General features: G+C 45.2%; 2 protein-coding genes across 3 annotated transcripts in view; one reads left to right on the forward strand and one right to left on the reverse strand.

Annotated features, from left to right (window-relative positions):
- The first annotated feature begins 298 nt into the window (after positions 1–298).
- LOC115171092 (SH3 and cysteine-rich domain-containing protein 2) lies at positions 299–44,242 on the forward strand. The gene is made up of 11 exons (XM_029727596.1): positions 299–1,048; positions 17,461–17,818; positions 31,418–31,512; positions 34,455–34,545; positions 35,597–35,715; positions 36,112–36,178; positions 36,375–36,463; positions 36,577–36,665; positions 40,809–40,860; positions 41,383–41,520; positions 41,754–44,242. Exons 1-11 carry the CDS (start codon positions 968–970, stop codon positions 41,850–41,852), a joined length of 1,278 nt encoding a protein of 425 aa, XP_029583456.1. The 5' UTR covers positions 299–967; the 3' UTR covers positions 41,853–44,242.
- Positions 44,243–71,401: 27,159 nt separating this feature from the next.
- LOC115171093 (P43 5S RNA-binding protein) overlaps positions 71,402–72,089 on the reverse strand; it is a 4,193-nt gene continuing 3,505 nt past the window's right edge. Inside the window, exon 9 of one of the 2 annotated variants that reach the window (XM_029727598.1) lies at positions 71,402–71,933. In XM_029727598.1, the coding sequence (XP_029583458.1) occupies positions 71,619–71,933 (315 nt within the window). In that variant the 3' untranslated portion in view covers positions 71,402–71,618. Of the gene's footprint in view, positions 71,937–72,089 lie in introns of both variants that reach the window. The other variant, XM_029727597.1, reaches the window with a different exon arrangement.

A 72,089-nucleotide genomic window follows, 5' to 3' on the forward strand; every position in this document is an offset into this window, starting at 1 on the left:
CGTCTTAGGCATGTGAGAAAACACTTTATGATAGCCCATCAATGGAAATGTTGACAATACAAGTGTTCTATGACCATGGCATTCATTTACAGAGATTTTCCATTTTCCCAATACGGTTATGGGAGCTTTATTTGAAGCCCAGTATTTTCTATCCTAACCTACTGTTACACCAAGATACCGCCCCTTTATGAAATTCGGACAACCACCAATCCTGAAATTTGAGTAAATTCATATTTACATAGTTGTAAAGAGTGCGCCAATCATGCGCCACGGACGCAGATGGAGGCGGGACTGGGTTTGAGGTTTAGTCGAATTTATGTTGGCAGCACACGTCCAATAAAAGGTTCGACGAAAGGAAAATGCTATTACCATACTACTACAGGAGTTCTGGCTTGTGCGAGAAACCTTCATGGAACGTCTCAACTACTTGTTTTTTGGAAATGTAATGGACTATTAGCCCTCAGATTCGAAAACATCAATATTTGTTCTTCTTCAGGAGAGTCGCACCTGCTTGATCCAACATGAGGTATTTGGATCAGAGTTTAGTTGACTACTATAGTACTATCAGGGAGAATAGCAGTTGGTAGGTTACTTGCCTCGCAGCGCAGGATAGGACCGTTATTTGCTGATGCGTAACTATGGTCCAATCTTTCGAATACCGCCACAGACTGCACCCTTTCTGCAGCCCTGAACTGAAATGCCTTTAGACCTGTGATGTATATTAATTGGATGTAACCCTGTGCATCTCGTGTCGCATGATCCTCAACAGCCTGCCTATTCCCCGCGCGCGTGAATCGTTAAAACGTGGTGAGGTGGTACGCTTTATTTAGCCAATCTCAACGTCTACACTGGGCAGTACTTTTGACAAACTCACATTTGAATGAATTCAGCAGTAACAGTCCAGTTATTCTGGAACCCGGACCACATACAGCCGACTGTCTCATTGCATCCCGTGAAGAGACTGATGATGACGGAGAACAGCGAGATGGAGACCGAGACGCAGCTCCAACGCTCGCCAAGCAACATGTCCATCACACCGGTGTCCAAGGCAAGTGGTATACTACACTCACATGTCTCACTGGCTGACAACTGTTTCGGTCCTCCGTGAAACAACTATCCTTGCAAGATAACCAGCGGGAGAAATGTTATCCTCTGTCTACAGTGGTTTACGGTTTTACGCAGTCTGTTCTTTTGACTAGATAGTGGAGATTTTGAAATACGTTGTTTGAATGGTTGTTCAAGGTGTTTTCACATGGTGAATATGTTTGATTTGTGTTAACACGTATAATATTTGGCCAGAAAGCCATGACACAACCACATACCAGTAGCCTGTATGACTTGGTTTAAGAAAGTTAAAAGTGCTTGTTGCTTTCACTATCACATTGATATCTTTCTTTTGTTTTATGATGCTGAGATGGAGTTACTGTTGACTTAATATCAGAAGAAAATCATAGTTAATTACTTCTTTATTACAGTATTGGAGTTAAAACATTTTTTTTTATAACATATAGAGTTTTTTTTCATAATTTGAATCGTAATAAACCCAACTGTCTTGAACACAGTAGATTGCAGCCAGGTCAATCAATCAATCAATCAATCAATCAATCAATCAATCAATCAAATGTATTTATAAAGCCCTTTTTACATCAGCCGATGTCACAAAGTGCTATACAGAAACCCAGCCTAAAACAACAAACAGTAAGCAATGCAGATGTAGAAGCATGTTGGCTAGGAAAAACTCCCTAGAAAGGCCGGAACCTAGGAAGAAACTTAGAGAGGAACCAGGCTCTGAGGGGTGGCCAGTCCAATTCTGGCTGTGCCAGGTGGAGATTTTTAACAGAACATGGCCAAGATGTTCAAATGTTCATAGATGGCCAGCCGTGTCAAATAATAATAATCACAGTGGTTGTAGAGGGGGCAACAGGTCAGCACCTCAGGAGTAAATGTCAGTTGGCTTTTCATAGCCGATCATTCAGAGTTAGAGACAGCAGGTGCGGTAGAGAGAGAGTCAAAAACCGCAGGTCCGGCACAAGGTAGAACGTCCGGTGAACAGGTCAAGGTTCCACAGCCGCAGGCAGAACAGTTGAAACTGGAGCAGCAGCACGATGAGGTGGACTGGGGACAAGGAGTCATCAGGCCAGGTAGTCCAGAGGCATGGTCATAGGGCTCAGGTCCTCCGAATGAAGAGAAAGAGAGAGAGAGAGAATTAGTGGAAGCATACTTAAATTCACACAGGACACCGGATAAGACTTGAGAAATACTCCAGATATAACAGACTGACCCTAGCCCCCCGACGCATAAACTTTTGCAGCATAATTCCTGGAGGCTGAGACAGGAGGGGTGCATTTCAAACCACATCATCAGTAAGTTGCGTCACTATGGAGAACTAAAATAACTCACGTCAGGTGACGTAAGGGGGACAAGATGATTGGAACGTTCTCTTACTGTGTGTGTGTGTGCGTGTGCATGTGTCTGCGCTTACGCGCACATGCTCAAAATGAAGAAGACTTTACAAAGGGACACGCAGGTTCCAGAATGTTTTAGAATAAATGTCCTGTCCAGGTTATCTTGCCATCAGGCCCATTAGGAAAGTTTGTTTAGTTTTGAATGTAAATTATTAGAACACTGCAGACACTCACAGCATTACTCCACTCACAACATTTGTTTTAATGGAAGAGATTGCAGAGTGCCAAGCAATTTCTCAATTGATGCAAACTAATTTACTGTCCAAAATTCAAGGCCCCTGGGGTCAAAAATGATAGAAACAAGCTATTACATGTTCTGGTCATTTGACTGCCTTGCTGTGCATGTTTTTATCATTGTCTATCATGTGTCATTGAATGTGTTGGCAGCACTTTTGTACATATTTGCTGAGATTGAGGCTAATGCTGGGTTTAGATGGCACGAGGTAGACGGCAAACTGGATGTCATTGTTTTCAATGAGAGAACGACGGTAAATGCCTTAAGGCAAGCGGTGAATGCAGTCAGCCGCCACTGTAGACGGGTCTTGCCGCCAGAGTTAAACTATTTCAACTTTTGCCTTCTGCCATAGCGTTGTTTTCTACAGGATGTTGATTTGCACTGTTTGTTTACTGAAGTCACCATAGCAATGCATACACCCGTGATGGCTTGCTTTTGCCATCACTCTCTTTCTTGCTTCTCTTTCTTGCTTTCTTATCCTGCTATGCCGACTGGTATGAAGGTTTTTGCATGCACCATTAGATAAGCGCACACAACATCCACTGATGTAGCCTACCTACGCTTGAGGTTTGTGATTAGATAGAATGCTACCTGACTGTGAGACACCATTTTGAAAGGTACTTAAAAAATGTCCTTGAAGTAGTAGATTATAGAATACACTGTAAAGAGTGTCAGGGTTTAAAGTGTTTTTTCTTGAAGCGCCTTTTTAAACAGACACACACACAGACAGACACACACACAGACTGACAAACAGACAGACATCAATCACTTGCCACAACCATTTGCTTATGGTAGTCCATCGTATTCGATGATGACTTCCCCTTCTGAGTTAACAGTGAATTCTTTGGGGACTGTAGAGTCCAATCCGAGATCCACACACTTTATTGCAGGTGGGGCATATGCAGTCTGTGTTGGCGGGGACAGGCATGGTTGTATGTCTCCTGAGCTGTTTTTGCTGTCTCTTTGTGCTCCTCTCCTCTTCTCGCCTCTGTACACCGCTCTGGCAGAGCTGCCACCAGGTGGAACGGTTGGCAGCAGCGTCCTCCAGGTCTGTGGGTTTGATGTTGCACTTCTTCATCTACGTTTTCAGCTGGTCCTTGTAGCGTTTCATCTGCCCCCTGCAGACTGCCGGCCAAGATGTAGCTGGCCATACAGGATCTTCCGTGGCAAGCGCTCCTGAGACATTCTAATGACATGCCCAAGCCAGCACAGTTGGTGTTGGGTGACCATGGCCTCCATACTCTTGCAGTTGGTCTTAGCAAGTATTTGTATGGGGCACACAGTCACACCAGGTGATTCCCAGGATGCGCTGCAGGCATCTTATGTGGAATCGCTCGAGCTGCTTGTTGTGGCAACTGTAAGTGACCCAGGCTTCACAGCTGTAAAGAAGTGTGGTGATGCAAACGGCTTGATAGACGCGACTTTGGTGTGGAGGTGGAGATCCCTGTTTTAGAAGACCCTGCGTCTGAGTTTCCCGAAGGCAGCTTATGCTTGCTTGATCGTATTTAGAATTTCAAGGCCGATGCTACAGTCCTCCGAGAGAATGCTGCTCAGTTGAAGGACGGAACTATTGCCAGTGATTTGTGTTCAATGGTGAAGACAGGCATGGTGGGTGGAGGACTAGATCTCCATTGGCTGACCACCTCTGTCTTGGTGGTGTTGATAGACAGTCCTATCCTGCTATAGACCCTCAGAGCCGCTACAAGGGCAGAGTGTGGGCCACAAGAGCACAGTCATCAGCATACTGCAGCTCAAGAACTCGCTCCGTATAGACCTTGGTGGTTGCTTGGAGCCTCCTGATGTTGAATAGGTTTCCTTCCAGCCTGAAATCCACCGCAGCACTGTTGCTGTCCTCAAGCTCCTTGTGGAGAAGTTGGGTGCCACATAGGAGAACATGTTAAAGAGTATCGGTGACAGCACACACCCCTGCCTCACACCGATACTTACTACAAAAGGCACTGACTCCTGCCCCCCTATGGCCACCCGAGCCATCATCCATCATGGAACTGGCAAAGGATGTTGCCAATATTTTGTAGAATGCCCATAGTAGTTCCCTGCTCACAGTGTTGAAGGCCTTGGAGAGGTCGTCAAAGGCCATGAAAAGGTCCTGATGTTGTTCATGGTACTTCTCCTGGAGTTGCCGTGCCGTGAATATTATGTCGACCGTCTCCTGTTCTTTCTGAAGCCGCATTATGACTCTGGCAGCAGTTCCTCTGTGATGTTGTTCACCAGCCTGTGTAGCATCACTTTGGCCAGGACCTTGCCGTCAACAGCCAGAAGGGATATCCCCCGGCTGTTGCAGCAGATGGACTTGTCATCTTTGTTCTTATAGATGGTGACAATGTTTGCATCCCGCCACTGTTGGGGGACAATCTCCCTGTTCCAAACCTCAGGGATGTACTGTTGGAACGTTCTGGTGCAGAAGTAACCTCCCTTCTTAAGTAGCTCTGCCGGGATGCTGTCAGCGCCAGGAGTCTTGTTGTTCTTGAGGGAGTGGATAGCTGATAACACCACTTGGAAGGTTGCGGTCTTGAATGGGTGGACGGACAGGCAGTTCTTCCAGGATGGATTGGTCTGTAGGAGAATGCTGATTGAGTAGTGCTTCAAAGTGGTCAGCCCACCTCATAGGATCTGGTTTTGGTCCTTCAAGAGAGTCAGACCATCAGCTGTTTTCATGGGGGTGATGGAGCGACTTCTTGGGCCATAGATAGCTTTAGTTGAGTTGTAGAAATTGTGCATGCCGTTTTTGTCAGCATAAATTTGGATTTTCTATGCCTTATTCGTCCACCATTCGTTCTGCAGAGCACGCAAGGTTGTTTGCACTTCCTTGCGCAATGCACGCCAATCCTTGTGAGGGGTAGCAGATGTGGGGCTGTTGAGAGTAGCCCTGTGCACTTTGTGCATATTGTTCAGTAAGGCTGTGATGGTGGCAGAGTTCTCATCGAACCAGTCCTAATGTTTCCTACCTCTGTAGCCAATGGAGTGGGCCACTGCCTGATAGAGCACTGAGATAATAGATGCCCACTTCTGGTCCATGGGGTCCTCTGCGCTCAGAAGAGGCTCAGTCTCCCTCAGCCTTTCAGCGAGAGAGCGACAGAACTCGTCCCTTACCGCAGGTTTCTCAAGCCGGATACAGTGCAGACGCCTCTTACTGGACTTCTGCAAGCGTTGGGGGGGACGTATTCTCACCTGGAATTTAGTCAGTATCATACAGTGTTCTGTCCAGCATTCTGCACCCCTCATGGTACGTGTCAGCAGGACGCCATTAGTGTCAGAATGTCTCACTATGACGTAGTCAATCAGGTGCCAGTGTTTGAAGCGTGGGTGTATCCATGATGTTTTATATTTGTTCTTCTGCTGGAACAAGGTGTTCGTGACAATGAGATTGTGCTCGGCACATAGAGTTAGCAGCATCATGCCGTTCTCATTGACCTGGCCAACACCATGCAAACTTCTCATTCTCATTGACCTGGCCAACACCATGCAAACTTCATCCAGGAACCTGGTCTCACTCAGGGCAGCAATGTCAATGTTGTAGCGCATTAGTTCTACAGCAATTAAAGCTGTTCTCTGATGGGGTCTTTCGTTATTATCGTCAGTGTCCAAGAGTTCTGATGTTCCATGTCGCCAGTTTCAGGGGAATTATTTTCTTCAGCATTTTTCGACCGCTGAGTGGATCTCCCAATAGGTGCGGTAGCCTATCCAGGATGGAGTGATTTTTAGGCAATTTTTAGGCCACCTTTTCTAGGCCTCTTCCCAGCTGGGGTGAGCAGTATGGCTCCTAAATAGGGCTGCTCAGTCACACATGGATCTGCCGAGAGCAGCTGCCACTCAAGTCCCAGCTGCTGGCGACCATAATAGCCCTGTGCCACAGGCGTGCAGGGGTCTGATTAAGCGCTCACGGTGCATTCACTCCTGCCCCCGTCACCAGACACCCCAGCGACGCCAGACTTTAGTCCGGTTTCCGGTTGATGGCTTCACCGAGGTCAGAAGTGGATACCTGGGCAAAGGAAGTTATTTAAAGTGCCGCTGAGGATGCGCAATCCCCAACAGCACTACTTCACTGTAGGAAGGTGAAATTCCAGTGGCAAGGGGGTAAACCCAGGACGACCAGTATCTTCCACAGCTGCAGGAGGCTGTCTGAACCCCAGTCTGTCGGTGCCTACCGCGCGCCGCCAGCACGCTGCTTTTCTCTCAGGGTGTGCTCCCCTAGCCTTTGTCATACCAGACTAACCCATAAGGCAGGATCAGTGGTTGGGGCCCACTGCTGCTCTGAGATCCCTTGCCGGTTAGCCTGGAGTTTCAAGACAACCAGTTAACGTGTGCCGCCCTCGAGGCAGCCAGACAGGAGTCTTCGTCATGGAGAGGCTTTGTACCGGCAAGGGGAGACTTGTGCATGAAGCTGCTCCCCAATTCACCAGAAGGGCTAGCCAGCGGCAGCAAGGTGTAAGCGAGAGTATGCAAGCACGTGGTAAGCACTAGACGCGTCACATGCACCCTGCGGTTGCCCACACACGCACACCACACACTCACTCACTCACTCACTCACTCACTCTCCCTCTTTCTCTCTCTCTCTCTCTTTCTCGCACAGACACACAGACGCACACACCACACACTCACTCACTCACTCACTCACTCACTCTCCCTCTTTCTCTCTCTCTCTCTCTCTCTCTCTCACACACACACATGCATACATGCACACCACACACTGTCTCACACAGACACTGAATCAGCTCACACATGCTTCACATTTCTATTGTATTCCAGATTACTATGGTTTACTACATCACCCTGAAGAAGGCACAGTGATGCCGAAACGCTGGTGGTTTATGTACAGTCTGCGACTCTATCTATTTTTATAGCATACAACTTACTACATCACTCTGACATTGCAATCGAAACATGTTCCTATCATGAGTGTGAAAACACATTTACTCGCGTAGCATGATTGCTCTGCTGTCTTTGTTTTGAGCTCAGTGAGCATGTTCCTCATCAGACATGCAGAGAGGGACCTCTGTCTGTCTGTCTGTCTGTCTGTCTGTCTGTCTGTCTGTCTGTCTGTCTGTCTGTCTGTCTGTGTGTCCGTCCGTCCGTCCGTCTGTCCGTCCGTCTGTCCGTCCGTCCGTTCAAAAACCACCCGACTCATCAGGGATTTGAACATCCCGCTTCATTCCTCAATGTCAGCTACTACTATAATCTCTCCCTTCGTTACTGGGAGCTTAGGTTGTAGTATAAAGGCATCAAGGGTCAGTGCCACAATTATTTATCTTGTTCACCTTAAACCCCATGGTTCTGATTGAGGTTGACTCGTGCAGTGTTAAAATAGTAGGTTAATTGCCTATGGAGCTCCCATGAAATGCTTGAACTTCAATAGCTTTGTGCCCAAAGACACTTTGTCAGTTGTAGTCTATTAAGAATCCATTAGTTGAGCACTGTGGTACATGTCAAAACTATTCTCTGCAAATAATCGGATCAGGGGGAGGTGTATGGACTCTATAGACAGGGTTTGATGGTCTCAGGATGTGGGGTCCTTGCTGTCAATCTTTTGTGCATGCACGCACACAGCACACGCTGCACACATCCCATCTCCCCGTCTATCCTTCTATCTTATCTTTCTATCCTTCTGTTTCTCTTTCACACCCACAATCAGAGCCACTCCAAAAAATAAGGCCTCCTGAGTTATTTGACATGACCAGATATCACACAAGCACAAGGCCATTCTGATGCGAGGGAGATAGAGAAGAATGACTCCCATCAGATAACAGATGCTCCCTGAAGCTGCCTGCAGCGTGTTCCCACTAGTCCCAACTTAGATGAAGGATGTCAGAAATTGAGAGAAAGGCAGAGAGCCAAAGAGGGAGAAGGAGAGGAGAACTCTAGAGTGTCGCCGCTGGGCTGGCTCACAGTGGCGTGCCTTGTCCAGACGGGCTGAGGTGTGTGTGCATGTGTGTTTGTGTGTGTGTGTGCGTCTGTGTGTGTGTGTCGAGGAGCAGATGAGATTCTGGGGGAGTGGACAGCAGCCAGGAAAATAGCACCCTTCTAGTAACTGCAGACTGTCATCCTATCAACATCTTGAAGAACAATCTGGCCTTAATGGACATGCACTCTTCTAGTCTTCACCTAGCACAGCCATTAGAGGACTGGCCACCCCTCAGAGCCTGGTTCCTCTCTACCTAGCACAGCCATTAGAGGACTGGCCACCCCTCAGAGCCTGGTTCCTCTCTACCTAGCACAGCCATTAGAGGACTGGCCACCCCTCAGAGCCTGGTTCCTCTCTACCTAGCACAGCCATTAGAGGACTGGCCACCCCTCAGAGCCTGGTTCCTCTCTACCTAGCACAGCCATTAGAGGACTGGCCACCCCTCAGAGCCTGGTTCCTCTCTACCTAGCACAGCCATTAGAGGACTGGCCACCCCTCAGAGCCTGGTTCCTCTCTACCTAGCACAGCCATTAGAGGACTGGCCACCCCTCAGAGCCTGGTTCCTCTCTACCTAGCACAGCCATTAGAGGACTGGCCACCCCTCAAAGCCTGGTTCCTCTCTAGGTTTCTTCCTAGGTTCCTGCCTTTCTAGGGAGTTTTTCCTAGCCACCGTGCTTCTACATCTGCATTGCTGTCTGTTTGTGGTTTTTAGGTTGGGTTTCTGTATAGCACTTTGTGACATCTTCTGATGTTAAAAGGGCTTTATAAATACATTTGATTGATTGATTGATTGACTTACCACCATTCTCTCTCCTTAGAAAACCACTGCGGTGGTTGGTGTAACACCTTCACTGCTTGGTTTATGCGATGCCTTGCCTGTCACTGACAGGGATGCACTGATTAGGACTGTGGCGCACTGCAGGGAGGGAGCAGTGCAAAGATAAGGAAACATCCATATTTCATGTGATTATGTGTTTACTGGAAAAACTCCAGATATGCCGCAGGTAGCATGTGCATTGGCAATTGGGTCTCTCTGTCTCTCCCCCTTCTCTCTCTCTCTGTCTTTCTCTCTTTCTCCCCCTTCTATCTTTCTCTGTCTCCCTCCCACTCTGTGATTGACAGGCTGTGTCACGGGGTCTAGCGTGTGGACGGTGACTGGGAGAGTATAACAGGCGGTTGATGAGCTGTCAGGGTGAAGGTGATGGTGGGTGCCTGGGTGAGGAGGGGAGGAGCAGATACTGCTGATGTGAGGGGGTGAAGAGAGGAGGGGGACGGGGGTGGAGGTGCCAGCCAGGTAGAGCAGCTATCCTTTTATATGGAGCTTGGTTTCACACAGCCTAGCACAGTACGTCTGGAATAAATACACAGAGAGAGAGAGAGAGAGAGAGAGAGAGAGAGAGAGAGAGAGAGAGAGAGAGAGAGCGAGACAAGAGAGGGATAAAACGTGTTTGTGAGTATGCTCTGTGTGTGCCCATTGTTTGATCATTTGGGTTTGTGTGTGTGTGTGTGTGTGTGTGTGTGTGTGTGTGTGTGTGTGTGTGTGTGTGTGTGTGTGTGTGTGTGTGTGTGTGTGTGTGTGTGTGTGTGTGTGTGTGTGTGTGTGTGTGTGTGCATGCAGAGAGACTGCTCGTGCATCTCTCAGACAGACGTGTGTACTTGTGTGTGTGTGTGTGTGTGTGTGTGCGTGCGTGCGTGCGTGCAGAGAGAGCTAGAGAGAGACTGCTTGTGCATCTCTCAGACAGACGTGTGTACTTTGTGTGTGTGTGTGTGTGTGTGTGTGTGCGTGCGTGCGTGCAGAGAGAGCTAGAGAGAGACTGCTCGTGCATCTCTCAGACAGACGTGTGTACTTGTGTGTGTGTGTGTTTGCGTGCGTGCGTGCGTGCGTGCGTGCAGAGAGAGCTAGAGAGAGACTGCTCGTGCATCTCTCAGACAGACGTGTGTACTTGTGTGCGTGCGTGCGTGCGTGCGTGCGTGCAGAGAGAGCTAGAGAGACTGCTCGTGCATCTCTCCTTCAAAGTGGGACTCTGCCGTTTCCATGCATAATGAGCAGCTTTAGTCTAGCAGTGAGATCTTCAGACATTCAACAGTTTCATATCTCTTCTGTTTTTCTTGCATATATGATAAAGAACAAAAGTATTTATATGACCCTTAATACCTGATTGGCTACTTGAATCCTCTCACAATACGATTCCCTTGCGTTTAATTGGACCTTAGAAACACTGTTGCATAGTGTGATCATTTGTGTCTTTCCTCACTATTCCTCTCTTCCTCTCTTCCTCTCTTCCTCTCTGGACACCTGTTTATGCTCTTGTTTCTATCAACATCATCAGCAGCACCATCACAGCATCTGCATCCCCAGCACTTCTTACATCCACACAGACTCTGCAGATATTTGTATCTTCATTAGAATAATGTTAGGTCTCTTGTCAGCATTTTAAATGAGTCCTCTGTTTACATTTTCTCTCCAATTCCCTCTGGCAGGATAGAGAAGAGTACGCAATATAACACCGACTGAACCTATCAGTAAATAATACTCCTATCTATCTATCTATCTATCTATCATCTATCTATCTATCTATCTATCTATCTATCTTATCTATATTATCTATCTATCTTATATCTTATCTATCCTATCTATCTATCTATATTATCTTATCTTATCTATCTTGTCTATCTTGTCTATCTTATCTATCTATCTATATTATCTATCTATCTTATCTATCTTATCTATCTTATCTATCTATCATCTACAGGTAACTGCCAAAATAATGGAAACACTTCAGTAAATAGAGGATACAAGGTGTATTAAAAGTAGGTGATTCCACATTGGTGTGGTTCCTGAGTTAATTAAGCAATTAACATCCCATCATGCTTAGCGTCACTGAATAGTTTATTGTGGTCACTGAATGGTTTAATGAGCATGAAAACGATGTAAACCATATGCCATGGCCATGTCAGTCACCAGATCTCAACCCAATTGAACACTTATGGGAGATTCTGGAGCGGTGCCTGAGACATCGTTTTCCACCACCATCAACAAAATACCAAATGATGGAATTTCTCTTTGAAGAATGGTGTCGCATTCCTCCAGTAGAGTTCCAGACATTTGTAGAATCTATGTCAAGGTGCATTGAAGCTGTTCTGGCTCGTGGTGGCCCAACGCCATATTAACACACTTTATGTTGGTGTTTCCTTTATTTCGGCAGTTACTTATATCTATCTATCTATCTATCTATCTATCTATCTATCTATCTATCTATCTATCTATCTATCTATCTATTGACCAACCTACCTACCTACCTACCTACAGTACATACCTTACTGTTCCTACCTACCTACCTACAGTACATACCTTACTGTTCCTACCTACCTATTTCCAGTACATACCTTACTGTTCCTACCTACCTACCTACCTACCTACCTACCTACCTACCTACCTATCTACAGTACATACCTTACTGTTCCTACCTACCTACCTATCTACAGTACATACCTTACTGTTCCTACCTACCCACCTACCTACCTACCTACAGTACATACCTTACTGTTCCTACCTATCTACAGTACATACCTTACTGTTCCTACCTACCTACCTACCTACAGTACATACCTTACTGTTCCTACCTACCTACCTACCTACCCACAGTACATACCTTACTGTTCCTACCTACCAATCTACAGTACATACCTTACTGTTGTTACCTACCTATCTACAGTATATACCTTACTGTTCCTACCTACCTATCTACAGTACATACCTTACTGTTCCTACCTATCTACAGTACATACCTTACTGTTCCTACCTACCTACCTACCTATCTACAGTACATACCTAACTGTTCCTACCTACCTACCTACCTACCTACAGTACATACCTTACTGTTCCTACCTACCTACCTATCTACAGTACATACCTTACTGTTCCTACCTACCTACAGTACATACCTTACTGTTCCTACCTACCTACCTACATACAGTACATACCTTACTGTTCCTACCTACCTATCTACAGTACATACCTTACTGTTCCTACCTACCTACAGTATATACCTTACTGTTCCTACCTACCTATCTACAGTACATACCTTACTGTTCCTACCTACCTACCTATCTACTTACCTACCTACAGTACATACCTTATTGTTCCTACCTACCTTTCCTACCTACCTACCTACAGTACATACCTTACTGTTCCTACCTACCTACAGTACATACCTTACTGTTCCTACCTACCTACCTACCTACAGTACATACCTTACTGTTCCTACCTACCTACGTTATATACTTTACTGTTTCTACCTACCTACCTACAGTACATACCTTACTGTTCCTACCTACCTATCTACAGTACATACCTTACTGTTGCTACCTACCTACCTACAGTACATACCTTACTGTTCCTACCTACCTATCTACAGTACATACCTTACTGTTCCTACCTACCTACCTACCTACCTACCTACCTACAGTACATACCTTACTGTTCCTACCTACAGTACATACCTTACTGTTCCTACCTACCTACCTACAGTACATACCTTACTGTTCCTACCTACCTATCTAAAGTACATACCTTACTGTTCCTACCTACCTACCTACCTACAGTACATACCTTACTGTTCCTACCCTCCTACCTACCCACCTACCTATCTACCTACCTACATACCTACATACCTACAGTACATACCTTACTGTTCCTACCTACCTACCTACAGTACATACCTTACTGTTCCTACCTACCTACCTACCTACCTACCTACAGTACATACCTTACTGTTTCTACCTACCTACCTACCTACCTACAGTACATACCTTACTGTTCCTACCTACCTACCTACCTACCTACAGTACATACCTTACTGTTTCTACCTACCTACCTACCTACCTACCTACCTACCTACCTACCTACAGTACATACCTTACTGTTCCTACCTACCTACAGTACATACCTTACTGTTCCTACCTACCTACCTACCTACCTACAGTACATACCTTACTGTTTTTCCCTACCTACCTACCTACCTACCTACCTACCTACCTACCTACAGTACATACCTTACTGTTTCTACCTACCTACCTACCTACCTACCTACCTACCTACCTACCTACCTACCTAACTAACTAAGTCACTGCAGCTTTGGATCAAACTTCTCTCAGAGACCTTTGCTTCACTGGAATAATGTTCTAACAGACAGACAGCACAACATTCCCCAATGCCCCCTCCCCCTGAAAATGTGTGTTTTGTGTGTGTGTGTGTGTGTGTGTGTGTGTGTGTGTGTGTGTGTGTGTGTGTGTGTGTGTGTGTGTGTGTGTGTGTGTGTGCAGTGTGCATGCGTGTCTCTTCCGACATTATTAATTTAGTCTTAGGGAAGTTTCCCAGCAGGTTATTTATACTGTATCATCTGCCAATCGTTTCTCTTGCATCTCCAGACAGAGCAAAACCCAAGGGATGTTGCTGTGTGTGTGTGTGTGTGTGTGTGTGTGTGTGTGTGTGTGTGTGTGTGTGTGTGTGTGTGTGTGTGTGTGTGTGAGAGTGTGAGTGTGTGTGAGTGTGTGAGAGAGAGAGAGAGAGAGTGAGTCTGTGAGTCTGTGAGTGAGTGAGTCTGTGAGTGAGAGAGTGAGTTCTGTTTGTTCCCTTGTTTTTCATTTTGAGAGCTGTCCATAAACAACCCTTTGTTTCTCCCAGGGCTGCAACAGTGTTTGGTGCTCAGCACAGCTTTGACCTGGGAGTTGAACAGTTAGACAAACAGACATTGGAGAGGGATTCTTCTTGGGTTGGATGCCCATGATATATGGCAGAGAGAGAGGGGGGAAACAGTTAGAAAAAGGGAGAGGGAGGGATGGGAGAGAGAGAGAAAGAGAGAGAAATGAAAAGACAGCAAGATAGAGAAAGCTTTTCCTCTGAGGCAGTCCTCTTAGCCTGGCTGACGCACGACCCACGTGACTGCACAGGACGTGGAGAGGCTGGTGCAAAACGATCCCTCGACTTTCTGGGATTATTGTCATGAAATTGCATTGAATAAAGCAGTTCAGGGACATATGTCCAGTTCACACATATGTATGCCAGGGTTGGATTTGTACAGTAGCTAGGTCACATAAGGTATTGTATGCAAAGGACTTAATACACATGTAAATGACAACAAACAGTCATTATGAACTGGAGCCTTGTGGATTACTATGCATGAAGCGAACTGGCAGTACTGTATGTTAATGTTGGCGTTACTTCAGATAATAAGCTGCGGCCGTCTCAACTAAAATAGAGTTTAACGAGGGTTTCTCTCTGGCTGAGTCTCAAATGGCACCGTATTCTATCTATAGTGAACCGCTTTTGACCACGGCCCATATGGCTAGAAAGGGAATAGAGTGCTATTCGGGAAGAACAGCACCGAGGCTTGATTAGATACGCTCTAATTAAGACGTGTGTTCTAGCACGGCGCGGGCAGCAGGCTACGACCGACCATAGAAATTGAATCTAGATTCTGTTACTATGACGCCAACGCTTCATTCCTCTGACTAAACATGCTCTGGACAAACGCATGACGCACTGCACCGCACCTTATGGTAGCTGCGTCGGGAGCGCTGCGCTGACAGGTGTGTCAAGCCTAACCGCCTCTCCACTACAATTCCCAATCGTCATCGACTCAGATGAGCAGCTGTAATCAAATGATTTGACACGGGGAGAAACACACACTCGACACAAACCTGTGCACGCACACACACTTCTATGCTCATTAACACATACACAGGGACACTGGGTAGCTATCTGTCTTTCTGACTCACACGCTCTCTTGGACAAACTGTTTTCATCTCCTATTCCCTGAGAAACAGAGGCGTAAGCCTCCGCTCGCAGCCGACCGACGGGCAGAGAGAGAGAGAGAGTGTGTGTGTGTGTGTGTACGTGCATTCGCACGCAGAGTGCAGGGAGCTGTGTCTGGTGGATCAATGGTGCGTCTGCCTACACTGGTCCGTTCTTTTAGATTCAGACAAAGGAGAGGACAACGCCCTTCTCTCTCAGCTAGCTCTTCTTCCTCCTGTCACCTCTATGGTGTCTCTGTGACAGACACATCACCACAGCACCATCCATAACACCTAACTCCACACGATGTATGATCATCAATATCTCTGGCCTGAGGAGCAGGTTGGCATTTATTGTCATAAATCTTGCCTCGGAGGCAGCTCTGCGGTGGTCACTAGCTAGCACAGTCAAAGTCATAAAATCGGGTTTTAAACGTAACCACACTGCTAATCTTAATGCCTTACCCTAACCTTGAATTAAAAGTAAAAAACACATTTTTATTTTCCATACATTTTTCCATTAATAGCCAATGCTAACTTTGCAGCTGGCCCATCTAGCAGAAATTGTTCAGTTCTGCCTCCAGTGCAAGATTCATAACAATAAACGTCAACCTGCGCCTGGGGAGATCATCAGTCAGTTGAGGGACATGTATTTATTTAGGTAATCAATGCAAGTTGGAGAGACAGAGAGACAGGATACAGGAGGGACGGCTTTGACACGTGTTCATTAATCAGTCATGCAGGAACAGCTCGGTCAGTAGAGCTGATAAGGAATGAATGATAGTCACGTCATGTACAATACGTGGGGTAAGGATGCTGTGTGAATAATCCTGTGTGTGTATATGTCAAATCAAATCAAATGTTATTTGTCACATGCGCCTTACAGTGAAATACTACTTACTTACAAGCCCTTAACCAACAATGCAGTTTTAAGAAAAATACCTAAAATAAATAAATAAAAGTAACAAATAATTAAAGAGCAGCAGTGAAATAACAAAAGCGAGGCTATAAACAGGGGGTACTGGCACAGAGTCAATGTGCGGGGGCACTGGTTAGTCGAGGTAATATGTACATGTAGGTAGAGTTATTAAAGTGACTATGCATAGATAATAACAGAGAGTAGCAGCAGTGTAAAAGATTTGATTAGATGTTCAGGAGTCTTATGGCTTGGGGGTAGAATTTGTTTAGAAACCTCTTGGACCTAGACTTGGCGCTCCGGTACCGCTTGCCGTGCGGTAGCAGAGAGAACAGTCTATGACTAGGGTGGCAGGAGTCTGACAATTTTAGGACCTTCCTCTGACACCGCCTGATATAGAGGTCCTGGATGGCAGAAAGCTTGGCCCCAGTATGTGTGAAAGTATGTGTGTGTATATGTGCATTGCATTGTATAGGTGTGTGTGATATGTGTGTATTTTTACCGTTTAAGCCCAGCACTCACACTGACACTGGGCCAGAGGTAGGCTGGTGTGATGACATCATCAATAGGCCCTGTAAAGGTACGTATCAGATAAGGAGCCAGGAGATTGGCTGCTGATAGCTGGTGATAAGGCTGCTGGGTAAACTGGAACAGTCCTTTTCATCAGCCTCTCTCCCGCCGAACCAGGGAAATGTTATTTACACACATCCAAACCTCAACGTAAAGCCTTCCCACTGGGCACACACTGGTTGAGTCAACGTTGTTTCCATGTCATTTCAACAAAATTACTTTGACGTGACTTTGAATTGGCGTCTGTGCCTAAAGGGTTACGGGCTAGCAACCTTACATGAAACCCAACTAAATGGCATTTCACAAATGATTATTTTCCATGTGAGAGCTAATGTCCTTTTGTGCTGTTGGTTTTTCATGAAATGGTGAGTCAGCATCACTTGTTTATGGAACTACATGTTCTATGGGAACGACTTGGCAATGGAAAATTGCTTGTTCATCCTCTCAGGGGAAACAACTGGTACGTGCACATGTTATTGTACCTGTTAAATCCCTAACGTGTTTATCTGTTGTGAATGTTCTCCTCATGCTCCCCTCTCTCCTCTTTCCCTCCTTGCAGCTCCAGCGGCTGAAACGCTCCCTCTCCTTTAAGACCCTGATGCGCAGTAAGAGTGTGGAGAACTTCTTCCAGAAGTCCTACAGTGACACCCGTCTCCCCCCGGACTTCATCACCGACCCGCCACCCCCCTCCCCGCCCCCTGGCTCTCCCCTCGCCAGTGAACGCTCACCCTCCCTCTCTCCGTCACTCAGCCCCAACCCCTCCCTCTGCTCCCACTCCCCGTCTCTAAGCCCCTCCCCCTCGCTGTCTTCCAAGGCCCCGCCCCCGGCCCGCCCCGTGACGCAGGTGACCCACTGCTTCCAGGAGCACGTGTTCCGCAAGCCCACCCACTGCCAGCTCTGCAAGCACCTGATCGTGGGTAAGGTGCCTACTTTACTCCCAGGCCTCTAAACACTACCAGCCTCCTTAGGCCTCAGTGTCTATATAGGATTAGTTGCTTCATTCAGCCATTTATCCTGGTTACTTGATCTTGTATTTCTAGCTGGTACGTGTCATTACTTTATGAGGTCACTGCCACTGTCCATTATACTACAATCCACTTGACTATTAAGTGAACAGATTTCAAAGGCAGCACCTGACTAGGTAGCTATTGACTGGAATAATTAGTTACTCACATCATTTAATTCCTATTCAATAGCAATAACAATGTAATATTGATAACAGTGAAGCAAACATTAGGTGGATTACAGTGAGGGAAAAAAGTATTTGATCCTCTGCTGATTTTGTACGTTTGCCCACTGACAAAGAAATGATCAGTCTATAATTTTAATGGTAGGTTTATTTGAACAGTGAGAGACAGAATAACAACAAAAAAATATTACATTTTTGACATGCGTTTTTCTGGATTTTTTTGTTGTTATTCTGTCTCTCACTGTTCAAATAAACCTACTATTAAAATTATAGACTGATCATTTCTTTGTCAGTGGGCAAACGTACAAAATCAGCAGGGGATCAAATACTTTTTTCCTTCACCGTATAATTGGAATTTATGCAGGAGAATAGCAGAGGTACCACATAAATGGTATTACACTCTGCTCGTGTGTGTATTCTTGGTTTTTGGACATAAAGCATACAGTATGATTGGATTGAGAAGCTGAGGGCAAGTCTAGTTTGTGTGTTCACGTGCCCTTGATTTGATATGCTGCTGCGTGTGTAGAGGTCCCTTAACATTCTCATACTCTTTTCCTCTTTGCTAAATCTACTTCCTGTCACCATGATTGATTGCAGAAGCTATTTTATTCCTCTTTGTTTTTGCTTGTGTTTGCTTACGTCATCATTTTTTCTTCAACGCACCAGCTGATCCAGCTGTCCTGTAGCCTGCCTCATCGCTCCCAGTCTCTTCTCTCTCTCTCCCAGTCTCTCCTCTCTCTCTCTCCCAGTCTCTCCTCTCTCTCTCCCAGTCTCTCCTCTCTCTCTCCCAGTCTCTCCTCTCTCTCTCCCAGTCTCTCCTCTCTCTCTCCCAGTCTCTCCTCTCTCTCTCCCAGTCTCTCCTCTCTCTCTCCCAGTCTCTCTGTCTCTCCTCTCTCTCTCCCAGTCTCTCCTCTCTCTCTCCCAGTCTCTCCTCTCTCTCTCCCAGTCTCTCCTCTCTCTCTCCCAGTCTCTCTGTCTCTCCTCTCTCTCTCCCAGTCTCTCCTCTCTCTCTCCCAGTCTCTCTGTCTCTCCTCTCTCTCTCCCAGTCTCTCCTCTCTCTCTCCCAGTCTCTCCTCTCTCTCTCCCAGTCTCTCCTCTCTCTCTCCCAGTCTCTCTGTCTCTTCTCTCTCTCTCCCAGTCTCTCCTCTCTCTCTCCCAGTCTCTCCTCTCTCTCTCCCAGTCTCTCCTCTCTCTCTCCCAGTCTCTCTGTCTCTCCTCTCTCTCTCCCAGTCTCTCCTCTCTCTCTCCCAGTCTCTCCTCTCTCTCTCCCAGTCTCTCCTCTCTCTCCCAGTCTCTCCTCTCTCTCTCCCAGTCTCTCCTCTCTCTCTCTCCCAGTCTCTCTGTCTCTCCTCTCTCTCTCCCAGTCTCTCCTCTCTCTCTCCCAGTCTCTCCTCTCTCTCTCCCAGTCTTTCTGTCTCTCCTCTCTCTCTCCCAGTCTCTCCTCTCTCTCTCCCAGTCTCTCCTCTCTCTCTCCCAGTCTCTCTGTCTCTCCTCTCTCTCTCCCAGTCTCTTCTCTCTCTCTCCCAGTCTCTCCTCTCTCTCTCCCAGTCTCTCCTCTCTCTGTCTCTCCTCCCTCTCTCCCATCTCTCCTCTCTCTGTCTCTCCTCTCTCTGTCTCTCCTACCCCAGTCTCTCCTCTCCCAGTCTCTCTCTCTCTCTCTCCTCTCCCAGTCTCTCCTCTCTCTGTCTCTCTCTCTCTTAGTCTCTTATCAGTCTCTCCTCTCTCTGTTTCTCCTCTCTCTGTCTCTCCTCTCTCTGTCTCTCCTCTCCCAGTCTCTCCTCTCTCTGTCTCTCCTCTCTCTCTCCCAGTCTCTCCTCACTCTGTCTTTCCTCTCTCTGTCTCGCCTCTCCCAGTCTCTCATCTCCCAGTCTCTCCTCTCCCTGTCTCTCCTCTCTCTGTCTCTCCTCTCCCAATCTCTCCTCTCCCAGTCTCTCCTCTCTCTCTCTCCTCTCTCTCTCCCAGTCTCTCCTCTCTCTCTCCCAGTCTCTCCTCTCTCTCCCAGTCTCTCTGTCTCTCCTCTCTATCTCCCAGTCTCTCCTCTCTCTCCCAGTCTCTCCTCTCTCTCCCAGTCTCTCCTCTCTCTCTCTCCCAGTCTCTCCTCTCTCTCCCAGTCTCGTTCGCTCTCCCAATCTCTCTGTCCCCTCTTTCTCCCAGTCTCTCCTCTCTCTTCCAGTCTCTTCCAGTCTCTCCTCGCTCCTCTCTGTCTCTCCTCTCTCTTCCAGTCTCTCCTCTCTCTCTCCCAGTCTCTCCTCTCTCTGTCTCTCCTCTCTCTCTCCCAGTCTCTCCTCTCTCTCTCTCCCAGTCTCGTTCGCTCTCCCAATCTCTCTGTCCCCTCTTTCTCCCAGTCTCTCCTCTCTCTTCCAGTCTCTTCCAGTCTCTCCTCGCTCCTCTCTGTCTCTCCTCTCTCTTCCAGTCTCTCCTCTCTCTCTCCCAGTCTCTCCTCTCTCTGTCTCTCCTCTCTCTGTCTCTCCTCTCCCAGTCTCTCCTCTCTCTGTCTCTCCTCTCTCTCTCCCAGTCTCTCCTCTCCTCTCTCTGTCTCTCTCTCTCAGTCTCTTATCAGTCTCTCCTCACTCTCTTTCCTCTCTCTGTCTCGCCTCTCCCAGTCTCGCCTCTCCCAGTCTCTCCTCTCCCAGTCTCTCCTCTCCCAGTCTCTCCTCTCCCAGTCTCTCATCTCTCTGTCTCTCCTCTCCCAATCTCTCCTCTCCCAGTCTGTCCTCTCCCAGTCTCTCCTCTCTCTGTCTCTCCTCTCTCTCTCCCAGTCTCTCCTCTCCCAGTCTCTCCTCTCTCTGTCTCTCCTCTCTCTCCCAATCTCTCCTCTCTCTCCCAGTCTCTCCTCTCCCAGTCTGTACTCTCTCTGTCTCTCCTCTCTCTGTCTCTCCTCTCTCTCCCAGTCTGTCCTCTCCCAGTCTCTCCTCTCTCTGTTTCTCCTCTCACTCTCAGTCTGTCCTCTCCTCTCCCAGTCTCTGCTCTCTCTGTCTCTCCTCTCACTCCCAGTCTGTCCTCTCCTCTCCCAGTCTCGCCTCTCCCAGTCTCTCCTCTCTCTGTCTCTCCTCTCTCTGTCTCTCCTCTCCCAGTCTCTCCTCTCTCTCTCTCCCAGTCTCTCCTCTCCCTGTCTCTCCTCTCCCAGTCTCTCCTCTCTCTGTCTCTTCTCTCTCTCTCTGTCTCTCCTCTCTCTCCCAATCTCTCCTCTCTCTCCCAGTCTCTCCTCTCCCAGTCTGTACTCTCTCTGTCTCTCCTCTCTCTGTCTCTCCTCTCTCTGTCTTTCCTCTCTCTGTCTCTCCTCTCTCTCCCAGTCTGTCCTCTCCCAGTCTCTCCTCTCTCTGTTTCTCCTCTCACTCCCAGTCTGTCCTCTCCTCTCCCAGTCTCTGCTCTCTCTGTCTCTCCTCTCACTCCCAGTCTGTCCTCTCCTCTCCCAGTCTCGCCTCTCCCAGTCTCTCCTCTCTCTGTCTTCTCTCTCGCTCTGTCTCTTATCAGTCTCTCCTCTCTCTGTCTCTCCTCTCTCTCTCCCAGTCTCTCCTCTCTTTCTCCCAGTCTCTCCTCTCTCTGTCTCTCCTCTCTCTCTGTCTCTTATCAGACTCTCCTTTCTCTACCAGTCTCTCCTCTCTCTCTCTGTCTCTCCTCTCTCTGTCTCTCCTCTCTCTCCCAGTCGCCCCTCTCTCAGTCTCTCCTCTCTCTCTGTCTCTTATCAGACTCTCCTTTCTCTCCCAGTCTCTCCTCTCTGTCTCTGTCTCTCCTCTCTCTGTCTCTCCTCTCTCTGTCTCTCCTCTCTCTCTCCCAGTCTCTCTTCTCTCTCCCAGTCTCTCTTCTCTCTCTGTCTCTCCTCTCTTTCTCCCAGTCTCTCATCTCTCTCTCCCAGTTTCTCCTCTCTCTCTCCCAGTCACCCCTCTCTCCCAGTCTCTCATCTCTCTTCTCTGTCTCTCTTCTCTCTCCCAGTTTCTCTTCTCCCTCCCAGTCTCTCCTTTCTCTCCCAGTCTCTCCTCCCCCTCCCAGTTTGTAACAGAACTGAGCTTGAGCAAATAGAAGATTCAGATCAGTTCATGTATTTTTTGGTTTGTGTTTCCACGTCTTTGTTATGGATAGGGCTCTAGACTAAATCCTTCTAAACATTAGTTTTGGCACCAGTGAATAAGTAAACCTTGAACTGGAAATAAATTGTTTGGACGACTCAAAACAATGCAGCTGAATGACATAGGGATTGTCTTCTCACTCTCCAACATATAAAAGAAAAACGCAAAACGAATTATATCAACAAAAAGGACAAAGAATATTTCTCCACTCTAACTAGGCTTGTTCCTAAGACAATGCTTGATGAGAATTGGTGTGACTAAAAACCAAATAGAACCCAAATGCCTCCAGCTGGTTGTCAGTCTCTCCATGTTTTGAGAGGAACCATTGATAATGCACTGCTTAGTTCAGCAGGCAGTGCCAGCACAATAGAAGTAGGGCAGTGCTTGATCAACCCTCTCTGGATGACTGAGATGAGATTTACATCAAACAGGAACCTGCTTTGATCACATGCCAACCGTGTTTATTACTACATTCTGTCTCTCTCTCCTTCTCTCTCTCAACCTCCCCCTCTCTCTCTCTTTTCTCTCTATCTCTAACCACTCTCTCTCTCTCAACCTCCCTCTCTCTCTCTTTTCTCTCTCTAACCACTCTCTCTCTCAACCTCCCCCTCTCTCTCTTTTCTCTCTCTCTCTAACCACTCTCTCTCTCTCAACCTCCCCCTCTCTCTCTCTTTTCTCTCTCTCTCTAACCACTCTCTCTCTCAACCTCCCCCCTCTCTCTCTTTTCTCTCTCTCTCTAACCACTAATCTCTCTCCCCCTCTCTCCTCTCTCTCTCAATTCAATTCAAGGGGCTTTATTGGCATGGGAAACATATGTTAACATTGCCAAAGCAAGTGAAGTAGATAATATACAAAAGTGAAATAAGCAATAAAAATGAACAGTAAACATTACACTCACAGAAGTTCCAAAATAATGAAGACATTACAAATGTCATCATGTCATACAGTGTTGTAACGATGTGCAAATGGTTAAAGTACAAAAGGGAAAATAAATAAACATAAATATGGGTTGTATTTACAAAGGTGTTTGTTCCTCACTGGTTGCCCTTTTCTTGTGGCAACAGGTCGCAAATCTTGCTGCTGTGATGACACATTGTGGTATTTCACCCAGTAGATATGGGAGTTGGGTATGTTTTCGAATTCTTTGTGGATCTGTGTAATCTGAGGGAAATATGTGTCTCTAATATGGTCATACATTTGGCAGGAGGTTAGGAAGTGCAGCTCAATTTCCACCTCATTTTGTGGGCAGTGTGCACATAGCCTGTCTTCTCTTGAGAGCCAGGTCTGCCTACGGCGGCCTTTCTCAATAGCAAGGCTATGCTCACTGAGTCTGTACATAGTCAAAGCTTTTCTTAAGTTTGGGTCAGTCACAGTGGTCAGGTATTCTGCCATTGTGTACTCTCTGTTTAGGGCCAAATAGCATTCTAGTTTGCTCTGTTTTTTTGGTAATTCTTTCCAATGTGTCAAATAATTATCCTTTTGTTTTCTCATGATTTGGTTGGGTCTAATTGTGTTGCTGTCCTGGGGCTCTGTGGGGTCTGTTTGTGTTTGTGAAAAGAGTCCCAGGACCAGCTTGCTTAGGGGACTCTTCTCCAGGTTCATCTCTCTGTAGGTGATGGCTTTTTTATGGAAGGTTTGGGAATCGCTTCCTTTTAGGTGGTTGTACAATTTAACGGCTCTTTCTGGATTGTGATAATTAGCGGTATCGGCCTAATTCTGCTCTGCATGCATTATTTGGTGTTTTACATTGTACACGGAGGATATTTTTGCAGAATTCTGCATGCAGAGTTTCAATTTGGTGTTTGTCCCATTTTGTGAATTCTTGGTTGGTGAGCAGACCCCAGACCTCACAATCATAAAGGGCAATGTGTTCTATAACTGATTCAAGTATTTTTAGCCAGATCGTAATTGGTATGTCGAATTTTATGTTCCCTTTGATGGCATAGAAGGCCCTTCTTGCCTTGTCTCTCAGATCGTTCACTGCTTTGCGGAAGTTACCTGTGGCGCTGATGTTTAGGCCAAGGTATGTATAGTTTTTTGTGTGCTTTAGGGCAACGGTGTCTAGATGGAATTTGTATTTGGGGTCCTGGCAACTGGACCTTTTTTGGAACACCATTATTTTTGTCTTACTGAGATTTACTGTCAGGGCCCAGGTCTGGCAGAATCTGTGCAGAAGATCTAGGTGCTGCTGTAGGTCCTCCTTGGTTGGTGACAGAAGCACCAGATCATCAGCAAACAGTAGACATTTGACTTCAGAGTCTAGTAGGGTGAGGCCGGGTGCTGCAGACTGTTCTAGTGCCCTCGCCAATTCGTTGATATATATGTTGAAGAGAGTGGGGCTTAAGCTGCATCCCTGTCTCACCCCAAGGCCCTGTGGGAAGAAATGTGTGTGTTTTCTGCCTATTTTAACCGAAAACATGTTTGTGTACATGGATTTTATAATGTTGTATGTTTTTCCCCCAACACCACTTTCCATCAATTTGTATAGCAGACCCTCATGCTAAATTGAGTCGGAGGCTTTTTTAAGTCAACAAAGCATGAGAAGACTTTGCCTTTGTTTTGGTTTGTTTGTCAATTAGGGTGTGCAGGGTGAATACGTGGTCTGTCGTACGATAATTTGGTAAAAAGCCAATTTGACATTTGCTCAGAACATTGTTTTCACAGAGGAAATGTACAAGTCGGCTGTTAATGATAATGCTGAGGATTTTCCCAAGGTTGCTGTTGATGCATATCCCACGGTAGTTATTGGGGTCAAATTTGTCTCCACTTTTGTGGATTGGGGTGATCAGTCCTTGGTTCCAAATAGTGGGGAAGATGCCAGAGCTAAGGATGATGTTAAAGAGTTTTAGTATAGCCAATTGAAATTTGTTGTCTGTATATTTTATCATTTCATTGAGGATACCATCAACACCACAGGCCTTTTTGGGTTGGAGGGTTTTTATTTTGTCCTGTAGTTCATTAAAGGTAATTGGAGAATCCAGTGGGTTCTGGTAGTCTTTAATAGTTGATTCTAAGATTTGTATTTGATCATGTGTATGTTTTTGCTGTTTGTTCTTTGTTATAGAGCCAAAAAGATTGGAGAAATGGTTTACCCATACATCTCCATTTTGGATAGATAATTCTTCGTGTTGTTGTTTGTTTAATGTTTTCCAATTTTCACAGAAGTGGTTAGATTCTATGGATTCTTCAATTACGTTGAGCTGATTTCTGACGTGCTGTTCCTTCTTTTCCCGTAGTGTATTTCTATATTGTTTTAGTGATTCAACATAGTGATGGCTTAGACTCAGGTTTTCTGGGTCTCTATGTTTTTGGTTGGACAGGTTTCTCAATTTCTTTCTTACGTTTTTGCATTCTTCATCAAACCATTTGTCATTGTTGTTCATTTTCTTCGGTCAAATATACTGTTTAGATTTTCTACTGCCAAGTTTACACCTTCACTATTACAGTGGAACATTTTGTCCAAGGAGTTGTCTAAAAGGGATTGAATTTGTTGTTGCCTAATTGTTTTTGGTAGGTTTCCACACTACATTCCTTCGATCTATAGCATTTCTTAATATTACTCAGTTCTATTGGATTTGATGCCTCATGATTGAGTATTGCTCTGTTCAAGTAGACTGATTTTGCTGTGATCTGATAGGGGTGTCAGTGGGCTGACTGTGAATGCTCTGAGAGACTCTGGGTTTAGGTCAGTGATAAAGTAGTCTACAGTACTACTGCCAAGAGATGAGCTATAGGTGTGCCTACCATAGGAGTCCCCTCGAAGCCTACCATTGACTATGTACACAATACCCAGCGTGTGACAGAGCTGCAGGAGTTGTGACCCGTTTTTGTTGGTTATGTTGTCATAGTTGTGCCTTGGGGGGCATATGGGGGAGGGAATGCTGTCACCTCCAGGCAGGTGTTTGTCCCCCTGTGTGCTGAGGGTGTCAGGTTCTTGTCCAGTTCTGGCATTTAGGTCGCCACAGACTAGTACATGTCCCTGGGCCTGGAAATGATTGATTTCCCCCTCCAGGAGGGAGAAGCTGTCTTCATTAAAGTATGGGGATTCTAGTGGGGTGATATAGGTAGCACACAGGAGGACATTTTTCTCTGTTAAGATAATTTCCTTTTGAATTTCTAGCCAAATGTAAAATGTTCCTGTTTTGATTAATTTAATGGAGTGAGTTAGGTCTGCTCTATACCAAATTAGCATACCCCCTCAGTCCCTTCCCTGTTTCACACCTGGTAGTTTGGTGGATGGGACTACCAGCTCTCTGTAACCTAGAGGGCAACCAGTGGGTCCGTGTCCTCTACACCAGATTTCTTGTAGGATGACAATGTCTGTATTTTCGATTTCTTTGATTAAGTCCAGGTTCCTGCTCTTTAGGCCAAAGGCAGATGACCTTAGGCCTTGGATATTCCAGGATGAGATAGTGAAGGCTTTGTGTTCCATAAAGTGTCCAATGTTGTTGATCATGCAGTTTGGCCACAGGCCAGTAAGTGTGAGCAGAGTCTGCTGAGCATCTGGTACATGCCATTGCTTTGGGCTAGTGTAAGAGTGGAGGTTGGGCCTGTTTGCCTGCTCACTGCCTGGGCGTATGTGTAACTTCCATGTTGAGGCCCTCTTTGTGGGGGTGGGGTGCATGGGGTGGGCAGGAGGGGCATAGGTCTGAGGGGGCCTAAATGGGGTGTGGGCATGGTTGACTTGGGGGGTGGGGGTTGATTGGTTGGGGTGGGGGGGTGGATGTGGATGTGGTCTCGGCGGGGGTCTTCTATGTGTAGGTCTGGGGGGGTCCCGCAGGTCTGGGAGAGTGTCTCGCTGGTCTGGGCGGGGTGTTTATTGATCTGTTGCTCCTGTGTGAGTTTTGGGGCTGTGTTTGAGAGCGATGTCCTTTAGGGTCCGGGCGAAGGTGGGCACTGCTGCTTTGTGTAGGTGGACCTGGTCATAGAGGCTGTTCAATTCTAGGGTGGAGTGGTGGGCAAGGTAAACATTTGGTTTTGAGGCACAGTCACGGGAAATACTTGTGTTTTCCCACTGTATGGTAGCAGGGTGGAAGTCTTTTCATGGTAGCAGGGTGGATATAACCACTTGTGCATTGGGGAAAGTAGAAGAAGCTTTTTCAATCACTCCCTTCAGTTCTGTGGCCACCCTTTCCTGCTGTGCTCTCAGGTCGTTTGTGCCTGTGTGTATTATTATGTGGCTGGGTGACCTTAGTTGGTCCTCAGACAGAAGCACTAGGGCACGCTGGGTGTTTGGACACCAGAGTTTAGACACACTGTGTTTTGGAAAAAGTTTATTTTCTTGTATATATTTCCCGTTTGAGACCATAAGGAGTGCAATCTGTGTCTTGTGTATGTCCTCAGTGGGTGTGGGGTATCAGGAGTGGCTGACAGGGGGGGGGTGCTCAGAGGGGGTAAGATCCCCTGGGCTTGGGGTTCTTCATTTGTCTGTTCTGCTGTGATGTCGACGCTATGGTCAGGGTCTGGGGTGGACTGTTCTGCTGTGATGTCGAGGCTATGGTCAGGGTCTGGTGTGGAATGTTCTGCTGTGATGTCGACGCTATGGTCAGGGTCTGGGGTGGACTGTTCTGCTGTGATGTCGACGCTATGGTCAGGGTCTGGGGTGGACTGTTCTGCTGTGATGTCGACGCTATGGTCAGGGTCTGGTGTGGACTGTTCTGCTGTGATGTAGACGTGGTCAGGGTCTGGGGTGGACTGTTCTGCTGTGATGTAGACACTATGGTCAGGGTCTGGTGTGGACTGTTCTGCTGTGATGTAGACACTATGGTCAGGGTCTGGGGTGGACTGTTCTGCTGTGATGTAGACGTGGTCAGGGTCTGGGGTGGACTGTTCTGCTGGGATGTCGACGTGGTCAGGGTCTGGTGTGGACTGTTCTGCTGTGATGTCGACGTGGTCAGGGTCTGGAGTGGACTGTTCTGCTGTGATGTAGACACTATGGTCAGGGTCTGGGGTGGACTGTTCTGCTGTGGTGTCTACGCTATGGTCAGGGTCTGGGGTGGACTGTTCTGCTGTGATGTCGACGTGGTCAGGGTCTGGGGTGGACTGTTCTGCTGTGATGTCGACGCTATGGTCAGGGTCTGGGGTGGACTGTTCTGCTGTGATGTAGACACTATGGTCAGGGTCTGGGGTGGACTGTTCTGCTGTGATGTAGACGTGGTCAGGGTCTGGTGTGGACTGTTCTGCTGTGATGTCGACGCTATGGTCAGGGTCTGGGGTGGACTGTTCTGCTGTGATGTAGACACTATGGTCAGGGTCTGGGGTGGACTGTTCTGCTGTGATGTAGACACTATGGTCAGGGTCTGGGGTGGACTGTTCTGCTGTGATGTAGACGCTATGGTCAGGGTCTGGGGTGGACTGTTCTGCTGTGGTGTCAACACTATGGTCAGGGTCTGGGGTGGACTGTTCTGCTGTGATGTAGACACTATGGTCAGGGTCTGGTGTGGACTGTTCTGCTGTGATGTAGACGCTATGGTCAGGGTCTGGGGTGGACTGTTCTGCTGTGATGTAGACGCTATGGTCAGGGTCTGGGGTGAACTGTTCTGCTATGATGTCAACACTATGGTCAGGGTCTGGGGTGGACTGTTCTGCTGTGATGTCAACACTATGCTCAGGGTCTGGGGTGGACTGTTCTGCTGTGATATAGACACTATGGTCAGGGTCTGGGGTGGACTGTTCTGCTGTGATGTCGACGCTATGGTCAGGGTCTGGTGTGGACTGTTCTGCTGTGATGTCAACACTATGGTCAGGGTCTGGGGTGGACTGTTCTGCTGTGATGTCGACGCTATGGTCAGGGTCTGGGGTGGACTGTTCTGCTGTGATGTAGATGTGGTCAGGGTCTGGGGTGGACTGTTCTGCTGTGATGTCAACACTATGGTCAGGGTCTGGTGTGGACTGTTCTGCTGTGATGTCGACGTGGTCAGGGTCTGGGGTGGACTTTTCTGCTGTGATGTAGACGTGGTCAGGGTCTGGGGTGGACTGTTCTGCTGTGATGTCGACGCTATGGTCAGGGTCTGGGGTGGACTGCTCTGCTGTGATGTCGACGCTATGGTCAGGGTCTGGGGTGGACTGTTCTGCTGTGATGTCAACACTATGGTCAGGGTCTGGGGTGGACTGTTCTGCTGTGATGTCGACGCTATGGTCAGGGTCTGGTGTGGACTGTTCTGCTGTGGTGTAGACGTGGTCAGGGTCTGGGGTGGACTGTTCTGCTGTGGTGTCGAGACTTTTGTCGGGAGCTGAGGTGGGCTGTTCTGCTGGCTTCTCTACGGGGGTGCCCACCTTTCTAGTAGGTTGTTCTCTCTCACACGCCATCCCCTCACCCTCTCCTCCAGCACTCTGATCCTCTCCTCCATCCCCCTCACCCTCCAGCACTCTGATCCTCTCCTCCATCCCCCTCACCCTCTCCTCCAGCACTCTGATCCTCTCCTCCATCCCCCTCACCCTCTCCTCCAGCACTCTGATCCTCTCCTCCATCCCCCTCACCCTCCAGCACTCTGATCCTCTCCTCCATCCCCCTCACCCTCTCCTCCAGCACTCTGATCCTCTCCTCCATCCCCCTCACCCTCTCCTCCAGCACTCTGATCCTCTCCTCCATCCCCCTCACCCTCTCCTCCAGAACTCTGATCCTCTCCTCCATCCCCTCACCCTCTCCTCCAGCACTCTGATGCTCTCCTCTAGTGCTCCGTTCTTCTCCTGCTCCTGCTTTCTCTCCTGTTGAAGTTGTCTCACCACAGTCCAGAGTGCAGATATGTCTCTCTCCACCTCCAGCTCTCCAGGTCTGGTTAAGAGGGTGTTGTTGTGCTGGACTGTTGTCTGGGTCTGTGCTGACTGGAGTGTAATCAACTGATATTTCAGCTCCACCTGCCTTACCTCCAGCTGGGTGAATGTATCCTTCATTTCAATAAGGGAGTAGTACTCTGTGCAGGGAGGTTGACTTTCCGCTTGGGGTTGCTCGTCTGAGGGGTTATATAATGAAGAGGTCTGGTCTGACCCGCTCTGGGTGGGGGTATCTTTCTCAAGGGAGAGCTTCTCCTGCTGAGCTAATTCTTTGATTAGGTGAAAGTCCAGCTGAAACTGTTTGGGGTTGGCCTGTACCAATACTGTTCCAGACTTATAGAGATTTATATTAGCTGACTCAGAGTCCTCGTTGTCTAGTATCCTGAGTAGAGGTCGACCGATTCTGATTTTTCAACGCCGATACCGATTATTGGCTGATCAAAAAAGCCGATGCCGATTAATCGTCTGATTTCCCCCCCCCCCCCCCCATGCCCCTGAATAAGGCAGTTAACCCACCGTTCCTAGGCCGTCATTGAAAATAAGTATGTGTTCTTAACTTACTTGCCAAGGTAAATAAATCAGCAAATCGGTGTCCAAAAATACCGATTGTTATGAAAACTTGAAATTGGCCCAAATTAATCGGCCATTCCGATTAATCGGTCGACCTCTAATCCTGAGTTTCCACCCCTTCGGTAACACCCCCCTCTTAACAGAGGGGTAGTGTGCTAATATAGCACTGTGCCATGCCAGGGGATGGTCTGTGTGGAAGATGAGGTTGCTGATGTTCCCATTTTTATAATAGTCAGCAAAAAGTGTCTCTTGATTTTCCATAAGGAGCTTCATTTTGTGCTATTTTTGTGTCTTATCATTCTTTACATACACAGGATACTGTATTTTAATTACCTCTGAACAGCGGGAGGCAGCTTCTAAGGTCTCTCCATTTGGTTGGAGAGTTGTATCAAGCTTGGGTAGCCTTAACTTAGCATTCAGTCCTTACAAAGTAATGTAATGTATTTTTATTCTTGGCTTTTGGAAATAAAATATACTGTAGCTTCAGACTAAACATTACTCACTCAGTTCCAGGTTGGATAGTGTTTTCAGGTTTCTGTTGTTTTCCAGAGCATTTGCTGTATAGGAATAATAATCTTTGGTAGTTGTAAGCCTTCCAGGTGATTCTGTAATTCAGGCCAAAATCAGGTTGTAGGTTTGAGTTTTGATTTGGAGTGAAGGTTATGTTGTAGAGGGTAGCATCCTGTATATGTTCCTGACAATTTTTTTTAGAGTTTATATAACTCAAAATCTATCTTTTTTTAAGAACATGCTGAAAAATGCAGGAGCTCATCTGCTCATTACCTCTCTCTCTCTCTCTCTGTCTGTCTGTCTGTCTGTCTGTCTGTCTGTCTGTCTGTCTGTCTGTCTGTCTGTCTGTCTGTCTGTCTGTCTGTCTGTCTGTCTGTCTGTCTGTCTGTCTGTCTGTCTGTCTGTAGGTAACTCTAAACAGGGTCTTCGGTGTAAAACCTGTAAGATGGGTGCTCACCTGTGGTGCACCTCAGAATTGTCCCAGCAGCCCTGCAATGGAAAGGTATGTCCCCTGCCCTGGTCTACAGATCTGGACACACACACACACACACACACACACACACACACACACACACACACATACATACACATACACACACACACTCCCCCCTTCCCACTGCCCCTTTCCCACACACACTCCCCCTGCAACCCAGCAGTACTGGCCCCAAGGCTGAATCAGTGCTTCTCTAGGTCCTGTCCATGTCAGTGGTCAGAGTGGTCCCTCTGGTAGAAGGCAGAAGCTCCCCTGTCTTAATTCTCCCTGTCTAAATATTCCCTATCTGTTTCAAACCACACATGATCTCTCTTGATCCCTTCAAGGATGCCAGATAGATGCCATTGGTATGCAGGGAAAGTCCGATCCCTGAACAACGTTGTTTGAAATTCACTGAGGAACTCAGGAGCTGTTGGATGTAGAAAGAAATACTGTACTGAGAAGTTGAGAGGGAGTGTGTGATAGAGGGAGGGAGGGAGGGAGGGATAGAGGGAGGGATGGAGGGAGAGAGAGGGATAGAGGGAAGGAGAGAGAGAGAGAGAGAGAGAGAGAGAGAGAGAGAGAGAGAGAGAGAGAGAGAGAGAGAGAGAGAGAGAGAGAGAGGGTAAAACATATGACATAATTAAATCAATGTATACTGGCAATACGTGCAGCATTAAAATTGGTAAGAAAAGAACAGAATTCTTTAACCAGGGGCGGGGCCTTCGTCAGGGTTGCAATCTGAGCCCTGCACTCTTCAATATTTACATTAACGAATTGGCCACTATTCTAGAAAAATCCTCAGCCCCTGGTGTTAGTCTCCACAATTCAGAAGTTAAATGCCTACTCTTCGCAGATGACCTATGCCTGCTGTCACCCACAGCACCTGGCCTACAGCAGAGCCTGGACCTGCTAGAGCAGTACTGCCAGACCTGGGCCCTGGCAGTAAACCCCAAAAAGACTAAAATAATGATTTTCCAGAGAAGATCCAGATCTCAGGGAATTAGACCAAAGTTCTCAATTGGTACAAAATATATAGAGTACTGTACACACTACAATTACTTAGGTCTAAAAATAAGCTCAACTGGACACCTTAATGAGGCAGTGAATGAACTGAGAGAGAAAGCACGCAGGGCATTCTACGCCATTAAAAAGCAAATTCAAATTGAAATACCTATTAAAATTTGGCTAAAACTAATTGAATATGTCATTGAACCAATTGCACTTTATGGCAGCGAGGTGTGGGGTCCACTTGCAAAACAAGATTTCATCAAATGGGACAAACACCCCATTGAAACCCTACATGCAGAGTTCTGTAAGATTCTCCTACGTGTCCAGAGGAAAACTACAAACAATGCATGCAGGGCAGAATTAGGCCAATATCCACCAATAATAAAAAATCAAAAAAGAGCAATTAAGTTTTGGAAACATCTAAAATACAGTGACCCCCTCTCATATCATTACCAAGCCCTGCAATGCCAAGAGCTGAGCAAAGAAAAGAGTTCCCTCATCCAGCTGGTCCTGGGGCTGAGTTCACAAACCTGTTCTACTAACACACTGAAGCCTCAGGACCAGAACATCCAATCAATCAGAATAAACCAAATTACAACACAGTCAAAACAAAACTACATTGCTTATTGGGAAACACAAGCACAAACACAAAGCAAAATGCAGTGCTATCTGGCCCTAAATCGACAGTACACTATGGCTAAATATTTGACCATGGTTACTGATCAAAACCTTAGAAAAACCTTGACAAAGTACAGGCTCAGTGAGCACAGCCTTGCCATTGAGAAGGGTAGACACAGGAAAACCTGGCTCCCTGTAGAGGAAAGGCTGTGCAACCACTGCACAACAGCAGAACCTGAGACGGAGCTGCATTTCCTGACAAAATGTCAAAAATATAAAACAATTAGAGAGTGTCATTTGAAACCCTTATTCAAGCTTTCAAAGACCTCTCTGATGAGGATAGGCTATCCATCCTGTTGGGGGAGGACGCAGAGAGCTGTGGGTTGGCAGCGCACTACATTGCTGCCTGCCATAAGTTGAGGGACAGTGTCTGACAGACCAATAAACCTGCACATGTCCTCAACTGTATGATTATTGTTATTGTTGAATGTATGGCTATATTGAGCGTTGGTTATTGTTGTTACTGTTGTCCCGTTGACAATTTTTGATTCTCATTTTTATTTATTTTTATATTGTAAATATCCAAAGTAAGCTTTGGCAATATGTACATTGTTACGTCATGCCAATAAAGCGAATTGAATTGAAAAAAATTGAATTGAATTGAATTGAATTGAATTGAGAGAGAGAGAGAGAGAGAGAGAGAGAGAGAGGGAGAGAGAGAGAGAGGGAGAGAGAGGGAGAGAGCGGGATAGAGGGAGGGGGAAGAGAGTGATAGTGAGATATGGGAGGATTCTCTACGATAAGCCAGAATATCTTTGGAAGGAACAAAGGAACACCATTCATCCCTGTAACTCTGCCCCTGCATTAAAACAATGCTGATAGCTCATCTCAATGTCAGCACACAGGGAAATCAATATCTCCATTGAAACAGTCCCCGTGCCTAATTCAGTGTGAAATTGTTTGTGTGTTCTGTGTGCAGTTGTGAAAGTGTAGGTAGGCTGTGTGCTTGTGTGAGTGTTTCAATATGTGTGTGTGTGTGTGCCCGCGCATGGTTGTGCGTGTTGAGACCCCGGCAGCAGGTTTAATTGATTTAAAATGAAGCCAGAGAAAACACAGGGATGTTAGCAATATTATTTCTCGCAGGATACTCGTGTATTGACTTTTGGAAACTGTTGGTCAGACTGTTGCTGCTAAGTCCGCCCTATCTCGTCCTCTCTCTCTACTTCAATTACTGTAATGTAATTCTATAAATTAGCTGAATATAAACCCATAACTACAGGCTATAAAAATGAATGAATGTAAACAGAAAATCCATATTATTCTCCCTCCTCTGTGTGTGTTAGTCTGGGGTCGGGGGCTTCAAGCGGAACTTCAGCTCTCCCATGTTGGTCAACGAACAACTGGCTGTCGTCAAAGAGGTGCAGCCCACCCAAGGTGAGCATGCCCAGTAAAGTGTGTGTGTGTGTGTGTGTGTGTGGATTTGTGTATCTGCAGCCATGTGTGGGGTGTCGTGCATGAAGACGTCTGTGTATTCTGCACGTGTCTATCTGCATGTGTGTGTCGTATCCTAGCCCTGCGAGGAAGTGGACGTGATTAATGTCTTTCACCCTATAGAATAGATCTTTATGAATAAGGGTCAGCTCTCATTCCACCTGCTGTCCTTTCCTTCTTCCCTGTTTCCTTCCTCCTTCCATCCATCAGTGTTCCGTTAACCTGCCCCCTCGCTCCCACCACCATAACCCCAGGTCTGTCACTTTGACGTCTGGGCTTGTATTCCAAAATGGGACCCGATCCCCTTGGCCCTGTCAAAAGTAGGGCACTATAAAGGGAATAGGGTGCTGTTTGGGACTTACCTTGGGTCTGAGCCAGGGCAGGCTTGGATTATCACCTGTCATTACACACATCAGGTAATACAGAACAGCCCATCTGGCTGCCGTTACAGTGACTGTGGAGCAGGGAAATGACTGGTTTAGTTAAATCTAGGTTTAAATTGATGGAGCTCTACCTGGAATAGAGAACTAGTCCCAACTGATTCTCACTCTGACTGAACCTCTGAGAAAACATCAACTCAATACAGCCTTTACCACTAATGCTTGACTTTCATCTCACAGAACACTGAAACGACAGTGTACTTCCTGAAAATACAATGTGCAAACTTGTAAAGAGCCTTGTACTTTACTGGTGCCCTCTGTCAGATCTTCAGCAGGTCACTGTCTGTCTGGGACTGTGTCATTACAGCTATATTTAGAGCTCTGGGCTGGGCTTCCCTTAAAGTCAGTTATGATGGCAGTTATACGTATGATCCCAATCTGTGATGCTGCTTCTACAAGGTTGTGTGTGTGTGTGTGTGTGTGTGTGTGTGTGTGTGTGTGTGTGTGCGTGCGTGCGTGCGTGCGTGCGTGCGTGCGTGTGCATGTCTGCTTGCACGTGTGCGTGTCTGTGCGTGTGTTCCTGTAAAGGTTTAAATATCTGTGTGTGTTTTCAGGGGCAGGCCGGGGGCGAGGGGTGGACCCTATTTACGCAGCCCTGCGCTATGGGACATCCCTGGCACAGATGAGCCGCTCCAGTTTCGGGAGCGTGTCCGAGTCGCCCACGCACAGCCAGGTATGACGTCACCACCTGTACCACGGGGACACGCAGCCTGTTAATTAGTGACTCTATAGAGGGGGACTTCACCTTCATGTGACCCTGTATTCAATCTTCACATGTTCACCTGCATGTTTTCTCTTGTCCTGTTGTGTTTCTAGCAATCCCAGCAATTCTCCCTCACTTAAACTAGCATTCTTAGCTACAGTATATCTCTATCACTCAGAGCCTGAGAATCTGTTCTCAGTCAACTTACCTGGTAAAATAAGGGTTTGACGTAGAAAACGACAGAAACACATTTAGTGTCTCGATGTGTCCCGAGTTTGTCCTCTCTCACTCGGTTCCATCTTTTCCTCTATGATTTTTTTAGTCTTAAATCCCTCTTTTTCCATTTGTTTTTTTTCTGTTTCTCAGGGTGAAGGAGAGGAGGGGGAGCAGAGGCAGTACAGCATGGAGGAGGAGATGCCACAGGAGACAGGGGGTAAGAAAATGTGTGTGTGTGTGTGTGTGTGTCTGTTCACCTGTGTGTGCCCTCATGTACTTATGTGTGTGTGTGTATCTGTTCACCTGTGTGTGCCCTCATGTACTTATGTGTGTGTGTGTCTTGAGTATGTACATCCTTGCTTGCTGTCTGACCTGATCGTTCAGGCTGAGTGACCCATCTCCTTGTCTGTCAGACCTGCCTCAGTGTGAAAGCGAGAAGGCTGAACCTGAGGGTGGGGGCAGCGAGCAGCTCCAGGAGCCTGTGGAGGAAACCAGCGTGAAGGTACACACACACACACAGTCCTTTTCCTGCTAGCTGACCTTATGTTCAGAGACACTATATTTAACTAAAACGTTTACCGTCTGTATTCCTTCTCCCTGTCTGTGTCCATCCAGGTTCCCAAGCGTATTGAGGTTCACTCGATCCACACGTATGTAGCGCTCTACAAGTTCCTGCCTCAGGAGCACAATGACCTCGGACTAGAGTGAGTGATTGAATGGGGTCTGTTTGTGTGTCCGTCACAGTATTTTACAGCGTCTGTCATTTCTTCAAGATTAAAACATCCTTGCCATCTGTAGAAGGGACAATGTGAAGGAACCATTAAGGAGGTGCAGCCTGCTAATGGTAAAACACAATGACAATTACTGACCACACATACACACAGTCCGCTTTGGGGTGGGGGGGGGGGGCTGAACGATAAAGACACTGAAAATGAATTAGAGATGAAAGGATGAGGAGAAATGTGGAGGGACTAGATCGAGAGAACAGTTTGAAACAGACATGAGCACAGAGAGAGAGGAAAAAACAGGGGGGTGGGGGAAGGGAGAGACAAAAGAGATACAAAGAACGCCAGCAGAACAGAGAGAGGGTAGAAGGGAGTGAGAGGAAGAGGAAGAGGAGAAGGAAGGAAAGATAGAAGAGTATAAAGGTCAGGATGTGTGTTAGGGAGAGAAGAGAGCTGTTGATGCAGGTAATAAAGAGGTGCATCGCCATGGGGATGGTTCACAGCCATCTGGTGTCTCACGTGTGTGTGTGTGTGTGTGTGTGTGTGTGTGTGTGTGTGTGTGTGTGTGTGTGTGTGTGTGTGTGTGTGTGTGTGTGTGTGTGTGTGTGTGTGTGAGAGAGAGAGAGAGAGAGGCCAGGACGATCAAATAGGGCAGCAGAGCAAACACCCAAGGGACTTCATATAGAGCATTTGTGTAATGGGGACACTACATTAGCTCTGTGTATATAGGACAGTACAGTAGCTCTGTGTATATAGGACAGTACAGTAACTCTGTGTATACAGGACAGTACAGTAGCTCTGTGTATATAGGACAGTACACTAGCTCTGTATACAGGACAGTACAGTAACTCTGTGTATACAGGACAGTACAGTAGCTCTGTGTATACAGGACAGTACAGTAGCTCTGTGTATACAGGACAGTACAGTAGCTCTGTGTATACAGGACAGTACAGTAACTCTGTGTATACAGGACAGTACAGTAGCTCTGTGTATACAGGACAGTACACTAGCTCTGTATACAGGACAGTACACTAGCTCTGTATACAGGACAGTACAGTAGCTCTGTGTATATGGGACAGTACACTACTCTGTATACAGGACAGTACAGTAGCTCTGTGTATATAGGACAGTACAGTAGCTCTGTGTATACAGGACAGTACAGTAGCTCTGTGTATACAGGACAGTACAGTAACTCTGTGTATACAGGACAGTACAGTAGCTCTGTGTATACAGGACAGTACAGTAACTCTGTGTATACAGGACAGTACAGTAACTCTGTGTATACAGGACAGTACAGTAGCTCTGTGTATATAGGACAGTACAGTAGCTCTGTGTATAAAGGACAGTACAGTAGCTATGTGTATATAAGACAGTACAGTAACTCTGTGTATATAGGACAGTACACTAGCTCTGTATACAGGACAGTACAGTAACTCTGTGTATACAGGACAGTACAGTAGCTCTGTGTATATAGGACAGTACAGTAGCTCTGTGTATAAAGGACAGTACAGTAGCTCTGTGTATATAAGACAGTACAGTAACTCTGTGTATACAGGACAGTACAGTAGCTCTGTGTATATAGGACAGTACACTAGCTCTGTATACAGGACAGTACAGTAGCTCTGTGTATATAGGACAGTACACTAGCTCTGTATACAGGACAGTACAGTAACTCTGTGTATACAGGACGGTACAGTAGCTCTGTGTATACAGGACAGTACAGTAGCTCTGTGTATACAGGACAGTACAGTAACTCTGTGTATACAGGACAGTACAGTAGCTCTGTGTATACAGGACAGTACAGTAACTCTGTGTATACAGGACAGTACAGTAGCTCTGTGTATACAGGACAGTACAGTAGCTCTGTATACAGGACAGTACAGTAACTGTGTATACAGGACAGTACAGTAGCTCTGTATACAGGACAGTACAGTAACTCTGTGTATACAGGACAGTACAGTAGCTCTGTGTATATAGGACAGTACACTAGCTCTGTATACAGGACAGTACAGTAGCTCTGTGTATATAGGACAGTACACTAGCTCTGTATACAGGACAGTACAGTAGCTCTGTGTATACAGGACAGTACAGTAGCTCTGTATACAGGACAGTACAGTAGCTCTGTGTATACAGGACAGTACAGTAGCTCTGTGTATATAGGACAGTACAGTAACTCTGTGTATACAGGACAGTACAGTAGCTCTGTGTATATAGGACAGTACAGTAGCTCTGTGTATACAGGACAGTACAGTAGCTCTGTGTATACAGGACAGTACAGTAGCTCTGTGTATACAGGACAGTACAGTAGCTCTGTGTATATAGGACAGTACAGTAACTCTGTGTATACAGGACAGTACAGTAACTCTGTGTATACAGGACAGTACAGTAGCTCTGTGTATACAGGACAGTACAGTAGCTCTGTGTATATAGGACAGTACAGTAGCCCTGTGTATACAGGACAGTACAGTAGCTCTGTGTATATAGGACAGTACAGTAGCTCTGTGTATACAGGACAGTACAGTAGCTCTGTGTATATAGGACAGTACAGTAACTCTAGCTCTGTATACAGGACGGTACAGTAGCTCTGTGTATACAGGACAGTACAGTAACTCTGTGTATACAGGACAGTACAGTAGCTCTGTGTATATAGGACAGTACACTAGCTCTGTATACAGGACGGTACAGTAGCTCTGTGTATATAGGACAGTACAGTAGCTCTAGCTCTGTATATAGGACAGTGGATACTGGATAGTCTGTGTACATGAGTCTGATTCATGTTTATGTATTTGTGAGTGATGTGTGCTTGTGCATAGGGCTGTGATGGTCATGGAATTTTGGATGATGGTAACTGGCCAGCCAAATGACCGCGGTCACCGTAATAACTGTTCAAATAGCCTGGGGGGAAAAAATATACACATTTTCTCCTTTCCTCTGCTCCTGACTGCATGTGCTGCCATATAAATAGAATTAATAGAATGGGCATCCTCATTCAAGTCCATGGTGCTGTGATTTGTTGATTCAACTCAACTGACATTACAAAAAAATACATTCCATTGCATGAGCCACATCAGTCAACATCATTTGAATGAACATTCTACATTACCATGGAAATGATTGCATCAGAATATCAAACAGCCATTGCAAGGGAAGGGGGAGTTGCCTAGGCTGCTGAAGGCTCGTTTGCTACAACACCTTGCTTGTTTCAGCAAGGAGAAACAAAGTTTCATCGTGTTGTTAAGAGTCCGTGTTACCGCAGATATGGACTTAACCGCACGAATGCTCGGCCGTCCCGTCTTCAGTCAGCCCACAGCTCCACAAAAAAAATAAATCATCACAATAATGTTTTTTCTTTAAACGGTTATGACGGTTATTTTGTTTTCATGTCGGTCTTCGTCCATAACCGTTGGTTACACACCTATACCGTAGTTGTGCCAGCTCTATGTCGTACATGCATGTCTGCGTGTGCGTGTTTTTTTGGGAGGGGGATATGTGAGTTATTCTGTATGTGTAAATTGTGTGTGTGTGTGTTTGCACAGATACGTGCGTGCGTCTGTGAGTGAGAGAAAGTTTGAGAGGGAGAAAGAGCAAGACACAGTCACCGTTTGTCAGACACCATGCTTGCCACTGATTGGTGCTATTTCGTCAGTTACACATCCAATGATTGTTGCTGTTTTAAACATAATTTTTGTGTGTAGGAATCAAAGTCACCTGTTCCTTACCTACATTTTATTCATTTAGCAGACACTCTTATCCACAGCGACTAGGGTTAAGTGCCTTGATCAAGGGCACATCAACTGATTTTTCACCTAGTCGGCTCGGGGAATTGAACCAACGACCTTTCGGTTTATGGACCGACACTCTTTGCTGCTAGGATACCAGTCGCCACCTCTGAGTCATGGGAGGGGAGTTAATCCCAAGTGAACAGTAGCATGCTGTGTACAAAGATACACCACACAGAGTTTGAAATCATGAACACACTCTCCCTGTATGAGTCTCTTCTCTTTTTTCAATGCTGGCTTTAATGTACTCTCTCCCCCCCCTGCTTTTTCTCTCCCCTCTTCCCTCCTTCCCCCCCACCCCCCTTCCCTTATCTTCCTCTCTGTCTTTCTTTCTCTCTCTCAGGCCTGGTGATCGGGTGCTGGTCACTGATGATTCTAATGAAGAGTGGTGGAAGGTGGGCAATTAATGATCTACACCACTGTAAATGTGTGTGTGTGTGTGTGTGTGGTGTGTGTGTGCGCTAGTTAGTTAGGCGTGTGAGTATGAACTGTATCACCTGCCATATTGTTGGCCTCTCCTAAACATCCAGACAGTCAAAAATAGAAACATCATTTCCTCCGAAAATCGCTTTAAGAGGGAAACATAATGAATTTAACTAGCGTTGCGACCTGAAAGAGCTTTTTATTGAGTCGGTAATGAGCTTCAGTCACTCTCAATGTTCTGGATATGGTTGCGTTCAGTCTCTCGCAGAGAGGAGCGAGGCTCCGTATTAACCCTTCAGTTAATACGAAGAGCACTGGTACAGAAACACATAAACAGGTCTCCATTTTATGGGATGGTTTACAAAACACTGAAAATCATACACATCCAGACAAAGTAAATTAGAACATAATTGTGAACACCCAACTCCGTGGATACAGAACTGAATTTATTTGAATGTATGTCATATTTACTCTATGTGTCATCTGTGTGACAGGGAAAGAGTGGAGACAAGGTGGGCTTCTTCCCTGCTAACTTCGTCCAGAGGGTGCGCCCAGGGGAGAGGGTGTGGAGGGTCACCCAGCCTGTCCCTGCCAGCCGAGGGATGGGCCACATGCCAGTGAAGGAGGATCAGGTGAGACACTCATTTTGTCTCGTCTTTCTTCCTTTGCCCTGTAGTTGTGCCAAACAATCTATTTCTTGTCTGCTTCCACTGCTTTCTATTTGAAGCTTCCTAAACTCCCTTGTTTATTTTTACCTCCCTCCCTCTCTCTCTTTCTTTCTGTCTCTCTCTCTGTCTGTCTGTCTCTCTCTCTCTCTCTCTCCCCTCTCTCTTTCTCCGTCTCTGTCTCTCTCCCTCTCTGTCAGATCTGTGTGGGGAAGAGTGAGGACAGTGAGGGTTTCCTGAAGCTGAGCAGTGGGAAGAAGAGAGGACTGGTCCCTGCTGAATCCATTGAGGAGATCTAACCTCTGTCTCAACACCAGCCCCCCGTCTCTCTCTGTCCAGCACCCTGTAACCTCCCCACACACCCCTTTAAGGCCTGAGGAGGACCAGCCAGTCCAGAGGTCCTCCAACACCACCCTTGTGAGGCCCACCACCCTGCTAAACTGAGTAGGGAGCAGGGACAGTTCAGCTTGTGAATTCCAGGTGATGTGGAGGATGCCCCAGCCTTATCCTTGCTGACCTTGTCACCCCAATGTAGCTGACAACCCGGACTTGAAAGGGTTGGCTTCCCTTCCACAGTGGGTTGGCCTAGGTGTTGTGGAGGACTATCTAAGCCCCCAATGCCCCATGTTTTCCTGCTGTAATGTACCTTTGTGTATTAGTGAGCTGGGTTTATCTGTAGTCCACACCACAGGGGTAAGAGTTTTAGGACTGAAGGACTGGCTGCCGTGGACTCCAGTAACTTCCCTCAGGAAGGAAGGAACTTTGAGACTATTTTCTGTCTGGTGAGTCTGGTCTCTCTGTGTGTGATTTGACCAGTTCTTTTCCACTGTCCTCTGTGGCTGGATATCATGAGGCTGAAGAATGCAGGATTAAGGCCGTCGCATAATATCCAGTCGAAACGTGGCGCGCCGTTTCGCGCATATATAATGACTAAAATGTGTGCTGTTTTTGTTCGTTTTGGTGTTCGGCAGGTTTTTTTTTTGTCTCTTCGCTCACGCAACATTTTGTATTGGGGCAAGTTGAAGTTCGGTAGCCGACGTCTACGCCCTTTCGTCTGTAATTGAAGGTCTTTAAGGGCGTTTGAGAGCACAGTCGTGCGCGCACACCTAGCCGAGTTCTGCTAGGAGCAAACAGAACCTAGTATCAGTGTACGTTACCTTCGTCAGGAGGATGTACTTGTGTTGTGTGTGGGGGTAATGTTCCTGGACACTGCATGGAAGAAAACATTTGTTCTTTCTCTGATGAACTAGAAGTGTCACGCTCCTGATGACATCATCACAGATGGACGCCTACTATGATCATAGTAATTCATTTAAGAGGTGACAATGAAGGAGATAATTGCATGCTGAAGGATGTACTTGTTTGAATGCCGGTGTCAGTGAGATGTTCAGGATGCTGGTGATGGTTGTAGGTGTAGGTGCTTGCATTTTCTCTCGTCCTTTCGTTTGGTCCACCTTCTCTCTTTCTGTCGCTCTCGGTCTCTCTCTCTCTCTCTTTCACTATCTCTCTTTCTCTCGTCTCTCACTCTCCTTCCATCTTTCTCAGCTATCACATTGGTCCCTTGGCTGGGATTTGACATCAGCTTGATTTAGACTGGCACAAAACTTAACTGCTCTGTAAGGACGGATGGACGGGCAGGCGGGTGACACTGGGCAGAGTACACCCTGGTCAGACCAGACAGCCAGCAGAGGACAGGACAAACTAGGTTTATTTCGACACACACTCTCTCAGATCCTGACTCACCGGCTGACTCACTGACATTCGACCTTGCACTTGGCAGGTTCCAGAAGGTCATGGATGGTAAGCCCCGTCATTCTATTGTACAGCTGGCGAATCAATCAAAGACTTCAGAAGATTTGTTTTTCTCTGTCCTATTTATGAAAAATACAAGAGATGAAATTAGATTGGGGCGGTGAATACTTACATAAATACTTCAATGTTTTTTGTTCTCTCTCTCAGTAGTGTTTGAATAGCCTAGACTGTAGAAAACATCTATGAATAGAGGCATTGCTAAAAAAAGAAACAAATGGAGCAACAACACAATTTTTTTAACTGCTCTAAATTAGTTTCAATTTTCTGGCCAATTTAGCAGACGGGCACTGAAGAGCCGTGGAAGACTTGGGAAGTGTGTTCGTTGCCTTTGGCTCGTCTGTTTGGTCCACCACTGGTAAACAAACAACAGCCAAGAGCCAGTCGGCTGGAAAACCACATGAACAGACCTTGTAAGTGTGACAACCGGACATGGTCCCGCTGGTCTGAGGGACAGGGAGCGAGGGATATGGAGGGATGTAGACAAAAGGGGTTGACCCAGGTGTAGAACCATCATAAATCAATGTGTCTGTATGCAGGTTTCTTTGTCTATGGCTGACCAATTCAACATTGATCAAATGCCAGTCTCTCTCTCTCGCTCTCCATTCCCCTCTCTCTTTCCCTCTGTCTCCGACACTATTGGGCATTTTTACTGCTAGTGGGAGGGGTAGCTGGACTGCTGTATTGTACATGTAGATGTAAGCAAGTTTAATGATAGGATAATGGGTTGGATTTCAATGTTTCCATAATGTATTGATTATTTATTGATTTAGACAGATATCTATCTACTTGCTGAGTTGCAGCACGTAGCTGTCACACTGTTGGCATTAATAACATGTTTCCCGCTTCCTGTAATATAAGAATACAGTATATACAATAAGCCATCTGGAGAGTAAAAGTAGTATGATGATGATGAACATATTGGGTGCGTTAGTAAATTCAATCTGGAGTGCCAGAGTGCGCTCTGGGCGTTCGTAAATTCAGATTGTTGGTCAGATTGTCCGAACGTAAATTCAGAGCGTTTTGCTCTCGGAGCGTTCAGCACTCATAAAGGCAGTCCAGTACCCAAGCTAACTGGCTAATGTTGGCTAACTTGCTAGCTACTTCCAGAAACAAATGAGAGAGCACCTCACTCAGACCAGTTTACACGACCTTGCAGAGCTGGTTAGGCTGTTTTTATGTTATCCAGAGCGTTGGTGACTGTAACTGCTGCTGGCAACAATTTAATTCCACTTTCTTTGACACCGGCCATATTCAACGGGTGTTGAGCGTTCGTAAATTCATCAGTTATTCTGCGCTCTGGCACACTCAGACGAGAGTGCTCTGAAACAGTGGCGGTTCTAGACCATTTCAACTGGGGGGGCCAAGCTGGGGCCAGTTGTACTGTTAGAGGGGCCAGTTACATTAGACGTTATTGTTGTCATATTGTTTTCTTCACTGCATTGCAGGCATTAGCAGGCAAAAGACCATGTTCATAATCATCATTGTTGCCACTGTCTAATAACGGATGTAAAAAAAGAACGATAGCAAATATTTGTTATGTAAAAATTATTTCATACTCCACATTTAGGGGGGCCATAAGGGGGTCCAAAATTGTTGTCACAGGGGCACTGGCCCCCCATGCCCCCTGCCCCCCCCCAGAACCGCTAGTGCTCTGAAATCAGAGTAGATAGGCAGAGTGAATTTACGAACGCACCCATTATTTCATGTTTTGTTCCTCACATAGTGCATGGTAATATGATCATCTTTGAGTCTATATCCTCTGTGTCTGTGGATGGATGATGTGTCACAGTCTGTGATGAATATTGTTTTTTTCCTTCCGTTGGGGCCATGTGTTCCTATGTGTAGCAAGGGCTTCTCTGGTCCTCACAGACCCAGACCAGGAGCTAACAAGACCACAGTACAGTCACTGGGTATACAGCTGGAGGAATTGTTTGTTAGCTTATTCCTTACCGAATTTTCACACAGGATGTACATTTCCGGTAGGGTTCATGTAGACTGAGAGTCTGTCACCCTTTGTGGACCCTGTTTGATTCGCTCTTCGTGTAGCATTTCTGTGTACAGGCCCTGGCCTCGTTTCCCAGTTGCGATGTAACTTAAGCATTACGATGATTTTACCAGATGCGTTGTTATTTACAAACCAATTTGTTAAAGAGCTACTGCCTCTGTAATTTTGGTCATAAAGTCAGTCTCGTCCAAAACAGAGATTTGCGGGATGATAGGGTACAGTAACAGTTCTCTGTGTTTAAAAAAAAAAGTATCCTGCCCAAATGCCCACAGCTGGCAGCACACAAGTAATCATCTATTCAAAGCGACGCTGCACTCGACCTTATCATAATGCCCATGGTCAATATCCCTATGGGGCAAGTTAGGGACCATCAGTAAATTACACAATATTGGGACATTAAAACGTTAATAGCTTCAAATTTCAATGACTTAAAAGCCTCAAACCAATTGTAAAAATGTATATACAAGTATTGAAAGCATTTAACCTTTTACTGCAGTGGGCTAAATCAGGGTCACACAGAGTGTTTCTTGGTAGTCTGAAACAAATCTACTTTGAAACAAAAGTATCCACCTCACACACATGGTTATGGGCTTTAAAATAGGAAAACACCTTGACCTTGTCAGATATTGAGTTTGCATCCCAATATTACACTTTATTTACATCACAGAATACTGAAATATAACAAAACTGTTTGACATACAAACACCAGATTTTCGGCAGTTAAAAAAAATGTATAATGTTGATTAATTATGAAATTATGAAAAATATGAATAACATTCCCCTCATGAGGCCACTAGGTCATTTGGCTGCATGAAAGAGCAACTGAGACAACCCAAAAATATGCACATGCAATTATTGTCCCATTTACATTGTGTAATTCAATGACATCCCTAACTATCCCCAGAGATAGGCTATCCAAAGCCAAACCAATCTTCGCCCCGATCGCACACCAGCCAGCTGAAGCTAATTGGCTAAATAATTTGGCTAACTATTCCCACCTGCGAACACACAAGACACCCACATTAAACCACACCCCGAAACCAACTCACGTTTGAATTCAGTCATGGCCGCTAGCATTTATTAACGAACCAAATCTAAAACGAGGCCAAATTAGGAAGTGCAGTCGCTCTTGTAAGAGTGTTTCCCAAACAAGAATGTAGCGAGGCATAACGTTTGCGTCATTAGACCATGTGTCGATACTGATTGGATCAAAATAAAAGCAGCACTCTCCAATCAGCTTTCTCCATTCAAATCTTACCTTAACATTATAATTATCCCACAATCCTGATGATGGATCACCTCCTATGAGATATTACCACCTACAGTATGGCTGCAAAAGTCTATTGATGCGGCTTATTAAGCCCAACAATAATGCACTAAATCACAGTGGACCCAAGTTTTGTCACACATCATGAAACACATTGAGGCAAAAATTACAGATAGTAGCCTTGTAGAAAAATAGAACTGAATTGATTGAACATTACGTTAATTTCAGTATGATTGAAACAGCCTATATAGGCCATGTAGCCTATATGTCTTTTAAAGCAGTCGTCTCGGTTTTCATTTGAAGCATAATTGTATCCTTGACCTGTTTGTAACAAATACTTTGGTAACTTTGTATTTGTAGTTAACTTCGTTTTGAAGTTGTCACAGTCAGACAGATATAATCAAGATGTTTAGGCTATCTATGTTTAGCAGAGATCTGTGAATAAAGTGACGCAGAAGGGCACCTTGGACACGAGTGGCCTGCAAAGGTTTTTCTAAACTTAACCCTAACCGTTACTAACGAAGGCTCTGGGAAAACACCTCGGCTACTAAAGATACATCGTAAGAAAGTTCTATCAAGATGAAGGCTCTGGGAAACAAGGCTCTGCACAGTAAGTGTATGTTTTAGTGTGTGTGCGGTTTAGTGTGTGTGCCTTTGTTAATGTCATTGGAAGAACACATGCCTCAATAAAAAAAATCTTTAACCCTGAAGGAAACTCTGGTGTTGTGTGAGTAACTGTCTCTGCTCTCATTCTCCCTCGTCTAGCCACTTTACTCTTTAATACCAGCATCATGTCCTCTTCGCTCTCTCTTCGCTCTCTCTTCGCTCTCTCTTCGCTCTCTCTTCGCTCTCTCTTCGCTCTCTCTTCGCTCTCTCTTCGCTCTCTCTTCGCTCTCACTCCATCATTGTCACTCGCTTCCACTCTACAGATGTAGGATCTTAATTTGAGCCAGTTTGCTACAGCAGGCAAATAATCCTGCAGCAACAGGAAATGTGATTTATTATGTGGATTATAATAAATAGTCATTGTTAAATGGGTTGATACATTTTTCACAAGGGAAAATCAAGTCTGACATTTATTTGTGGAAATTCCAAACTTCAGAAGCCTTTTTAAACCTCAAATACACGACAAGTACAACAATACCTGCACTGTGTTCTCCTCCAACACATCTCTTTCTTTTGTGAAAGAACCTCTACACTTCATTTTGCAGGGCAGGATAGTGTGCAGAAATCCAGTGGGTTTGGAAAAGACAATGGACTTCCAGACTCCTTGTTTAAGTATAGGGATAACAAACGCTTTACTGAAATGGGGCCTACTTCTATGACTGCCAATGACTGCAATCTGGCCTTTCTCTAGTGTGTGTGTGTGCTTGCGTGCGTGCGTGTGTGTGTGTGTGCCCGCGCTTGTATGTGTGTGTGCATGCCTATGTGTGTGAATGTGTGGTGTGTGCACCCTCGTATTACAGCAGCAGGGGTCTTTTGGTGTCCTCTTGTCTGCCTGTAGTAGCCATCATCTGCCTAATTAGTGTATGAGGAGCAGAGCATGGAGGGAGGCATGCTGAGTGAAACAGTACTTAATGGCACCCACCCACACACAGTCACAAACACACAAACTCAAATATAGGGGCTAAATATTTTGACGCTTATACAAGGAACACAAATAGTAAGGGGTTGTGATGTCGTTTCCTAGTTTAAAACGAGGCTGCTGAAAGGAAGAGATCTGACAGGCCAGAGAGGGAGAGAAGTGGAGGTAAAGAGAGAGAGAGCGAGGAAGAGAGTAGGGGGGGTGGAAAGAGACAGAGGGAGGGAGAGATGTGCCAGAGGAAGCTTCATATCAGAGTGAAAGGTAACACTTTATTTGGATAGTCCATTTATAGATTCTCTACAGACTATCAGTAACATTTCAACTAACTATCTACTAACCCTAACCTTAACATTACCCTAACCTTAACCCTAACCTTAACATTACCCTAACCTTAACATTACCCTAACCTTAACTCTAACCCTAACCTTAACATTACCCTAACCCTTGTTCTAAACCTAACCCTAACCGTAACCTTAGCAAGCAGTTTCTTATCAACAGATAGTTTGTTGATAGTATGGCCATCTGTAGAGTATCTACAGATGGAGAATCCAGACAATCCAAATAAAGTGTGAACGAGTGAAATCCTCACCTCAAAAGAAATTAATCACAAGCTCTATGTTATGTCACTGACTGTCAAACATCCTCTGGTTTTGGGAGTCCTAATGGGTTCATGTTTGTTCATAACTTACAAACCAAAATGAATGCATGGCATGTATGCAGGACACATCTCCCAAGGGGAATAAACAGGCTGTCCACTGTACCTATTGATCTTCGGATTTCTGTGAGCGTGATAGGGCAAAGCTAGCCTGGGAACCCTACTAAGGTAGATAGCCTTCCATGCAGCCTTCTATCTATAGAAAGTTCGCTGGCCTGTGCAAAACCTGATCTTAAGGCCAAGATAGTTTACTACACCTAAGGTGAAAACATACACTGAGTTAAGAACACCTAATATTGTAGAGTTTTTTTGGCCTCAGAACAGTCTCAATATGTCGGGCCATGGACTCTACAAGGTGTCGAAAGCCTTCCACAGGGATGCTGGCCCATGTTGACTCCAATGCTTCCCACAGTTGTGTCAATTTGTCTGGATGTCCTTTGGTTGGTGGACCATTCTTGATACACATGGGAAACTGTTGAGCATGAAAAACCTACTACCATACTCCATTCAAAAGCACTTAAATATTTTGTCTTGCCCGTTCACCGTCTGAATGGCACACACACACAATCCATGTCTCAAGCTTAGAAATCCTTCTTTAACCTGTCTCCTCCCCTTCATCTACACTGATTGAAGTGGATTTAACAAGTGACATTAATAATCAATCATTCAAATTAATTTATAAAGCCCTTTTTAGATCAGCCGATGTCACAAAGTAGGCCGTCATTGTAAATAAGAGTTTGTTCTTAACTTACTTGCCAAGTTAAATAAAGGTTAAATGTAATAAAACATATATAAAACATATAAACATAAGTACTATACAGAATCCCAGCCTAAAATCCCAAACAGCAAGCAATGCAGATGTAGAAGCATGTTGGCTAGGAAAAACTCCCTAGAAAGGCAGGAACCTAGGAAGAAACCTAGAGAGGAGCCAGGCTCTGAAGGGTGGCCAGTCCTCTTCTGGCTGTGCCGGGTGGAGATTATAACAGTACATGGCCAAGATGTTCAAACGTTCATAGATGGCCAGCAGGGTCAAATAATAATAATCACAGTGGTTGTAGAGGGGGCAACAGGTCAGCACCTCAGGAGTAAATGTCAGTTGGCTTTTCATAGCCGAGCATTCAGAGTTCGAGAAGCAGGTGCGGTAGTGACAGAGAGTTGAAAACCGCAGGTCCGGGACAGGGTAGCACATCCGGTGAACAGGTCAGGGTTCCATAGCCGCAGGCAGAACAGTTGAAACTGGAGCAGCAGCACGACCAGGTGGACTGGGGACAGCAAGGAGTCATCAGGCCAGGTAGTCCTGAGGCATGGTCCTAGGGCTCAGGTCCTCCAGGAGGGGAGGGAGAGGGAGAGACCATAGCTTTCACCTGGATTCACCTGGTCAGTGTATGTCATGGAAAGGGCAGTTGTTCTTAACCTGTCTGGGAACCTGGGACACTTGCGTCCCACCCTAGTCAACAGCCAGTGGATTCGTGTCGCGCGAAATACAAATACCTCATAAATGCTATAACTTCAATTTCTCAAACATATGACTATTTTACACCATTTTATAGATACACCTCTCCTGAATCGAACCACGTTGTCCGATTTCAAAAAGGCTTTACAGCAAAAGCAAAACATTAGATTATGTTAGGAGAGTACCCTGCCAAAAAAAATCACACTGCCATTTTCAAAGCAACTAGCATGCATCACAAATACCCAAAACACAGCTAAATGCAGCACTAACCTTTGACAATCTTCATCAGATGACACTCCTAGGACATCATGTTACACAATACATTCATTTTTTGTTCGATAAAGTTCATATTACTATATAAAAACAGCATTTTACATCGGCACGTGACGTTCAGAAAATATTTTCCATCAAATGCTTCCGGTGGATCAGCGCTACAATTTACAAAATTACTATTCGAAAACATTGTTAAAATGTAATTTTGTCATTCAAAGAATTATAGATTAACATCTCGTGAATGCAACCGCATTGCCAGATTTCAAAATAACTTTACTGGGAAATCACACTTTGCAATAAACGAGGTGGTATGCTCAGAAAAATAGGCTAGGCGATACATGTTAGCGCCATCTTGGAACCATCTAAAATCAAATATACTATTGTAAATATTCCCTTACCTTTGATTATCTTCATCAGAAGGCACTTCCAGGAATCCCAGGTCTACAACAAATGTAGTTTTGTTAGAAAAAGTTAATAATTTATGTCCCAATAGCTCCTTCTTGTTAGCGCGTTCCGTTCCGCGCTGGACTTGTCGTCACTAATGTGCAAAAAATATATATTTACGTTCGTTCAAACATGTCAAACGTTGTATTACATAAATCTTTAGGGCCTTTTTCAACCAGAGCTTAAATAATATTCAAGGCGGACGATTGCATTGTCTTACTAAACGTTTCGGAACAAAAGGGTTCCCATGGGCGCCCGCGTCATAGTAGTAATGGCCCTCCCCCTGTGACCAACTTCCCAAGCCTCTCTTTCGGTCAGTTTCTACCGGAGAAGACTCAAACCACTTTGTAAAGACTGTTGACATCTAGTGGAAGCCTTAGGAAGTGCTAAATGAATCCTAACTCACGGTGTGTTTCAAAGGCAAAGTGTAGAAGGTGATTCCACAAATCAGATTTCCACTTCCTGCATAGAATCTTCTCAGGTTTTTGCCTGCCATATGAGTTCTGTTATACTCACAGACACCATTCAAACAGTTTTAGAAACGTTAGTGTGTTTTCTATCCAAATCTACTAATTATATGCATATTCTAGTTACTGGGCAGGAGTAGTAACCAGATTAAATCGTGTACGTTTTTTATCCGGCCGTGCAAATACTGCCCCCTATCCCCAACATTAAAGGAAAATTCCCACCCTGTCACGCCCTGACCTTAGAGAGACATTTTATTCCTCTATTTGTTAGGTCAGGGTGTGATGTGGGGTGGGCATTCTATGTTGTATATTTCTTTGTTTTGACCGAGTAGTGTTCCCAATCAGAGGCAGCTGTCTATCGTTGTCTCTGATTGGGAATCATACTTAGGCAGCCTTTTCCCACCTGTGTTTTGTGGGTAGTTATTTTCTGTTTAGCTTATGTGCCTGACAGAACTGTGCGTTTTCGTTTTTCCCTTTTGTTATTTTGTTTGAGTGTTTCTTGAAAATAAATATCATGAACACTTACCACGCTGTGTTCTGATCCACTTCTCCTTCAACTACAAACGACAAGCGTTACAGAACTACCCACCACCAAAGGACCAAGCAGCGTGGTCAGGAGGAATGGACCTGGGAGGAGATCCTAGACGGGAAAGGACCCTGGAGGCAGGACGGGGAGTATCGCCGTCCGAAGGAGGATATAGAGGCAGCGAGAGCCGAACAGCGACGCTATGAGGAACTAGCACGGCAACAACGGAAGCCCGATGAGGCAGCTCCCCCCCAAAAATTGGGGGGGCACACGGGGAGATTGGCGGAGTCAGGGTTGAGACCTGAGTCAACTCCCCGTGCTTACAGTGGGTGTCACGTCCTGACCAGTAAAAGGGGTTATTTGTTATTGTTGTTTGGTCAGGGCGTGGCAGGGGGTGTTTGTTTTGTGTGGTTCGGGTTTTTTGGTTTATGTTCTACATTTTCTATTTCTATGTGTTTATCTAGTTTTTCTATTTCTATGTTGGTGTTTTGGTAGGACCTCCAATTAGAGTCAGCTGGTTGTTGTTGCCTCTAATTGGAGGCCATATTTAGTTGGGTTAGTTTTCTCTTGTGTTTTGTGGGTGGTTGTTCCTAGTATAGTCTGTGCACCTTACTGGACTGTTTTCGTCGTTTGTTTTGTTTAAGTGTTTTTTCTTTAACTTCTTGGGGCTATGCGGGGACGCTTGCGTCCCACCCACTCACCAGCCAGTTGAATCCTGTGGCGCGATTTTCAAATCCCTTAGAAATCCGAAAACTTCAATTTTTCAAACATATGACTATTTTACAGCTATTTAAAGACAAGACTCTCGTTATCTAACCACACTGTCCGATTTCAAAAAGGCTTTACAACGAAAGCAAAACATTAGATTATGTCAGCAGAGTACCCAGCCAGAAATAATCAGACACCCATTTTTCAAGCTAGCATATAATGTCACAAAAACCCAGAAGAGAGCTAAATGCAGCACTAACCTTTGATGATCTTCATCAGATGACACACCTTGGACATTATGTTATACAATACATGCATGTTTTGTTCAATCAAGTTCATATTTATATCAAAAAACAGCTTTTTACATTAGCATGTGATGTTCAGAACTAGCATACCCACCGAAAACTTCCGGTGAATTTACTAAATTACTCATGATAAATGTTGACAAAATACATAACAATTATTTAAAGAATTATAGATACAGAACTCCTTTATGCAATTGCTATGTCCGATTTTAAAATAGCTTTTCGGCGAAAGCACATTTTGCGATATTCTGAGTACATAGCTTGGCCATCACGGCTAGCTATTTTGACATCCGCCAACTTCGGGGTCACCTAAACTCAGAATTACTATTAGAAAAATTGGATTACCTTTGCTGTTCTTCGTCAGAATGAACTCCCAGGACTTCTACTTCAACAACAAATGTTGTTTTGGTTCCAAATAATCCATAGTTATATCCAAATACCTCCGTTTTGTTTGTGCGTTCAGGTCACTATCCGAAGGGTAACGCGCGAGCGCATTTCGTGACAAGACATGTCAAAATATTCCATTACCGTACTTAGAAGCATGTGAAACGCTGTTTAAAATCAATTTTTATGCTATTTTTCTCGTAAAATAGCGATAATATTCCAAACGGGCAATGTTGTATTCATTCAAAGGCTGAAAGAAAAAAAATTGAGAAGTCTCGTGAATGCGCATCTCAGTCTCACTGTCCCCAGGCTGACCACTTACAAACTCTGCTGCTGTACTTTGCCCAGAGACAGCAGACACCCCATTCCACTTTCTGGCGGCTTTAGAGAGCCATTGGAAGCCTTAGAAAGTGTCACGTTACAGCACAGATGCTGTAATGTTGATAGAGATGCAACAGAAGGACAACAAATTGTCAGACAGGGCACTTCCTGTATGGAATCTTCTCAGGTTTTGGCCTGCCATATGAGTTCTGTTATACTCACAGACACCATTCAAACAGTTTTAGAAACTTTAGAGTGTTTTCTATCCAAATCTACTAATTATATGCATATTCTAGTTTCTGGGCAGGAGTAGTAACCAGATTAAATTGGGTACGTTTTTTATCTGGCCGTGCAAATACTGCCCCCTATCCCAAAGAAGTTAAACTACAAAAAACATTATAAATACAGAAATCATCCCCAAAATGCATCATATAGGGTTGACTTCTGTATTTTGAAAGTTACATTTCTTGAAAACTTGATTGCTGATAAGCAAAACATTTTGGAACAATGTCAAAAATGGACTAATGAAACAAATACCAAAGATAGTTTTTGGGTGGAGTTTTCCTTTAATGTCTTGTACACTCAGTGTAAGTTTCTGTCATGACCCAGAAGAGCCACCACTACAGTAGTAATTCATCATCATTGACTCACCAGCTTCTATAAGCACTTTACTGTGACGCCTGCTTCCCATCTGTTGTGAGTCAAGGCCCTCTGTGTCCTCCTCCAACTGATGAACTGTGCTACTCTGCTGTGGTGGATGACTGGACAGAAACTTGTAGTTAAACAATTCCACCTCTCTCCTCTGTTTTCCGTCTCTGTCTGCCTGTCTCTCACACTGATGTTATTCAATCCCTCCCACACTGTCTCGTACAGGGGTGCAACTTTGGTTTTAGAAGTGTGGGGGACATATATATATTTTGTCCAGTAGGATAAACACTCCAAACAGCCTACCTGACCACTTGGAGGCGGCGTCCACATGGTCCTAAAGCACACAATTGACTCATGTTGTATCACATTCCAATGATAAAACTGTGGGGGGGCAAAAATGCAATTTCAGGAATGTGTCCCCACCCCTGTCCCCAGTGAAAGTTGCGCCCCTGGTCTCGAACAAACAGACACTCACAGACACACTCTCACTCATATTATCCCTCACTTTGTCTCATTCAGTCTCTCTCTCTTCTCTCTCAATGTCTGTTTCTCTCCTTCACATCAGCCTCCTTCTTTCTCCCTTCCTCTCTCTCTGTCTTCCCTTCTCCCTCTATTTCTCTGATTCATCACTGTTGACTGTGAACGACTGACTCACTCCCTCTTGTTCATAGTTAATATGGTCCTTCTCTTGATGGGACTTGTGATCGGGGTTATTGAAAGGAGTTCTCCGTTAAGCCTTCATCTATATTCACCCCAACACATTAGGTGATGAGAAGAGGGGGAGGAGTAGGGGGAGCAAGAGGAGAGGAGGGTGTGAGAGGAGAGGAAAGGAGAGGAGAGGAGAGAGGGCACTGAATATGAAATTATTCATTAATAATAGCTCATCTCCTGACGCTGTTCAGGCTCAACTCGGCTAATGTGTGACTCTAAAGGTACTAAACAGACAGCGAGTGGCAATTATCGGGCTTTATGAATCTGGTTGTGTCTGAGACATTGCACGGTGGTGTTAGTATTGGCCAGCCCCACACAGACAGACTGGTCCTCAGGGTGACACACATTGCTTGTGGCCCCTGAATAAACGTCTGAAATCGTTATTCAAAAAGCCTCATGCAGTTATTACCATCACTGTCTGACAACCTTTTGGCACTGACTGGCTGGGCAGACGAATAGCTTGTTTGTGTGCTTGTGTCTGTTCTGTCCTGTCCTAGATGCTGGAGAGCCTGGACAAACTGGCGGATGGCGCATCATCTGGTGTGGTGTGGCATGTTGTTTGTCTTTAACACTCTCTTTTCACCTTTTTATCCTTTCCCATTTGCTCCAATTCTCTCAGCCTCCACACTGTTGCTTTAGAGTGTGTGTGCGTGTGCGTGTGCGTGTGTGTGTGCGCACGCGCGCGCGTGCGCATGCGCGTTTGTGGAGAACTTGAGGACACAGACAAAATGGAGGACTTGAGGACACTGACAAAATGGAGGACTTGAGGACACTGACAAAATGGAGGACTTGAGGACACTGACTTGATCACAGGGCTCTGCATTCACCAGAAGAAACGTTTCATCACCAAAGAAAGGGGCCCGTGAAAATAGAACAGAGGAGGAGGGAGAGCAGATCAAACGCCAGAGGACAAGATAAGGAGTGAGAGGAGTGAGAGGACAAAGCTAAAAGGGAGGAGAAGGTATTAACTGATACAACTTTCTCCAATACACATACGGAGACACGTAACTGCAAACACATGTACACGGACACACAACACACTCATTAGACCTACAAGGTTAAAGTCAAAGTGTCCATCTCTCTGGGACTTCAGTAGTGTTGTGTCATCGTTATTATCTTGTGCTTATACAGTATAGTACATTTCCTCTCTCCTTCTCTCTAGTTTATTATGGTGAGTGATTAGAGACAAAAAAAGCAGTGCCCCGTCTCTCTCTCTCTCTCTCCCTCTCTCTCTGCTGTCTCTTAAATGGAATTGAGTGTCAAACACAGCCATTCAACTCAATAGAACTGGGAAATTCCACAATAACAAAATTGTGATAGTTCAGTACTGAACTAAACTCTACTTTTCTCTACTCTACTGTACTGTGTTGTCCAAACTTGTGAACCCAATTGTGGTTTGTGACTACTATGATTTCTCATTGTAGACAATTCAACTGCTGAAATTCCATGACTGTTTTTTTTGAAGGGGGTGGGGGTTCTACTAAGCTTTGTGGAATTGTTTTAAGAAGGTCATACCAAGGATCATTTTGCTATTTGATTTTGAATTTTAAGACCCCTTGAAGTATCCCCCGCACAAAAAAAAATGATATATATACAGCCATGTAATCTCCATATACAAAAATTGGAAGTAGTGTACTTCCATTCATTTTTTCAACTGGTACCGGGGGAACTTCAGACAAGTCTTGTGAGGCCTGTGGGGGTCCTAGAGCAAACACTGCTCTAGCTCTGTTACCTTTCACCGCAGATGCGGAAGTGCAACATAAGTGGATGCAGTGGATTGAGACATATCCAATGCAAAAAACAGATGTCTCTAGCTTAAACGGATGGATTTTTATGAGGATTTTTTGTATTATGCTAATAGATTTTCTTCGACTTTAGGAGGTTTAATGTGTGTATGCCTTAATTTCTCAAAAATATGTACTCTTAGCTTTCATTTGACACCAGATTTGACATGCTCCTATGAACTTCACGTGTTGGTGCTCATGGGTCCTTTTAAAATGGGCAATTACCAACTACAGTCCTCCATGGTGCAGCTAATAGTCCTTGACGCAATTTCCTCTTCTTCCATTCTCAGAAAAGGAGGAAGCACAATAAATAGACAATGGAAACAACAACTTGTCAGAGATTCAAAGCAAACGCAACAATGAAACGCTAGTTAAATTAGTTTCTATTCTAAATATAGCAGGTAATCAGAGGTTACACACACAGGCACACCCAGGCATAAACACACACACACACGTACACACACAAACACTGGCATATACACACATACACACACAGGCCTGTATGGCTGACACCTGCTGACAGAAGCATAATTAGTTCTTCCTGTACAACATACCATTAGGCTATCCCCATATTTCACCCACACAGTAACTCATCCAATGCAGTGCTCTCATGCAATGCAGTATGTGTATTTCTCACAATCCTGTATCTCTCTCTCTCTCTCTTTTGCTCTCTCTCTCTCACACACATTCACACACACGCGCGCTCGCACAAATACATGCACACATGCAACCATCATTTAATTCTCCAATAAGTGAATCTGTCAGTGAAAGTAATCAGATCTCATCTCAGTCAGTGGAAGAAAGGGATAGTTGTATCTTTTGATCGTGGCTCTTCCTCCCCTCTCCCCTGGTCCTGTCGCGCATCTATTTCTGATCAAAGACAAATATCAGCAGGATATATTCACTTTATGGAGGAGAGACAAGCCGCAGGGGACAAAGGGAATGAAATGGCTGTGACACCGGACTTCCAAGCACACGCCGCAGGGACCAATTTCACTGTCGCACAGGGAGAGGCACAGCACAGCTCAGCTACACAGCAACACTGAAACTGTATAACAAACAGATAAGATTATAGTGCATACGTTATTTTGTCTATTTCCGTACCAGCCACACAGACCCCCTATACTCTGTAGACAGTAGATATATATTTGCAGTCTAACAATGTTATGTTAGAGTATGTGGTGGTGGTAGTATTGTGTGACAGACAGACAGACAGAAACACAAATGTCTCATGGCAGACTGTCCCTTTGTCTTTCACTCCCGCTGTTGCTGTGAACAGCAGGAGTCACGCCAAGGCCAGTAGCCAGGGGGAAAGTCGTACCTTAGATGGACACAAGTCACAGGTTATATCAGACATCCTGCCTGGATGTGACTGGGCTCGGTGTGTTGTGGTTTCAGTTTGGTGGCTTTTTTTTGGTCTGACACGACCTTTGATAAGTTCAAGATCAACCTACCTACTGAATTGATCCAGTGACGATCAGATAACGAAAGACAAGAATTAAGTGTAATCTATGTCAATTGTTTTCAGTGTAAGGATACAGATCAGCTCAGTCAGTTTTTTTTGTCCACACCCCAGCTCGACCCTAACCATAGCCATAACCCTAAGCCCTTAACCCTAACCCTAGTTCGTTGAGGTTTGTCCCTGGACCAGGATTAGTAGTGCTGGTGTCCAGGGACAGTGTTAGGTGTTGTAGGTCTGATACAGACTGGTCCAGGATCAGTAGTGCTGGTGTCCAGGGACCGTGTAAGGTGTTGTAGGTCTGATACAGACTGGTCCAGGATCAGTAGTGGTGGTGTCCAGGGACCGTGTAAGGTGTTGTAGGTCTGATACAGACTGGTCCAGGATCAGTAGTGGTGGTGTCCAGGGACCGGGTTAGGTGTTGTAGGTCTGATACAGACTGGTCCAGGATCAGTAGTGGTGGTGTCCAGGGACCGTGTTAGGTGTTGTAGGTCTGATACAGACTGGTCCAGGATCAGTAGTGGTGGTGTCCAGGGACCGTGTTAGGTGTTGTAGGTCTGATACAGACTGGTCCAGGATCAGTAGTGGTGGTGTCCAGGGACCGGGTTAGGTGTTGTAGGTCTGATACAGACTGGTCCAGGGTCAGTAGTGGTGGTGTCCAGGGACCGGGTTAGGTGTTGTAGGTCTGATACAGACTGGTCCAGGATCAGTAGTGGTGGTGTCCAGGGACCGTGTTAGGTGTTGTAGGTCTGATACAGACTGGTCCAGGATCAGTAGTGGTGGTGTCCAGGGGCAGGGTTAGTTGTTGAAGGTCTGATACAGACTGGTTCAGGATCAGTAGTGGGGGTGTCCAGGGGCAGGGTTAGTTGTTGGAGGTCTGATACAGACTGGTTCAGGATCAGTAGTGGTGGTGTCCTGGGGCAGGGTTAGTTGTTGGAGGTCTCAGGTCTGTCATTATTACCCTGCATAGAATTTGTTCAACACATTTCCTCTAATTTAACTGAGGTGACCCGGCCTCCTCTCTCCCTGCATGCTGCGCTGTATTAATGAAACATGAACTTCAGCCTCAGCCTCCTCGTGGGGCTGTAGCGTACCATGCAGATTGCTCAAGAGTGACTTCGAAATTGGACGTCTATCCATGTCCTGAGGTCGTCAGGAAATGCCTTTTAAACCCGGCCACTAGGGGCAACAGTGAGCACTATTACCATTAGGTAGGCTTGGGTTATTGCTATGGCAGTTGTGGATAGCGGTGGCGGAGGGTGTGATCCTATCACTCTGGATCAGATGGTTGTGTGTTTAATCCCAGTGGTGGACACTTGTTTTAAAAATGTTTGTTTTAACCCTAACCCAAACATTAACCCTTACCTTAACCATTTGGAATTAGTTTTTACATTTTTGTATTTTTTAAAAAGTTTTATTGTTTCATTTCCTTTAAAACAGGTCATATATTTTTGCACATAATGTTATACACATAAAAACAGCATAAAAGAATAAAACAGCATTTGAATATTACAAATAAGTTTGTTAAAAAGTATATGTTGTTAAAACCAATAAAACAACCATAAATAAGAGTACTTTTTTATGTAAAACATCCAATTCTGTAAAAGCCATTTAAAATGTGTATAAATGATTTAACAAAAGTAAAACATTTTAAGACATGAAAAACATGTTAAAAAGTCCTTATCAAACTCGCCTCCTCCTGCTCTTCCGAATCAATTTGGGGCCCAGAGGAGATCTTAAACTTTATGTTTTAACCCTATCCCAAACCTTAACCTTCTCAATTTTACGTTTGGGGCAATTTCAACATTTGACAGGAGGAGTCAACCCAGGGTGTCAAAAACACTTTGAAATCTGTGAACTATACACATCAAGCCCTTTTTCTGTCTCGCTGTCAATTACCTTTTTCTCACAAAGTCCCTCTCTGTCCTAATTTATCAGTCTACTCTTCAAATACTCCAGACAACCTCTCTGCCTCTCACCCTCTCCTTCTATCCATTACTTTCACTCTTCTTTTCTTCTGTTTACAAAGACCATTTCTATCCATCTCCATCGCTCTCTCCTCCTCACCTCGTTTCAGATTAATGATACACCTCAACAAACATTTGTCTCTCTCCTCTCCAAATGTTTTCTTTCTCCTGACCACCTCACTGACATAGTGACAGAATACCAGAGAGATTTAATGCAACTGCAAAAATAAATACAGCAATCATTTCTCGGAGGAGGACATGCAGGCTGTAATGTGAGCTTGTTTGCTACCTGCCATTTTTCTCATCCTCACTACATTTCTCACAATGTTATTTCCAGATCCAGTTTACCTGCCTCCTGTATAGCTGTCTCCTCTCCTTTCTCTCACCTTGGTGAGACACAGACACCCCAGCAGATAGCACTATCACAGACACCCAGCAGATAGCACTACCACAGACACCCCAGCAGATAGCACTACCACAGACACCCCAGCAGATAACACTACCACAGACACCCCAGCAGATAGCACTATCACAGACACCCAGCAGATAGCACTACCACAGACACCCCAGCAGATAGCACTACCACAGACACCCCAGCAGATAACACTACCACAGACACCCCAGCAGATAGCACTACCACAGACACCCCAGCAGATAACACTACCACAGACACCCCAGCAGATAGCACTACCACAGACACCCCAGCAGATAACACTACCACAGACACCCCAGCAGATAGCACTACCACAGACACCCCAGCAGATAGCACTACCACAGACACCCCAGCAGATAACACTACCACAGACACCCCAGATAACACTACCACAGACACCCCAGCAGATAGCACTACCACAGACACCCCAGCAGATAGCATTACCACAGACACCCCAGCAGATAGCACTACCACAGACACCCCAGCAGATAACACTACCACAGACAGCCCAGCAGATAACACTACCACAGACACCCCAGCAGATAGCACTACCACAGACACCCCAGCAGATAGCATTACCACAGACACCCCAGCAGATAGCACTACCACAGACACCCCAGCAGATAACACTACCACAGACAGCCCAGCAGATAACACTACCACAGACACCCCAGCAGATAGCACTACCACAGACACCCCAGCAGATAGCACTACCACAGACACCCCAGCAGATAACATTACCACAGACACCCCAGCAGATAGCACTACCACAGACACCCCAGCAGATAGCACGACCACAGACACCCCAGCAGATAACATTACCACAGACACCCCAGCAGATAGCACTACCACAGACACCCCAGCAGATAGCACTACCACAGACACCCCAGCAGATAGCACTACCACAGACACCCCAGCAGATAACACTACCACAGACAGCCCAGCAGATAGCACTACCACAGACACCCCAGCAGATAACACTACCACAGACAGCCCAGCAGATAGCACTACCACAGACAGCCCAGCAGATAGCACTACCAGATAGCACTATTTCACTTTTGTTTATTATCTATTTCACTTGCTTTGGCAATGTCAACATATGTTTCCCATGCCGAGAGAGAGAGAGAAGAGAGAGAGAGAGAGAGAGAGAGAGAGAGAGAGAGAGAGAGAGAGAGAGAGAGAGAGAGAGAGAGAGAGAGAGAGAGAGAGAGAGAGAGAGAGGAGAGGAGAGAGAGAGAGAGAGAGAGAGAGAGAGAGAGAGAGAGAGAGAGAGAGAGAGAGAGGAGAGAGAGAGGAGAGAGAGAGAGAGAGAGAGAGAGAGAGGAGAGAGAGAGAGAGAGAGGAGAGAGAGAGAGAGAGGAACTGAGATGTATGGTGCCCTTTTCATATATTCATGAAGCATTTGACAGTACTTCAATGAGAGGGGGATGAAAAGTTGGGGGCAGGAAGGAGAATGAGTAAACTGGATGCAGACTGAGGGGGAACTGTGAAGACAAACACTGGCACAGGAGGAATGGAAGAGGAGACACAAACAAAGAAAGCAAAAGTGCAAGTAGAGAAATATTGGCAACATAAGCAAGGAGAGAGAGAGGTGCAGAGACAAGGCTGTGACAGTGTAGTGTAAGATGTGAAATGATGTGAGAGAAGGAGAGGGAAGAAGAGAGATTGACAAGTCACTGTCCTTGCCATGACCTTGGTGGAAGTAAATGAGGAGATGGGGAGAGGAAGACACAGAGAGAAAGATAGTGTAGACAGAGAGAGAGAGAGACAGAGTGTGTGAGAGAGAGAGAGGTTTAAAAATAAGCTTAACTGGACACCTTAATGAGGCAGTGAATGAACTGAGAGAGAAAGCACGCAGGGCATTCTACGCCATTAAAAAGCAAATTCAAATTGAAATATCTATTCAAATTTGGCTAAAACTAATTGAATATGTCATTGAACCAATTGCACTTTATGGCAGCGAGGTGTGGGGTCCACTTGCAAAACAAGATTTCACCAAATGGGACAAGCACCCCATTTAAACCCTGCATGCAGAGTTCTGTAAGATTTTCCTACATGTTGTTGGGTCGCGTCAATTCGAATCTGGTGTCGGAACAAAATAGTCAGCACAGAGTAACTTCTGATTTCTTTGTACTTTAATTAATGCAAACACTTGAGTGGTAAGTATGTTGTTCGTATATACGGGCTCACTGAAACACCACGCAGGGCAGACAGAGAACTGAAATGTCATCACAAGTTCTTCTTTAAATACTTCTTGACAGACGTAGTTCCCACTCCTTGCTGGGCCTGTCAGAGTAGAGACTGAGTGTGGTTTAGACTTACTCCAGCCTATCGTTGCCGTGCAGGTTGGTCCCAACCTCGTGACGCATCACATGTTGCCTGGCGTTTGATCTTATCTTCTTAGTGTGTACTCAAGAGTCAGCAACCACTCAATTTCCAGTGATTTACTTATACTGTTGTTTCTCCACTCTACCTGTTCCTCACATGCTCCCCTTGTGATGGGTTTCACAACCTCCTATCACTAAGTCAGCTGCCTACACCTTGTTACACAATGCACAGTTCTCTAAAACCCCTACATTGTACCCATTATCTTGTTATTGCTGTTGTTCAGCAAAAAGCTCTTGCGAAACCCTGTTTTAAAGCATCATCATTCTGTCCACGTGACCCACCATCACATGACCCACTTTCTCTAACATATAGCAGTATTCAATTATCTATAGTTTATATACTTAATATTGTGGCATAGCTTCTCTGTTATTTTATATAGGTTATGCTAACAAATAGTTGGTTAAACCCTAACAGTGTCCAGAGGAAAACTACAAACAATGCATGCAGGGGAGAATTAGGCCAATATCCACTAATAATAAAAACTCAAAAAAGAGCAATTAAGTTTTGGAAACGATCTAAAATACAGTGACCCCCTCTCATGTCATTACCAACCCTGCAATGCCAAGAGCTGAGCAAAGAAAAGAGTTCCCTCATCCAGCTGGTCCTGGGGCTGAGTTCACAAACCTGTTCTACTAACACACTGAAGCCTCAGGACCAGAACATCCAATCAATCAGAATAAACCAAATTACAACACAGTCAAAACAAAACTACATTGCTTATTGGGAAACACAAGCACAAACACAAAGCAAAATGCAGTGCTATCTGGCCCTAAATCGACAGTACACCACGGCTAAATATTTGACCATGGTTACTGATCAAAACCTTAGAAAAACCTTGACAAAGTACAGGCTCAGTGAGCACAGCTTTGCCATTGAGAAGGGTAGACACAGGAAAACCTGGCTCCCTGTAGAGGAAAGGCTGTGCAACCGCTGCACCACAGCAGAACCTGAGACGGAGCTGCACTTCCTGACAAAATGTCAAAAATAGGTTTCAAAGACCTCTCTGATGAGGATAGGCTCCCCGTCCTGTTGGGGGAGGACGCAGAGAGCTGTGTGTTGGCAGCGTACTACATTGCTGCCTGCCATAAGTTGAGGGACAGTGTCTGACAGACCAATCAACCTGCACATGTACTCTACTGTATGCTTATTGTTGAATGTATGGTTATTCTGACCCTTGGTTATTGTTGTTACTGTTGTCCCGTTGACAATTTTGATTCTAATTTTATATTGTAAATATCCAAGAGAGAGAGAGAGAGAGAGAGAGAGAGAGAGAGAGAGAGAGGAGTTTGTTTGTTATAACAGGAATACAGCTGAACAATGTGAGCACCATCCAGGATCCAGAGCCACTAGACAACCACAGAAAAACAAACGCACCAAAACAGAAAAGTGACGTAGGTAAATGGAAGTGAGTGAGCACAGACAAGACAAAAACAACTTCATCGACAATATTCTATTGGGACATGATGTTTTTTCAAATTCACTATTTACCCCTCCAAGGGAAGTGATTGGCTGTTCCCCAGTAAACCATCACTCTGCACCTCTGCCCCCTTTTTGGTGGCTTTCAGTGTCCTGACCCCTGCTGTGATGCTGGCTCCTGTTTCCTAGGAACCCAGCCCCCCTGCCTAGATATCCAATCATCGAAGCCAATTTCACAAACAGGAAGGAAATAGGGTTTATATTGACTCTGAATGCCAACATGAAGCGTCTGCTACTCTGCCTCTCCATTGGTTTGCATCACTGTCTTTTATAGCTTGTTGATATGAGGGATTATTCTGAACAGTTTGGCTTCCTAACTTCCTAACTGAGCATCATGGCATGTGACAGAAGTATGAACTTTGCCCTCTTAAACATATGGATTGAACATATGGATCGTTAAAAGCAATTCCTGAAAATTCACCACTTTATTTAAAGGAGCAATCTGCAGTTGCTTCATACATTGTTGAACATCATAATCTGAATTTCTCATTGTGTGTGTGTGTGTGTGTGTGTTTGTTTTTGTGTGTAAATTATTTTATAACTGCCGGGTCAAAAATGACCCTAAGACAATCTTTGTACCCTGGTGGTGTACAGCTTTCATGGTAATATGAACAAAGGCGAAGTTTCACTTTTTCTAATGTTGGGGTCACTCTAAGAAAATTTCAAGTTGAAAAAATATCATTTAAGGGTTTTTCTTCTCTGTTAAACATAGTGGCGGGTCATTTTTTATCCTTAAGACAACACAAGGGTTAACCAGGCAAGTTAATTAAGAACAAATTGTTATTTACAATGACAGCATGGCAAGAGGCAAAAGGCCTCCTGCGGGGATGGGGGCTGGGATAAAAAATTTTTTTTATAAAAAACACATTGTAAGACAAAATGGACAACACAGACAGAAGACACTGGCAACAGCACAAATGCAACAGCAAACAAACTGTGTGTGTGTGTGTGTGTGTGTGTGTGTGTGTGTGTGTGTGTGTGTGTGTGTGTGTGTGTGTGTGTGTGTGTGTGTGTGTGTGTGTGTGTGTGTGTAGGCATGTGTGTGGCGTGTGTGAAGTAATAATATAAATAAATAATAATATAAATCTATACTGTACATTTCCAGGAATGCATCTTCATCCCCAGGCTATCGATGTTTCCATTATTGTATATCGGACCAGAAAACGACAACATCGTAATGCAGGGGGAACTAAGTAGGATACATTTTGTTGTTGTTGTTGGTAATCGGTCTAAATAGTACTAAAGCTGGGTTCTAGTTAGGAAGCCATGTTATTACTCACGTCAGCTACAGCTGTTATATTCTCAAACTGGGCCAGGGATGGAGGGAGAAAGGGAGGGGGAGAAGAGGTCTCTCACAGTTGTGGGTCATCTATTCTGGCGGTAGTAGGGCTATATAAGGGTGAGGAGGACTGACGGCTAACCTACTTCACTTTAAGTCCTTGTCCGTTTCACAGGGTTCTCCAGACGAATGCTCGGCTCTACCGTAGCCATTACCCTCCTCTGATTGTCCTATTTCTCCTTAATCAACCTCCAACTGAGACAGAAGGATGTGGGACAAAGTTATTCAAACCTTCACATCATGTCATGGTGCTGCTCCACTACTACAGTGAACAGCTGGTTCAGTAGAGTCTTGTTACATAATGTAAATGACCTGTTGCTGTAGTTGAGCAAAGAGGATTTGACTATAGGCGACCCACTCTCTCCTCCTCACCTCTGTTACAACTCTCAGGTCAGTCCTAGTGGTACCAGATTACCCAATCAATCAATTCACCAATTAGTCAATGTAGAATCTATTCACTCAGGGATCCTTACATCCAACCACGACATTAAACCGACTACTATTTCAGCCCAGTCACTCAGCCATTCTGTAAGCCAAGCTATCTACTCATCTAGTGCAACGACAGCTCTCCTACCTGCTGGACATCTCTACAAAGAAGCTAGTGTGAGTGAGGGATGGAACCATGATGACAAGCCAGCAGCAATTCATTTAGTGTATTGAGCTGACCACAAGTCAGGATTCAGCTCCTTCCATCTACTGCGTCTGTCTGTATCTCTCTCTACATCTCATACAGAAACAGCACTGCTTATGCATTCCCATGTGTGAGGTCACCATGACAAATTGCTCCAATCACCACTCCACCACTTAGCTATTCAATTCAATTCATTTCAATCCATATATCGGCAAAACTGCAATTGGCAGGGAGACAATCAAAAAATCGATAATGAATTTGATCCCACCATCCTATTCTTCCCTGCTGAGATGGATCCAGAGCAGATTATAGATCTCTGTGCCTCCACTGCACTGTGTGAGGTAAATAGGGAAGTAGTGAAGTCCAGCATGTTATTTCAAAGGTCATGACTGGCTGGAATAATTAGTGTGGCATTTTAGCCTGGCCTGATGGGAGAAAGGCTGGCTGCAACTAACAGCGTGTGTGATTCTGATCTGCGCTGTTGCTCTTGTCAGCGCTACAAACCCAAACGTGCAGGTCAAACCAGCCAGCCGTGTCCTGTGCTTGAAACAATTCTAATTCTCGTGGGAGATGAGGCTGCTGTGCCAATATGATGACACTAGTGGAAACAGCATGTGCCACTGCCTGGGGCAACAGAGAAAAGCTTACTGTTTAAAATATACTGACCAAAAATATACACGCAACAGCAACAATTTTAAAGATTTTACTGAGTTAGAGTTCATATTAAGAAATCAGTCAATTGAAATAAATGCATTAGGCCCTAATCTATGGATTCACATGACTGGAAATACTGATATACATCTGTTGGTCACAGATACCTTTAAAAAAATGTAGGGGTGTGGATCAGAAAATCAGTCAGTATCTGGTGTGACCATTTGCCTCATGCAGCTGTTGATTGTGGCCTGTGGAATGTTGTCCCACTCCTCTTCAATGGCTGTGCAAAGTTGCTGGATATTGGCGGGAATTGGAACACGCTGTCGTACATGTCAATCTAGAGCATCCCAAACATGCTCAATGGGTGAGTATGCAGGCCATGGAAGAACTGGGAAAATGTCAGCTTCCAGGAATTGTGTACAGATCCTTGCGACATGGGGCCATGCATTATAATGCTGAAACAAGAGGTGATGGTGGCGGATGAATGACACGACAATGGGCCTCAGGAACTTGTTACGATAGCTCTGTGCATTCTAATTGCCATTGATAAAATACAATTATGTTCATGGGCCGTAGCTTATGCCTGCCCATACCATAACCTCACCGCCACCATGGGGCACTCTGTTCACAACGTTGACATCAGCAAACCGCTCGCCCACACGACGTCATACACGCCGTCTGCCATCTGCCTGGTATGGTTTAAACAGTGATTCATTCCTTTGTGCCAGAGGCCATTAAAGGTGAACATTTTCCCACTGAAGTTGGTTACGACGCTGATCTGTAGTCGGGTCAAGACCCTGGTGAGGACGATGAGTACGCAGATGAGCTTCCCTGAGACGGTTTCTGACAGTTTGTGAAAAAATGATTAGGTTGTGCAAACCCACATTTTCATCAGCTGTCTGGGTGGCTGGTCTCCGACGATCCCGCAGGTGAAGAAGCCGGATGTCGAGGTCCTGGGCTGGCGTAGTTACAGGTAGTCTGTGGTTGAGGCCTGTTGGATACACTGTCAAATTCTCCAAAATGACATTGGAGGAGGTTTATGGTAGAGAAATGAACATTCAATTCTCTGGCAACAGCTCAAATGGACATTCCTGTAGTCAGCATGCCAATTGAATGCTCCCTCAAAACTTGAGACATCTGTGGCATTGTGTTGTGTGTCAAAACTGCACATTTTAGAGTGGGCTTTTACTGTCCCCAGCGCAAGGTGCACCTGTGTAATGATCATGCTGTTTAATCAGCTTCTTGATATGCCACACCTGTCCAGTGGATAGATTATCTTTGCAAAGGAGAAATGCTCACTAACAGGGACGTAAACAAATTTGTGTAAAAACATTTAGAGAAATAATATTTTGGTGCATATGGAAAATATATTTCAGCTCATGAAACATGGGACCAACACTTTACATGAGTTTATATTCTTGTTCAGTATATATACTGACACTACCATTCAAAAGTTTGTGGTCACTTAGAAATGTCCATTAAAATAACATCAAATTTATCAGAAATACAGTGTAGACATTGTTAATGTTGTAAATGACTATTGTAGCTGGAAACGGCTGATTTTTTTATAGAATATCTACATAGGAGTATAGAGGGCCATTATCAGCAACCATCACTCCTGTGTTCCAATGGCATGTTGTGTTAGCTAATCCAAGTTTATCATTTTAAAAGGCTAATTGATCATTAGAAAATTATGTTAGCACAGCTGAAAACTGTTGTACTGATTAAATAAGCAATAAAACTGGCCTTCTTTAGACTAAATGCACAGCATTTGTGGGTTCTATTACATGCTCAAAATGGCCAGAAACAAAGAACTTCCTTCTGAAACTTGTCAGTCTATTCTTGTTCTGAGAAATGAAGGCTATTCCATGCGAGAAATCCATGCAAATCAATTTCTAACATTTTTGACATGCGTTTTTCTGGATTTTTTTGTTGTTATTCTGTCTCTCACTGTTCAAATGAACCTACCATTAAAATGATAGACTGATCATTTCTTTGTCAGTGGGCAAATGTACAAAATCAGCAGGGGATCAAATACTTTTTTCCCCTCACTGTATGGCCAATATACCATGGCTCTGCGTTGCGTCGTGCCGTGCCTATGAACAGCCCTTAGACGTGGTATTTTGGCCATATATCATACCACACCCCCCGGGCCTTATTGCTCAAATATATTCAGCATTCTATGTAAAAAGATTTTAATTGGAATAACTGTTCTGGGAAATTAAATGTTTATGAATCTCGAGAAATGAAGAGCATAGAAAAGTGGTCTCTGCAAATGTGCTGAATTTGAAACGTTTTATTACCATGGAGTCAGCCAGGGCCCATCTTCCAAACAGCTAGTCTGCTGAATTTCAACTGTAAATTCTTAGAGACCCCCTGATGTCCCATTAAAATAAATCACAAATCAAAGCAACACATTGTTTTCAAAGCCCTCAAACACAGACAATTTATAATTAACCCTGTATCACCCTGAACACTGGTGAATCATTTCTTTCAATTACGCTTTGGACACCAGGGCAACAAAGACTTTCTCTAATGGACTAATCTGTTGTAAAAACACATTTCACACAAAGCACCAAAAGCAAAGTAATTAGAAACGCTTGTACATTACCACCACATAAACACAGTGGAGAGAGAGCGCATATGTGTTCCCTCTCCATGGTGTGGGTCGTTAGCCAGCAGAGGAGCAGACATATAGGCCAGGTTAATGTGAAGGATTACGAGCTGACATGGCCTGAGGCGGCAGGAGGAGTCCTGGAGAATGAGCACCACAACAGCAGCAGAAAAACACAAAAGTAATGACTATGATAGAGCTCCAACGGCAGGCTGGATGGGGGCTTAGCAAAGGCTTTGAAATGTCCAACTGGACCCAGGCATATTACAGCCACAACACAGGACTTGGACAACTCGGAATATGATGGTACGCCAGTGTGTAAAAGAGGATCTGTGTACAACCCATTCATTTTGTATAGGTCCCGTGTGGCTCAGTTGGTAAAGCATGGTGTTTACAATGCCAGGGTTGTGGGTTCGATTCCCACAGGGGACCAGTACTGAGAAAAAAAAATGTATGAAATGTATGCATTCACTACTGTAAGTTGCTCTGGATAAGAGTGTCTGCTAAATGAGTAAAAAGTAAATGTACACATTACCTGTGTACGATTACAAGTTGGTCTTCTACACTCCATTTTCTACAACTGCTCAGTTGACAGGGTAAAAAGTGATTCAAACTGTTGAGGTGAAGCTGAAGAGTTAGATTCCACGATAGAAATAAGGTAAAGTTCAGTTTGTGGCAGTGGGGTTCTGGGAAATGCATAGACAATAACCCAATGAAGTTAATTAAATTGACTGATTTCCATATGAACTAACCCAGTAAAACCTTTGCGTATATATTTTTGTTCAGTTTAGCTTTATTGGACAAGTTCAGGTGGAAACGTACTGTGCTTTAATCATGACAGGGAGGGCGCTCTGTAGGAAGCAATTGAGCAGAGACAAGCCATTACCAGTCAGCTGAAGTGATATGGGGTTCTGATGGAACGAACACCAGAAAGCTAGCCATTTTACACAGCAATTCAGTTTAAGTGGCAGACAGGAAGAGATTGACGGAAGAAATGTCTGATACAATCTGTCACTGGTCAGACTTAGCAGTTCAATTATTCTGCAGTCTTTCAATAGGCACAATTGTAAAGCTGACAATTTTATACTGGCGTAGTTCAGCTCTCCCCCTCTACCCGGGGTTTGGATTAAAGAGTTACCTAGTGAATTGGACCTGGTGCCCGAGAAGATCACTGTGCTTTGAAGATTCAATGGTGGGGGACTCGTTACTCATAGGTCAGATTTTATGGTTCATATTTAATTGGTGTTGGAAGGAAAAGTGAACTTCAATGCAAGTCAACCTGCACACGTGTTATGGCACTAGTAAACTGACATCACACAAAACGCTTTCTGATCCAAAACTTTGCTTGACTGGTTCAGGTTGCATTCTTTGGCGTCATTAAACCAGTCATGACCTCCCTCAGACACACGACCCAACTCGTGGTTTACCGTAGGACTGATGCAGGGTAATTGACCACCGAGATGTTATTACTGATTTAGTTGGAGAGAAACGAGGTGGCACAGTGCCATCTTCCCCAGACCTAAACATTTAGACAATTACTTTGCCGCAAATTATTTTTTTATTGGGTTAGCTTTGATCATGCAAAGGACAAACAAAACTCAAGCGCTTTTATACAGGAAAACAATAAGACCAATCGCTTTATATGTACTATAAAATAAAATATTTTAAATCATTCAAAACCTCAGTTTGGATCAACTAAAAGAGCAATGGTACTTTACAAGCATTTACTTCAACATGGTACTATAACACTTTCAGGCTACAAGTTAACCTTTGATTTGACCTTTAACCCTTGATCAGTGACCTCTGGGTGGGTGACCTCCACAGGGACTTGCTCTGCAGGGCAGGAGGAGTGAGAGGGCTTGATGCTGAAGAGGTCACGCAGGTTGACCTCCGAGTCGACAAAGTGGGGGATCTTGCGCTCGTTGAAGAGGCCTGAGAGGTTAACCTCCACCTTGGCCCGTCGTGACACCCTCATGCGCAAGGCAAAGAGGCGCCGCAGGTCATCCTCCACCAGGGACAGCTGGTGGCCTTCCAGACGCTTCTGCCAGGCCTTCTTGGACCGCTTGCGCTTCTGCTACAGAGAAAAACATGTGACAGAGAAATTGATTTTGGAGGTATAAAATGTCTAGTGGAACAATTCACCACTACAACTGTTCAGAAAGGTCATTAACTTTTACTGCCCAGTAGACAGGAAGCCTGTATTACCACTTCAGTTCCTCTAGGGACT

The sequence above is a fragment of the Salmo trutta genome, chromosome 32 (assembly GCF_901001165.1).
Source record: "Salmo trutta chromosome 32, fSalTru1.1, whole genome shotgun sequence".
In the NCBI taxonomy this organism is placed as follows: domain Eukaryota; kingdom Metazoa; phylum Chordata; class Actinopteri; order Salmoniformes; family Salmonidae; genus Salmo; species Salmo trutta.

Excerpts from the sequence above, each read along its gene's own strand:
- LOC115171092 (XM_029727596.1), top strand. The coding sequence starts at position 968 with ATGACGGAGAACAGCGAGATGGAGACCGAGACGCAGCTCCAACGCTCG. Across the intron at positions 31,513-34,454 it reads AGCAGCCCTGCAATGGAAAG|TCTGGGGTCGGGGGCTTCAA; the intron begins GTATGTCCCCTG and ends TGTGTGTGTTAG. Across the intron at positions 34,546-35,596 it reads AGAGGTGCAGCCCACCCAAG|GGGCAGGCCGGGGGCGAGGG; the intron begins GTGAGCATGCCC and ends GTGTGTTTTCAG.